The sequence below is a fragment of the Eleutherodactylus coqui genome, chromosome 1, assembly GCF_035609145.1.
Source record: "Eleutherodactylus coqui strain aEleCoq1 chromosome 1, aEleCoq1.hap1, whole genome shotgun sequence".
In the NCBI taxonomy this organism is placed as follows: Eukaryota; Metazoa; Chordata; class Amphibia; order Anura; family Eleutherodactylidae; genus Eleutherodactylus; species Eleutherodactylus coqui.
The window spans coordinates 449165653-449237741 of NC_089837.1; the positions used below are offsets into that span (position 1 = coordinate 449165653).

The following is a 72089-nucleotide window of genomic DNA, read 5'->3' on the forward strand; positions in this document are numbered from 1 at the left end:
GGCTCTGTTCACATTAGTGTTTGTCTCAAAGTTATTCTGCTCTATCAACATCTCCATTGATTTCATTGAGATTTCTAAGACTGCAAATGACACTGGGTTTCTATTCTGCTATGTTTCTATTATTTTGGCCGGGATAGAATACAGTAAGGTGCTCTGTTGGCCTCACATGGCAGTGGCAATGGTGTGCCTGTAAAAATTGGGGAACACATGGACACCATCCTTGTGCTCTCTAATGCACACAAGGTCCCATACATTGAATGCCCTTCTATTATCCATGAAAACGTATGAGAATAGGACATATAGCAATATTATGGGTCCATATGTTATCCGTGAAATACATGGGCCGTACACGACCCGAAAATATAGTCACCTGAATAGACCCCTATTACATACAGCAAGAACAAAACCCTGTTGGATTCAGTTAAAATCCATGCAATCTATGAGGACCCACCATGCTTTCTCTTAGTTAATTCAACCCTATGGTTAAAATTAACACAGGACCAGTGATGGGGGTAATATTACCTGGTACCCTCCTCTACGGTCATACTACCATGCATCCACCTGTTCCTGTGCGCCATCTGCAGTCTTCCAAGATGACAGCAGTGCATCATGTGAGAAGTGCTGACCAATCTGTGTCTTAGACTACCAATTCACTACCAATTACAGTGCACATTGGATATTCATAAAGGAGGCCCCAATATAATTTATTCCCCCCTCCCGCGTCCCAGGACAAATTTTAAAAGCAGATTTAAGAACAGATCCATAATGGATCCATTAGATATCAACGTGGAGAAAAAAAGAGAGAGGGGTGGAGCAAAACCCGTACAGTCATGTTGAAGGATGAATTTATAGGTGAAAAGAGTAGAATGATATCTTCAATGGTGGAGGTGCTGCCTGACCAGATGGCATACCACCTGGGTGGGCGTAATAGAACAAGAGAATAGGACTAAAAGCGGGCAGTGGAGGGGCGCAACACTCCAGGTTAAAATATGTAGGAATTGACCAAAGGTGTGGAAAACTTCTCCACTGCCAGCTTTTAGTCCTATTCTCTTGTTCCATTATATACCAAAGCTTTGATGTGCATGTGAACAGAGCCGGACCCTATCATGTCCACGTGTCAGCAAATTCATCACACAAAGTACAGTATTTAATCTTAACTATTTCACTGAAATGCGCAAGCCTGTGCAGGATAACAGTGGTAGAAATGTGCTTTTGTATGTGACAAATTGCAACTGGTTACATAACGTCCCTGAGTCATTTGCTATACATATGTGCTCTTATAATACTCTTACATGGTTTATGAGGGGTACAGTTGGGGCATACATGGATATGGGCTAGCACAACCTTTCCACTTCTTCCTCACTTATATCTTCGGAGTGTGTAATACCATATGAGGTAAATACGTATCACTCATGTGGGAAGAGAATGGGACAAACCTGAGCAGGACCACTTGTCCACCTTCCCCTTGGTAGCCCCAGGTGCTGTCTTTATGGTATACATATCATTGAATATAAGTAATGCTGCAATAAAAGCTAATACAGAAATTAAAGTCTAGTTAGAGTCTTAATAAGATTCCAGTTCAATGATGATAAGAGAAGATCTTCATTATTTCTGCTGTCCATTATGTATTGTACTGCGGAACACTTTCAATTTGTATAATGTAATGCATTGTCAATAACCACTACATAAAGTATAGGTCACATTTCTATGTAATAGTCAGGCCCAGGATATCCATTCCAAAGCCTGATCTAAGATATCTAAGTCTATGGAGTTCAATATACAGTAATACTTTAGAGTCACCAGTGACATTTTATCTCTATCGCTTTTCAGCTTGTCTGGAGGATGGTATAGGGCTCGCTTGTGAGGATGATGAAGTTGGCAGAGGAGGTGACAGCACCAAGTCCCTGGTGGGTGGAGTGTTTCCCATACACTGAGACTCATCCTTTATGATATCAGCAGAGGACACCACAGAGTCTTGTTCTGGGTCACTTCCTCGTCCTCTCTTCTTGTCTTCTTCCTTCTTCCACTTCATCCTACGGTTTTGGAACCAGATCTTTATGTGCCTTTCGGTAAGGTTCAGCATGACGGCCAACTCAACTCTCCTAGGCCTAGAGATGTATTTGTTAAAGAGGAATTCTTTCTCCAGCTCCAGAAGCTGAGCTCTAGTGTAAGCTGTCCTTGTTCTCTTATTTTCTTCTTGCTCCATCATATAGGAACCACCTGCAATAGAAAATGCAAAATGTTATTGATACACAGTACTAAAGTAATTAATTTATATGAGGCATTCTTGCTGATGTAAGGGGGCTACCCTGTGGGGACGTGTGATGAAAATGTACAAGTAACCATTATTGCTAACAAATTTTTAAAGACTAAGATAAAACTTTATGTTACAGTGACACCTGGACAAGTTGTATAATGATACCTCTGCATTATTTTACTCTGGACGATTTTCTGATTGTTAGTCTTCAGGTCATCTGACAGAGAAAGGGTGGATCAGTTGTTGTGGAGCATTCTCTGAGAGGACTGATGATACAGTTAGTTCTGGAGATGCTCAAGAGGAGAGAGCACAGGTTCATAAGTTTACCCTGCTGAGAAGAAATAGCCGAGAACGGGGAAGAAATGCTCAGTAAGAGAGCTTAGAGCAGTGAGCACCAGTGTTTTTGCAGAGGATGGGTCGGCGCTGATAGAGAGAAAAGAGGCAGTGATGCCACACATCGCTCACAGGAACCTGAAAACACTATGGAGAATACCTAGGGTGGTTATGCAGAGGCTGAACTTAAACAACAAGTGTAAGTAGAGACCGGTCTCTAGAGTAGGACTATAGTGTGAGCACTTAAAAACAACTAAGATGGAACTATAACTTCCAAGTGGTCGACCACCACCATATTTCAGCTTGAAACTGTACTAATCTTCATTTGACCTGCTGTGTACTGGAGAGTGCTCCCCATGGCTTGCGGAGCACCCGAGCCGCAAAGAGAGGCTACATTATTAGACTCTAATTATTGAGGGGACTCAGGTTTGATCACATTGCTGACAATGATAATGGAATGATCAAGAAGAGCTTATACTGCCCTGATCAAGCAGTGGACCGTTGAGTTATAGTTACTAGAGAGTAGTGTGCATCCACATTTAGGACATATTTTGGTTTTGAAAGCCATCAAGTTTGATTACTCACTGTAAAAACACACTGGTAATACTCAAAATCTCTTTGTTCAAGATCTATTTATCATTAAATAAGAATTAATGCAAATTGTGTCTTCGTGCCTGAGGTTTCTCTGTCATATTCTGAGCCCTTGTGTACTAACATGGTCTCCTCGGGGAAAAGTGTTGCATTTGTAAGAATTCAGACATGGTTGATGTTCTTGCAATCATCACAACTTGCCTGCAAACACTGAGGTTGAATGCTGGTCATATAAGGCTATATTGCTCTATATTCATCATATCGACCAAGAAATCTAGGGCCCTACTGACCCAATATATGCCAAACGAGTGTCGTTTTGGCGTTACCACTTAATATATTTGAAGTGATCATCTCTAACTTTTCTTTTGAACTTCTTTAGCTGTTAGTATTTTCTTATCATCATATCATTCAGAATATAGTCCTTGTAATATACATAATTTCTCCATGACTTTCAGATGATCTTGTTCTTATACAAGGCAGCCAATCTAAAAGCAGTGATGCAGAGTAAAGTATTGAATACAGTAGTGGTGCCTGAAAGTGAACAGAAGCTTAGAGTGAGAAGTATTAAGTAAATAGATGGGTCTGAATTTCTTTGCTTTTCGTCTGATCTGCGGGTAGGAATACATTGGGAGTGAAATCATTGGAGGGCTTTTCTAGGATCTGAATTAATGGAGATGCCACAATGCTTGGAATGGGCACCTTTTTTCAACTCTAGGCAGGAAGAGAGCCGGACAGCAGACAGAGATGGACCGTCCATAGTACGGTGCACAGCTAATTTGCATATAGCAAACGGCACAAATAATGACACATATGGAGAATGAAGCTGCAGAGAAATACAATAAAGGTAGCAATAGATTCCTCAAACCATCTAACATTTAGCAGTTTATTCAGCTGATTCCCCAAAAATATGTGACAGGCTTCCTTTAAACATATTGGGCGCCACATCCATTTATGACTGTTTCAGGTATCTAATATATTTTAGAGACTGTAATTTTTGTATTATTAGGTTACATTTTCCATGGAAATTGGTAATACCTCTTCAGAGGTCACTATTGGCTGACTAGCACTTACAGTATTGTGCAAAAGTTTTAGACAGCTGTGGAAAAATGCTTTCAGAAATAGAAGTGTTAGTTTATTTTTGTCAATTAACAAACTACAAAGTGAATGAACAAAAGAGAAATCTAAATCAAATCAATATCTGGTGTGACCACTCTTTGCCTTCAAAATAGCATCAATTCTTCTAAGTATGCTTGCACACAGTTTTTGAACTCGGCAGGGAGGTTGTTCCAAATATCTAAACTAACCACAGATCTTCTGTGGATGTAGCTTGCTCTGATATTTTTGTCTCTTTATGTAATCCCAGACTGACTCGGTGATGTTGAGATCAGGTCTTTGTGGGGCCACATCATCACTTCCAGAACTCCTTGTTTTTCTTTACACTGAAGTTAGTTCTTAATGACATTGGCTGGATGTTTGGGGTTGTTGTTCTGCTGCTAAATACATTTTGGAGGCAATCAGATACCTTCTATTTTTGAAAGAATTCTTGAGCCCAATGTCCATGGGAGGGTTTGATTTGTGGAATCCGGGAACCATGGGCGTATCCAAATGAAGTAAAGCATGCGGATTTGATTTGCAGACCTTTTGGTCTGGAAAAAAAATTGCAGCCTGCTCCATTTCAGTGCAGATCCCTCACAGACGGCTTCCATTAAGGTTAATGGAAGCCATCCGAACCACGGCCAGTCGGAAATTGAATTGCGGACGGGCCGTGAATTCCGTGGGAAAGCAAGAGTTAAAAAAAAAAACTCCACTGTGCCTGTGCGGCGGCATGCCAGCTGGTGCTTTCGCACACATCTGCAGTGAAGAAAATTAAGACCCGGATGAGTTAGTAGAAGACCCGTAGTGTGCTTGGCCATGGGCAGGGTCTGATTCCGCTGCGGGCTCCCGCATGCGGAATCCGATCCGCCAATGGACATGAGGCCTTACTTTGCAGCATTTTTTCCCCACCTGCCAAAACTTTTATACAGTACTGTGTTTGGTTAACATGTTCGAAAGGGGATAAGAACTTCAAAACAGAGGAAGCAATTCCTACGGTCACTTTGCACAAGAACTTATTGCACCAGAAGCAGTACAAAGATACGCTGACCCTTGAGTGGCAAGAGTGAAGTCAACGGTAAATCTGTGTGGCTTTATTGAAGACCTTAAAATTGTCCCTACATCCACATCCACTGTTGAACAAAATTCTGAAGCTGCCCCCAAAAATCCGGCAAAGTATCAACAAACAGCAAACGGGGGCGATGCAGTCACCACAAACAGAAGAAGGACCTAAAAACCAGACAAGCATGCAGCAAATCCAAGATGAAGTATGCAAAATACACTCAAAAATATAGGTCATCTGTGAAAAATGCTCGCATGATTTTATGGCTTCAGAAGCGATGGAGGTGCTAAGATAGCATTGCTTCCTATCGGTTTGAAAGTTTTAGTGATGTATAAACATAAGAGATGAGCGAGCGTACTCGCTAAGGCAAACTACTCGAGCGAGTAGTGCCTTATTCGAGTACCTGCCCGCTCGTCTCTAAAGATTCGACTGCCGGGGCGGGTGAGAGGTGAGTTGCGGCAGTGAGCAGGGGGGAGCGGGGGGAAGAGAGTGAGAGAGAGATCTCCCCTCCGCTCCTCCCCGCTCTCCCCCGCCGCTCCCCGCCCCCCGACGGCACCCAAATCTTTTGAGACGAGCGGGCAGGTACTCGCATAAGGCACTACTCGCTCGAGTAGTTTGCCTTAGCGAGTATGCTCACTTATCTCTAATAAACATACAGAGTCTTTAAATAAAAAATCTGTAAATTCATACTACATAAAACAAGATCTTCAATTTTTCTTTTAAGGGGGGTCCAAAATGACCCCATAGCGAATGCTACAATACAATATTCTACAGTGAATATCAAGGGTCAAATAGTGGGCTGTGACTCTCTAACACCACCCCAGACGAAGGCTATCTAACCAAATTGTGCATCGGGGCAGATGCCACCCGGGCATATCTTGACATATGGGTTAGTTGTATAGTAGTATACAGTTGTATACTAGGTAGTGGTATAGTTCGTTGTATAGAACTATTATCATTACATAGAATTAGTATTAGATATAGTATAATCATTTTATAGAATTTTTTGACATGATGTGTTTCACTTCTTCCTCAGCATTATTGCATTTCATTATGGGGAATGTAATATAACAATCATGTTGGGGTGACTGTTCAACAAGTCCGTTTACTATCCATACATCATGTGTTGTGGAACTTTATCTCCTTTTTATTTGTATTGCATGCTCTACAATAAAGATTTTTTTCTTCTATTTTTGTATATTGTCACCCCACAATCAATAGATTTTCTAGAACCTTGGACTTTCCAGGTTAGCTCCTTCCTGATGTCCAGCTAAACCTGTATAATCTAGTTTCTCGTGTTCAGCAATTAAACTTTAGAATTTATTGATTTGCTCTAAATAAAAACCTGGCGCTCATGTAATAATCATTTGTCAGGTTTGACTTATGTTTGATTATATTTCTCTTTGAAAACTCAATGACACGAAACATTAAAGTTCACGCAGTATCTGGAATGCTATGAAATAGGTATCAATTGCCCACAATTACTGTTCCGCCATCGTTCGTAGCTAATGGCGTCTGAATGGCGTATTTTCAGTGTCTTGAGTTTCAAGAATGTTAGAATAAACAAGTACAACAGCATCTAGCCAGTACAGTGGCATATCACCTACTAACATTTATCACCTTTACACTAGATAGGTCATATATATTAGATAGGTTGGGGGTTGACTGTTGGAAATCCACCGATGGATAGCTCAGGAGTAGAGATGAGCGAGCGTACTCGCTAAGGGCAAATACTCGAGCGAGTAGTGCCTTTTGCTAGTATCTGCCTGCTCGTCTCAAAAGATTCAGGTGCCGGCGAGGGGCGGAGAGCAGCGGGGGAGAGCGAGGAGGAACGAGAGGGAGATCTCTCTCTCTCTCCCCCCGGCTCCCCACTGCTCCCTCCCGCAACTCACCGCTCACCCCTGCTGGCACCTGAATCATTTGAGACGAGCTGGCAGGTACTTGCAAAAGGCAATACTCGCTCGAGTATTTGCACTTAGCGAGTACGCTCGCTCATCTCTACTCAGGAGGGCTCCATCTTCTCTCCACTTGCATTACCATAGTGAGAGGTTCACATAAGCAATGTATTGATCCTGAATCCTTAAGGATGCGTTCACGCATAGCTGATTTGCTGTGGATTTTGGCGCATATCCGCAGCAGATTTCACTCCTTTAAATAGAATTCAATTGACATGGTGAAATCTGCTTTGGATCTGTACCAAAATCTGTGAGAAAATCAACACCAAATCAGCTACATGTGGACGCATGTATATAGAAATCTACTGGTCAATTGCATACAGTTGCACTGATGCATATTATACTACATTATGTCACTAATTCCCTGAAGGATGAACTGTTTTGTTAGTCTTACTGGTTTACTATGGCAAAGTATCACCATCAAGGGAAATACATTGACTGACGACTTTACTAAAAACACCTATCTAATAGGGTGTCTGACCTTCTTTGACCTGCAGAACTTGAGTAATTCATCATGATGTCCATCCACAGGCATCAGAGGACCCGGGCACCAAGAAAACATTCCCTGCACCATTACTCCTCCTCCACCAGCCTGAACTGTCGACACCTAAGAGGAAGGGTTCATCGATTCATGCTGCTTGTGCTAAATTGTGACCCTCCCATCAGCACGGTGCAACGGAAATCTGAATTCCATTGTTCAGTGATCCAAAAATTTGCTCTCTTTCGCCAATTTAAGTCTTGTCTTTCTGTTTATTTTAGACAGAAATGCCTCTGAAACTAGTCATTTTCTGTTATAGTCCATCTGTGTTAAGAAATGATGAGTTGTATGGTTGGACATGTTAGTTGAAGCACCAACGTTGTATTTGGCTGCAATTTGTTTGACTTTGCACTGCCTGTTCACTAAAATGATTCTTGACATTTGGCTCTAACCCATTTAGTTGACAAGTTGTTTACATCCATGGTTTATTCTGTCATCCAAACATTAAAAATATGCAGGTATGTCCTGGTTTAGCCATTTAGTCAAAACCAATTTTCATACAGAGAAGCTCCAATCGTGAAAGGGCTGGTGTCTCTAATACAGTGGCTCTTCATGCCATTCAGGACATTCTGGTTATGTCATTTTTTCAACTTTTCACATATTAACTGGATGGGTGAAAATTGATAGCTCCGTGGGGGGGGTCGACCACTGGGACCTCCAACAATCCCTAGAATGGGGGACCCTTTTAACCCTTATTTCACAATTGAAGATGCAGTCTCCAAGTTCTGTAGTGTGGTAAAGAATGGAGTGCAGCAGCGGTTCCCTTCCTCCCAATGGTGCAGGTACATAGCCGAGTATTGTGCTCAGCTATCTCTGTCTGCCCCATACAAATGTTACGGTATACTACCCTCAATATGCCAGCCCTGGATCTCACCCACAACCCCTGTCCCTGCCTGCTTGCCTCCACTCCTAGCTAACCCCAGGCGGGCAACTGCGCAGCGGTCCCTACTCTCACTAGGGACCGAGAAGGAACGCTGGCGTACCTGATGGAAGGGTAGAATACTGACAGAAAAGGCAGATGAAAAGCAACCAACACGAACAAACTAATCAGAACCGAGGCAGATGAAAAAACCTGGCAGATGGTAGCAACTATAGCAGACAAGCTGATAGAGGCAGGAGACCTACAGAGGCAGACTAGCTAGCACACTGATGGAAACCAATAACTGGCAGTGACTGCAAGTCCCTGGCAAACCTTTAAACAAAAGCCTCCGCCCAGGGGCAGAGAGAGGGAGACAGCCCACTCCCAACAGATCATAATGAAAGGAAGCTCGTGCATGGCAGCTGCTCTCACAGGTGTGCTGGCCAGGCACCCGTGCCCCTGGCAACCGGACAACAAGCCGGGGGGATGCATCCCGACTGCGGGACCCTGCACACCGCCGCCTCGGGAGGACAAGCAACCGCCGCATGGTAACAAGAAATTAATGAAGTGGCACCGCTTCATTTATTTCTATGGGGCAGACAGAATTAGCCAAAATGAAATAAGAGGACATGGGTTCCCCATTCTCAGGATCAGTGGAGATCCTAGTGGTCAGACCCCACTGATCTATCAGTGGATCGGTGAAAACTTAAAATACCAGGCTATAACCAGAATAACCCTTTAAATTCTAAAATGTTGGCTGTTACCACAAGCCACTAGGGGGAGCTCACAAGATTCAGATGTATATATTTACAACTGGATCAATAGTTTGGATTCAGTCATCTCTTATTTACAAAAAAATTCATCTACATGCATTATGGCACTCCTAGCAAGGTCTGGATCCAATAGTAGCAATCAACTTCTACTATGTCTATTGCAGAGAAGGATTTTCCGTATTACTGTATGTTTACCCCTAGTTTTGGAGTTTTCAACCCCTTTTAATGCCCTTGCATCCCATCCCTGCCATATCTATGACATACACAACTATTTGTCCATATTGTGATACTATAATTCCAGTGTATTGTCTTGTAAACGTTTTTTTATATTCTGGACTGTGTGTTACTTTTGTAGACTAGTTACCTTGCTATTTTATCCCACTTGCTAATAATATTTCTGCAGTACAGTCTTTCTCATATTTACTGCTTTTTTTTCAACCTTAACAAGTGCTGAAATTTTTATGTACTGCACCCTACATTAGGGAATATGTTTTTCTCTATTATACGTGCCTTTTATTCCATTTTTTTAATCTGCACATTTCAATGTACAGCTATTTCCTGAGTCATAAATAGGTTGGTATTCCCTTTTATCAGTATTCTTAACTTTTGACCAGGGTGGACAATAGTTACAAATATCGTCCTGTCCTGTATTAGGGTATGATCACACATCGCACAGTAAATCCGCCCCAAAATCTGGCTTCAGGCAAGCCCTCCAGTATTTACTAGATGAAATTACTGCTGTACTTTGGCATTTTGTGTTGGATCTGCTCTGGAGGCATTGAACGGAGGAGCCTCCAGTACAGATATGAGCATGGTCTAATCCATTATTTTTCACTGTTGGGTTGCAAACTATGAAAAATATTTCACTTGCGGCACTAAAATGCTGTATCTAGCTCTAAACCCCACTTCCATCACCACCATTGCCTTCTTTCCTCCTACGTCAAGGTGTAGCTGTATAGGGTCCAGAGGTAGTGGTGGCCCCAGGGCCTTAGTGCCTTAGGTGGTCCTTTGGGGTGTGTTCATTTGCCATGCATAAATGAACGTGCCCTACATGCGCAAACAGTACAAAACGCACAAAAAAAAGCATTGTTCATAGCCCAAATATGTTGTTTTGCGCAAAAATGCATACGCCCATGTGAAGGAACCTTAAAACAGGTAGAGATGTAAACTAGCAGTAAGTTCACTGAACCAAACTGTATGTACTCTGAAGAATGCAGGATCTAACAGATGATGGAAGTTTCTCCTCTAGCAACAGGTTCTTTGCCATTCTACTCCAGCAATAGAGTATACCCACAAGCAGGTAGGACATGTGCTGTATTTATGGCATGCAATAAATCTTTAAAAGCACATATACGTAGGAAATACAAATACATAATGTTGCCTATTTTGTACATTACTCCTGTACTATTACATCATTAGATACACTCCTTATGTACTTTAACATTGGTGTGTTATCATTCCTCTACTGTGACATCATTGTGCATATTATCCCTCTACTGTGACATCACTGTGTGGCTGGTACTTGCTCTGTACCTTTTCTGAGTAAATTTTCTGTGTACTATGACATCATCTAACTAAATAACATCACTGTGTATATTCTCCCTTGTGTGGCGCAGAGTGTTAAGTAGCTCTTGCTCATGGTTCAATCCCCGCGAGGTTCAGGTAGCCGGGTCAGGGTTGACTCAGCCTTCCATCCTTCTGAGGTCAGTAAAATGAGTACCCAGCTTGGTGGGGTGTAATAAATTACCTGAAAGCGCTGTGGAATAATTTGGCACTATACAAATAGAATGGGAAGTCCCTTTCCCCCTATATAAATAACAAGTCCATTAGTGTGTATATTATCTTATGTGACATACATTTCCAACCACTATAAGATCATAGCCTTATCCTACTACTGTGACACCACTATAGCTGATTCCTACTCTGTAACTGTATCACTGTTAATACTTCCACTGTGACATCACTGCATGTATTTCCCACTAATATTCTCCCACTACTAACATCACTGTTTGTATATTCCCACTACTGGGACTTTACTGTGCACATAATTCAGCTTAAAAGTTTCTTCCTGTTAGAGTGTGCTGCTGGGATGTATTGTCCTACATGGGTTTGCAAAAGCACAACTCCACAGGTGTGGGTTGATTGAGCTGTCTGGGTGTGGATTTCTCCAGCCACCCAATGCCGCTGGTCTGCTGCTTATATATACTAGTGTTAGTGGCTGCTAGTTTTCCCATGTTTGCTCTTTGTGTTCTGTGAATAGTGTCATGTTCCTGCTCTTATGGATTTTGAAATGTCGACCCATTGGGCTCACCAACCAGCCTGGCTTTTATACCAGACCGGGTGACTGTTTGTCACTGAAAAGGCCTGAAACTAAAATATAACCTTTATTAATTTAAATGATAAAAGACCATTCCTGTTACAACAGGATGGTTAAGACCCAAAAACGGACACAAAGTGACAAACAAACAAACAAAAAATGCCTATGGGGTTTGAGCAGATGCTTGAGTATACAGAGTCTAACTAAACTCCTAACTGATATCAGTGAGAGTTACTGAAAGGGCTAACAGATGAATTGATAACCTTACTAGCCGTTAACAAATGTGTACAAGACCAGAGGTGGTAGCCCCTAAGAAGAGTGGCTCCCTGTTGTTTTACACTGATGAAAACATGCATGTTAATAAGGAGGCACTGTTCCAAACAACAAGAGAGCATCATTCATCATATACTAAGTAGTGGATTAATGATGATTTAATAATCCACACTAAACAAGTATTATGCTCGTATACCCACTTATAAGGACACTGCTGTGTCCATATAATTCAATATTGCTAAACTTTTTGCTTCCCAATAGGAACATCAATCTGTCAAGACCCAGTTTTTATTATAAGGTCCAAAATTGTGTATAGTCAACAACAAACTAGAAGGCTGGACTCATGATGACAAAACTTCACGATGCAGAATTATGTCAAAAAAAGTCAAGCTACTTATAGTATATGTCAATTCGCAAAAATTGCGAATTTAATGGACATATGTGTAGTTAGCTAAAGTCCAATGTGGACTAAGGCAAACAAGATCGTCCGTAATCGTCAACGCGTTTCCACAGCGCAAAACAGATTATTTAATGCACTGCTTCATCAGGACGAAAAAAAGACTAAATTGTAGGTGTGGGTTGATTGAGCTGGCTGGGTGTGGATTTCTCCAGCCACCCAATGCTGCTGGTCTGCTGCTTATATATACTAGTGTTAGTGGCTGCTAGTTTTCCCATGTTTGCTCTTTGTGTTCTGTGAATAGTGTCATGTTCCTGCTGTTACGGATTTTGAAATGTCGACCCATTGGGCTCACCAACCAGCCTGGCTTTTATACCAGACCGGGTGACTGGCAGCTGACCCCAGGAGAAAGGAATACCTACAGAAGGGTAACTGGCCCTAAGGTAATTAGGGATATGGAAGGGTCCCTGCCTACAAGCAGGGTAATTACCCTGATAAGGGCGGCCTCATGCTGGAACAGGGATGAAGCACTGAAGCCCAGAAACAAAAACAGTGCACAGAACTAACTTACTACAGAGACCAGAATGAAACATAGACAGAAAGGAGATAGACACAAATGCAGATATAGGGCACAAGGCAAAGGTACAAACGGAACAAGCAGACAAAGGTCAAAATAGACTTAACAGTCCAGAGAAGACCTAGCAGTGGAGTGCCCAGAGGAAACACCAATACTGAGGCAACTAGAAAGTGGACCACATAAGCATAAATAAGAAAGTGATTGCCCATTAATCCTGCAGCTGAGCTGAGAGCCAGAGGGTTGGTTAAATTTTGTTCAGTCCTGCTGTGTTTTGTGTCTGTCTTCTAATTTGAGGTAGGTCCCTAGGTTTCAGCGCAGGTCTGTCCCTATTAGAACGATTGTCCTGCATGCAGGCAGGTTTTCTTGGAGTTAGTTGTAGGGACCCGCGAGACAACGAGGACCAATGGACCCAAGTGGGCTTGCAGACTTAAGTATCTTGGCCAAGATATGAACGAATACCTTGTACATGTTATAGTTATTCCATCCAGCTAGGTGCGTAAGTATGCAAGTGGGTGTTTTGTATACTTGGCAGTCTTTGGTTTATGTCTGTCTGCGAGTATATAGTCCGTCTCTCAGTGCTGCGGTTCTGTCTGAGCTCTCCTGAGTTCGCCTGCTGGCGAGTATTAAAGTCTGTCCATGAAGTCTGGTTCTCTATTTCCATATTCTGTCTGAGTTTCTGAGTTTTGCGATGCCATCAGAGTTCTGCAATGCCGTCTGAGTTCTGTCTATGCTGTGTGAGTTCTGTCTCTGCATGTGAGTTCTGTCTGACTTCCCGAGCTACACAAAATTGGTTTCACTATGTCCATAACATCTCGCACTATAAAATTTTACATTATTTATCTAGTGCAAAAAAAATAAATATAAAACAGAAAAAGCCAAAATAGCTGTTTCCTGTTCATCTCACCTCTGTTACAAGGGAATAAAAAGTAATCAAAAAGTCATATAAACCTCAAAACAAGCCCTCATACAACTCTGTCAACAGAGAAAACAAATTGCTCTGGTCGTAGAACATGGTGACACACAGTCTTTTTGTGAAAACAAAGTGGTTTTATTGATTAAGGCTAAATTTAATTATGTCACTATGGGATTAGGAATGGATTTAAATTGAGTGCTGCGGCAAACATATTACATGTGACATAAATTCAAAATCTAAAATTAAAAATGTGACCTTTTCAGGAGGGTTTTTTTCAATTTTCATGTAACTGTTCTTGGGTTAAGCCATTGCTTATCCTTACATACATATATTTCTTCCCTGATATTGAGTAGAACTGATGCTGAAATTTTCCATATTTTCCTAGTTGTTTTCTACTTTTGCTTGATTTGTCAACAGGAAGTCTCCTTGAGATATTGTACCCTCTTCTGCTAATTTTTGAAAAATTCTATTCTGCTACAGATGTAGGTTTGTACAGCGTACTACAGGTGTCTTTTTTTAGCAGAGGGAAACTAGGATTCAAAGTTGACTGCTGACTAAACTGGAGTAACCACTGCCAGTCAGCTGCTGCAAAGGCAAATAAAGTCTTGGGGTATATTAAAAGAGGGATAGGGGCGAAGGACGATTATCCTCCCACTATATAAGGCACTAGTCAGGCCCCATATGGAATTCTGCGCACAGTTCTGGTCACCGGTGCTCAGGAAACATGTTACAGTACTGGAGGGGGTTCAAAGAAGAGCAACTAAACTAATACAAGGAATGACGGGACTGGAATACCCAGAGAGGCTATCCGAATTGGGATTATTTACTCTAGAAAAAAGAAGGCTAAGGGGTGATCAAATAACCATGTATAAGTACATGAGGGGACAATACAAGGATCTCTCCCGCGATCTGTTTACACCCAGGACTACGACAGTAACAAGAGGGCATCCGTTACGTTTAGAGGAAAGCAGGTTTCATCACCAACATAGAAAGGGGTTCTTTACTGTAAGAGCAGTTAGACTGTGGAACTCTCTGCCTGAGGAAGTAGTAATGGCAAAATCCATAGAGGAGTTTAAAAGGGGACTTGATGTGTTTCTGGAGAAGAAGGATTTTATAGGTTATAAATCTTAGGTTAATTGTTAATCCGGGTATACAGGTAGGTAGGAACTATTAGGGGTTGATCCAGGGAATAGTCTGATTGCCATTAGGGAGTTGGGAAGGAATTTTTTCCCCAAAAGTGCTATTTTGGCTTCTGCTCTTGGGGTTTTTTGCCTTCCTCTGGATCAACACAGGAGGATAGACAGGCTGGACTAGATGGACATTGTCTTCATTCAGCCTAACGAACTATGACTTTGCATTGACTGCTGCCTTTACTTTGTCAGTGATAATATTTATGGGACCTCTCAGTTTTTCTGTCTATTTCTTCTAAATACTTGAATTCCTCATAAAATATGAACACTAGAGCATTACAGTGCAGCTTTAATTTATCAGGATAGACTATGAAATTAATGTAAGAAACATCTGCTTCAGCACCTGACACACTTAATATCTGTAAACAAATGCATAATGATTTTTTGTACTAACCGCATAAAAATGTTCTTATTGCACGATTTGATCAAATCTATGTATGCCCATCTGCCACGTCAAGGCGAACCTTAATGGATGGGTACCTAGCTCTATAGACCCTCACTTTAGACTAAAAAGTCTTCACATGAATGGGAAAGCTGGGTACCTGGCTTATATGTTATCACTGAATCACCTGAAACAGATGGGAAATTGGAGTGCATGACTCCATGTGAAGACTTTTAAGTTTAAAGAGAGGGTCTATAGAGCTAGGTACCCACCCATTAAGGTTCGCCTTGACGTGGCGGATGGGCATACATAGATTTGATCAAATCGTGCATTAACAACCTTGCATTTTTATGCGGTTAGTACAAAAAAATTGTTATACATTTGTTTACAGCTATTAAGTGTGTCGGATGCTGAAGCACATGTTTGTTACAGTATTCCTGCAGCCATAGCTTATTGTGCACCGTCACACTTAATTTAATTTATTTGTTGGATGTACAGACATTTATTTTGTATAGACTATGAAATTAAAGCTGTGCTGTAATTGGTTTCTATGGACAAGAAAGACAGTTTTTCTCTTCTAATAGCTGACATATAAAGTTGCCCTATTAATTGCAGGGTACAGAGCGCTGTCAAAGTGCTGGTCATGTGACCCTGAGGTCAGAGGAAAAGTGCAGAATATGCAGCCTGGAGGGGACTAGATACAGAACTGGATTCTTCACCGCAGAGGTCACTGATATTGTAATGGATCACCCGCCACAAAAAAAAATTCTGGAGTGCTTCTTAAAGATAGTAAGGCTGCCTCTCTACGGACGTTTTTGAATTGCGGGGAACACAATGTACCCTTTCCATAGCATTGCTATGGAAATTGCAGCCCCCCTGTCCACAAGTGGAGAATCATTGCGATTTTCTGCTCATGGCCGGCAATTCGCAGCATGCTGCGAATTGCCGCGATTCTCCGCTATGAGCCTATCTGTCACATAGGCTCACCGCGGAGATTCGTCTGCCAGCGGCGGCTCTCACGTCGGAGATTCGCCATGGGATTTCGCAATGCCCGTGGACAGGAGCCCTTAATTATATTTACTGTTACAGCAGCACAAATGATTTAGGAAATTTTCTACTGTACTTTATTAAGAGACCAATTTGTATGCACGAGTGCATACATATCATGGAAACAGTCAAGGAGGATGTTTCTGGATTTTGTGGAGAAATGGAGATGTAAATTCAGTTACCCATCTTTCTTCTTCATAGGTATTATGAACCTACACAAGCTTCCTTCTCCACAGGGAACTCCATCTTAGTAAATGGGGAAAGCAAAAGCAGTCCCACAAGTCCCTTTTGTTCTTGAAGCACAGAGTAGCATAGTGATATGGAGAAATAACAGGAAGGGGACACATTTTGCTCCTGCTAGATTGCTATGGTGTATGAAGCTTCTATTCAAGTCAATATACCTTGTAGAAGGGCAGTACATAGAATGGCCTGTAGGGGACTGTAGACAGGCATTCAAGTACTAGGAATGAGAGAGTACACCTGTGGGTGTAGCAGGAAGTAAGATGAAAATATCAGTTCCTGCCAAAATTCAGTGAGAAGTTGGCTGAAAGCCAGAATAAAAGGCTGTGATGGCAGCATCAGGAATTGGGAGTCTGAGGTCCGGCGCAGACCACACTAGGGCCTGTCATGTCTCTGACATCGGAGGACGCCCTCTGGATACCTCAGAATGGGGATAGTGAAAGAGACACTGCAGGCTGTGAACCCTGAAATTGTGTGATGTTCCAGTACATGTTTGCTGTGTGTGAAATAAAACCGATGGAAGACAGAATTTGAAGTAATCCGGTAGTCCTGAGACTTTATGCATGTGGTGCCAACCATCTTGAAGGGAGAAGATGGCGATCCCAGAGAGCGAGTAACCCCCAGGTTGCTACAACCTGTATACAACTTTATCCAAAACAGCAGGCTGCTGGATGTAACAATTAGCCAAGAATTTTGCAAGTATAGGACCTACACAAGAATATTCCTGTAGCCCAGTAGTTTACTTTGCAGAGCAGCAGTTGGGGTGCAGGTATGCCCTTTGTAGTACCAAGGTGGCAATACACTTTAGATTAAAGGGAACCTGTCATCACCTTTGAGTCCCATAAACTGCACTATGGGGCTAAAGATGAGTGAGTGGGGACACCCCGGGGAGCTGTATTTCATACTCTCCAGGTGCCCCATTCCTGCATTGTGTTTCCGCAAAATTAACTCTGTGTGCGCGATTTCACATTCATCTCTATGGAAGAGCATGCACAGAGATGGCTGAAAAGAGTCATACTGTGTGTGCGTGCCAAGTTCATAGGGATACAGCGCAGCTTCCCGGACTCCCCATTCCCTCTCTCTTTTGAGCCCCAACAATTTCAGCTGAACCAACCATCTAATGTGTACAGGAGTGTCCTGATTTTCCTTACAGTAGATGCTATTGGAAAGTAAAACTTTTGGATTTCAATATACCCAATTCTGTAGGGAAGATAGGCGGCTGCCAGAGGTTTCTGGCAATGTCTTACTCCCCTTTCACTTTCGGAACAAAAGACACATTTACACAGTACACCTTCATGTTCAATTATCTTTCTGTGTGAACAGACAAAGAAGAAAACCTGAGATGGGGTAATTTATCGTGTAACATATGCCTGTTTGTTGGTGAAAAAATAGTTTCACATTTGCGGCTATTTTTGATTTTTTAAAAAGTGGGTGGAGTTTTGTCGTAGGAGGCTGTGCTGCAAGGGTCCATCAGATTTAATATGAATTGTGCCAGAATATGGTGTAAATTATAGCAGAAATATATGCTCTCTAGTAGCTGGCGTAGCTTTCCTTTTCAGTGTCAAAAATTAATTTATGAAAATTAGGGCAACTTCAGAGGAGCATACGCGCAAATACGCTCACCTCAGTGCAGTGTATTTGAGCAGTGAACGAGGTTGATTTGCTGGCATATCAGCATGGAGTACTGTGTGATTTTGCACATGCAGGGCCTGTTTATCTGCCTAATGAGATCTAGATGTGTTCTATCTTTCACAGAATTGCGCAGTGTGTTGCGCATTTGCTCACCTTTCATAGATTTCTATGGGGTCTTTTGGTGCACAAAAGGGCAAAAGCAGGTGCTACTTTTTTGTGCGCAACAAAATCATTAATGAGAACGAACTGACTGACATCAATGGGTTCTAGTCTCTGCGTATTGTGCACGGTAATGCCACTTGCAGTTCTCGGCACAAATATGTCCACGTGAAGTCTGCCTTAGGCTCACTTTAGACCAAGGCATTAAGTCCTCATGTGAAATGAACGTCTAAGTAAATCTGTAAAGTGATCAAAATTGCGAAATAGTAAGTAATAATTGCTGGATACAATGTATACTGGTGGAATGTAAAGACTTTGTTCATGGGGAAGTAATTCATGCTGATGTGACACAGAATCTGCATGGAATCCACACGAAGGGCTCGTTTACATGGAATCCACGCAGCTAACGAAGAAAGCAAAAAAATCGCAATTCTATCTGCTGAAAATCGTCTGAACAGATGACTCATAAGCGACAGAAAAAATGCACTGCTGTTAGGGAGTTCGGAGACAAGAGAGAGGTCACGGCAGCAGCCCCAAAGTTCCTCTGAACAGCAGGTTTTCACTTTTTAAAAGTCCCAATGTAACCTCCTGTTAGTCCCCGGCGGGGAATTCCTGCTGGGGTCTCCCTTCATCCCCTTGGCGGGGCTTACCTTCATCTCCCCAGGGGTTCCCTTCATCTTAACGGGGGTTAGCTTCATCACAGTGATGAAGGGAACCCCTGGGGCTTCTCTTCATCTCCCCCGGGGTTCCCTTCATCCCTGCGGGGAGGGACACAGTGCTTCTGGGTTTAGCTGGCGTTGCTAATCTCCCTCCCCACAGGAGTCTGTGGACAAGACCTATATTTTTGGCAGCAGGGAATTTCAGTCAATGAGGCCTCATTCACACGAGCATGTTTCTGTGCGTACATAAGTGCACACAAAACCACGCATCTATTTAGCAGCATTGGTTCCCTATGGTGTGTTCACAAGTCCGTGTTTTACAGGCATGCAAACGCACGTACCTGCAAAACATAGGACATGCATGCACATATAGGTCCATGGTGCGTGTCAATATTCCCAGCGGGGAATCCCCTTGTCACTGAACACTGCAACAGCACTGTCACAGAGTTTAGTGACAAGGGGACTCCCCATGGGGAGTAAAGAATTCCCTGCCACAGCTGTGACATGGGACCACTGCTGCCAGCGGCCCCATTGAAAGCAATGGGCTGCTGGCAACCCCTGCAGTGATTTTCGGGGAAGGGTTTTAAATATAAGCCCTTCCCTGAAAATCATTCCCAGTTTGTGTAAAAAGTGTAAAAAAATTGAATTCAATGAATGGCTGAGCGCTGCCTGTAAAATGGCTGAGCGCTCAGCCAATCAAATACAGCCCTTTCACCAGCAGGGATTTTAAATCCCCGCCTGCTGAAAGAACTTCACTACACTGCCGGGGACTCAAGCGGCTAGACGCAGCTGAGAGGTGAGTATATGTTTTTTTTATTTTTTACACAAACCAGGGATGATTTTTCAGGGAAGGGCTTATATTTCCCTGAAAAATCACTGCAGGGGTTGCCGACGGCCCACTGCTTTTAATTGCGCCGCTGACAGCAGCGGCGACCCCATTGAAGGCAATTGGCACGGACCTGTGTTCACGCGTGTTTTTGCACAATTGTGGACGCGCGGTTTTGTGTGCACCTATGTACGCACATAAACATGCTCATATAAACAAGGCCTGGTGTCCTATCTTTTTAGGTGCGATTTTTTTTTTCTGCACCTAAAATTCCTTCATCTGAATGTTTCCATAGGAAACTATTGGTTCTAATAGTCACATTTTTTTTGCGCATGTAAGTTAGCTGCACAGATTCCTTTAGGTGAATAAGCCCTGATTCTTCATCAAATCCATGTCTCATTCATTTGAATAGGAATCCACACCGAGCAAATTACAACTTCTAATCTGCATTGCAGAAAAAATGTCACTTCTTTTTGCAGGTTTTACTGCTTTTACTACTGATTTTTGAGGTTTTGTTATGCAGTTTTCGGCTTTTACATGTGAAGCACATTTTATAACATGCCGTACCTGTAAAAACCACAGGGCTAATAAGGGACCTTTCAGAGGGAAAGCATTAGCCCACAACACACAGAAAAAATGTAGTGCAGGGGACTTGAATATCACCATATTCTAGCATTCATCTAATACACTACTATATTTCAATGGCCAGAGGCTGAGCATTATAGGCCACCATAGCTGGCAGACCCGAAGGCTATATTCAAGTCTGCAGTTGCTATGACAACCCATCGAGACCCAGTATTCACATCATGGGTCTCCGATGGGTGACAGAGGGATTGTTATAGTGAGTGGAAGTTCTAATGGGAGTGCTGTCAGTAAAGGTACAGCAGTCTGCAAAGGAGCTGCTGCTGCAGAGAGACTGGAAAGGACAACGGGAGCCTGGATCCCTGGATATGAGACACAGAGAGCGCTCACCAAAAGACCCAAAGATTGCTTGCTACCAGGAGGGAGGAGGCAGGTGTGTCACAGCAACAACCTGGGGGAGACAGAGAGTTGCCATCCTGACTTGGGAGAAGCCTGAGTCAGTAGTAGTTTCAATTCTCATGCAATGCAACTGTAAGTGAGGCTAGTCCTCATATAATATGTGCACACTGCTAGGTATGAGGCTAATTAAGCCACCAAGCTGTTATATGGTATGGTACAAGTTGAAAGATTTCGACTATGTAGTAAATTGACATTGCTCGCCGTTGCAGACTGAGCCAATATTACAAGTATGCAAGCCTACTTAACAATGTGGAGTTCAAGTGCTTTGTTACCAAGACACTGTGCCATTAATAACAGAGTGTTAACCCTTCAAGGATGAACTGTGGGTTTTAATACGTTATATTAATCATATTTCTCTTCAGCCGCAACGGAGAAAAAAAAAACATGCTGCGCCCGGGGATTCTGTGCCGCAGAGCGACTTCTGACGGCTTTGCTGCGATGGATTTGCCATCCCATGTGGACGAGATTTTTGACAATCTGGAATTTCTGCAGCAAATCCACCTGTGTGAACCCAGCATGAGTTTTTCAGAATCTTCTCTCTAATGATTGCCATAAAAACCCAAACCTAACACTTCTAAGGGCTCATGCACATGGCCTGGCTCTGTATTAGCTACCTCCATATGCCTCAAATGAAAAAAAATGATGACACGTTTCATTGGATGTCATATATACTGCCGTATTCTCCTCTAGAAGCATTTCACCTAGGCAAGAATATCCACATACATACAGATTCTGATGGAGCCAGGTACGGCAGTGCACCATCAGTCCTTGTGGCCCAGCACCGGGAAGCCGTATAGTCTCAGTGCACTGCCATAGCTTGCTTTGTACACCTCGCTTGCCATGTATGAATCAATAATCTACTAATTGTTGCATCGAACCATCCTCTTTTACAGTAATTCTCATTGTGAAAAAAAAGCAGTCAGAAGCCTAGGGTTATACTAGTTAATCCCAGACATGTGACCCTGTATGTTGGGCAGAACATGACTCTTTCTGCTCCAAAAAACAGTTTTGTCTTTCAATTTTTTTCCTTAAGCCTTTGAAGACCTGCCACTTTTTCGTTTTTTCTTTTTTTCATCCCCACCTTTCTAAATCCACAACATATTTGTTTTATTTGTCAAAGTTTTTTTTTTTTTTAAGACTAACTGTAGTTTTAATGGGAACACCTACTGTACCAAATACTGTATTGAAAAACTTTTGTTTTGGGGTTTTGCTTTTACTGCATTCATGACACTGTACAAATGACATGTTATCTTTGTTCTGCGGATCCGTATAATCACAGTGATATAAAATTTTTATATATTTTTTATGTTTTCTTACTTTTGAAAAATAAAAAGCCTTTAACTAAAAAAATGTCTTTATGATAACTTTTTGTTCCATTTTTGAGGAGTTGGGATGCCTTGATAAATACAATTTTGCCGTAGGTTTTTTTTTACATCTTTGCTGTGTGGGATAAATAAAGCAATATTGTTATAGTTCTAACTTTTAGTGAGTTATTTTTTATGTGAAAAAAGATGTTTTTTTTTACCTTTTAATACATCTTTAAAAATTGTCAAAAAATATTAAAACCAAATTTTAGTCTTTTTTACAGAAGTGTTTTTCATCCCACTAAGGGTCTAACAAGCTATTGCTTTATAACTTGTACAATATACTGCAAAACTCTGTATTGCAGTATATTGTACTTATAATTGAATGTATGGTTTGAATGTATGCCAGACCTAAGAGCCTTTTCTAGGCCCTGGGCTGCTATAACGTAGCTTTACATTTATTTTTTGTGAGACGGAATGCCCAAATAAAGACAATACAACATTGTATTTTTTAGCGTATACCGTTTGCTGTCAGAGACAAATATAGCAATATTTTAATAGTTAGACCAGTAAGGAATTATTTTTTTATGTGAAAAGGGTTTTGCATTTGAAATATTTTTAACTGCTTTTAAAAATTTCATTATATTTACTATTTCATTTTTTATTTTTTTTAGCCCCAGTAGGGAATTTAAACAAGCGATTGCTTTAAAACTTGTGTAATATGCTGCAATACCCGTGCAAGCACAGTACTTATCTTTAAATGTATGGCTTGAATGTATGGCAGAGCTGCAGACTTGTCTAGGCCCTGGGCTGCCATAACATATACCGTAGTTACTTCATAGATCATCAAGGGGTCCTTTGAACCAGAAAACTAATATACAGTAAATAATAACTAATGTGAATTTTTTTTTCCAATCCCTTCCCCACATAAAGACAAACAGGGTTAAAAATTTGAACGCGCCCATATTGATTTTTAACAGTGATCATACATATTGTACACGTATTCATGTACTCTTTTTAATATATGTTGTGCATTTAAAGTTACAGAGTTCACAAAAAGTTGTCTTAGTTCTATGTAAACTGATCAGTTTGTAGAATGTCAGTGAGAATACATCACCTACAACATCAAACATGAATCCCTGAAAAGCAAAGCAGTAAATAACATAAACCTGCACTGTGCTGGCCCCTCATCAGTGCCAAAAAGCTGATGCAAAGTAGTGTTATTTCATGTACTATTTGTATTGTTCAATCAGTTTAGATCAGTAGAACAGAAATAAAAAAAGGAAAGTAGAGTGGAAGTGACCATAGGCACAGCAGTGTTACAGATCTGTGTGGTATGGATCCATAGTACAGTGCCTATAGACTAGAGGCCCACACTGATATTACGGAGAAAAGAAGACCCACACATCATTGGGTGCCATATTACAGAATGCTGTGCCATATGGAGGCATCGAACTATGTGAGTAGCTGTACAAGGTTCATGTATGTACAAGAGGCTTCATACTCTCTATACAGTTGATGGTGACTTGGATCGGCATTTGTATCCATTTATAACACTCTTTCTTTCCACTGGATACAAATAGACAGTTACTGTATCAAGCTGTAGTAGTACAACACAATAACAATAACAAGAAGCAAAAAAATCACATTAGGTGCCCTTAGACAGTCATCCTAGGTCAGAAAATTGATTGTGATGCAGTAGCTACAACTAATCCTTCCAGGCATGATACCAAAAATCAATTGCATTATGAAATTGGAAAGGAGAGTTTACATGAAGTGTAATATGGAATAGAAGGTACAAAGGAACTGAGGAGTGATATAACGCTGGTTCTATATTCCAGAAACCTACAAAGAATGTTGTCTTTTTGTTTTCTCTAGCTCATGGGATTAGGGATTAATAATCAAGGTACTGTAGGTGCCTTATATCAGAGTTGTGTATGATGTGTTTCTGTGCTATGTCATATAGTTTCTTGCATGTTCTCTTCATGTCTTGTTGAATCTACAGATGCTTTAATTGCTGTATTATGCATACACATGGTCTGTACATTACTATCTTCAGGAAGGTTGATAATTGTTGTAGGGGGCATATTTATAAATAACACTCTCTTGCCGTGCCGCCATCACATTGCTGCCGCACCAGGCAATCGTCTTGTTTTTCTATATATCAAATGCAACCTTAAATATTATTGTGTTATGTACTAATAATATCAACATTCAGCCATCTATATACTGTAGCCATCAGTTCTCCGCACTACATTACACGGACAATCAGGGTAATCACCAAAACTCAGTTTAAAGCATGCACTAAAACACATAATTTCAGGAGGCCTACAATATTCTCTAATCTAAGTCTCACCATCTACCCCTCTTCTGTATTCCGACTCAGAACCAGTCGCCCTTCACTCCACTATATCCGAAACAAAAGCGCAAATGGACACAGTTAAAAAAAAAGGAACAAAGATCTATTTTTTTTACATTGTAGTCAATGGGAGACTAATAAAAACCTAAAACAAAAAGAAACGATGGACGGAATCATATTGATTTCCGTTTTTTTCAAATGGGATCCGCCGAAAAAAAAACACGAGCTTGAGCTGAGCCATTTGTTTAATCACAAATGTCAAAGTATCTGATGTAATATCTTTTCAAAAATAACTTAATTTTTAGTTTTCATCACAAAGATTTGAGTTGTCAGTTGGATTCTCTAATATACGCTACATGTTCATGATAACAACATTCAATCAAAACGTGTTCTATAATGTTCCTACTGATTCCAGAAACTTCCATGAAAACTATCAGCTCATCCTGGTATTATCACCAGGCAGTGATGCTTCATAAATGGAATATTTTTTATCATATTTTGTAACCGATAATGCGAGATGTAGCAAACGTTAGCATGACAGACGCACTTGATTACCAACATTATAGCTTATACTTGACACGTCAAATTACCGTTTGCTACGTCCGTACTGCGGACAGTTTAAACCTCTTTATTTGATGGATTATATATAGTGAGATAGAGGTACAATATTAATTCCAAATACAAATATGTTTTTGTTTTAGCATTGCAGCTACATATCATCATTATTAATACTATATATGTGAAATATTAAAATAAATACAAATATGTGCAGGGAAAAAGTATCAAAAATGCTTTCACTAATCTGAAATGTAGACACATTTATTATTAGCGCTCTCCCAATGTGCCCTATAAGAGGACGTCTCCATCACAAAGAACACCCGCATAATTTTCTCTTAATTAAACATGTACAGTACTTCATCTAATATTATCGTTATTGGTCCTTGACCGCCCGAATCACATAAGTGGGCCTTGTCTATGTTGTTCATGGATTTTTACACTTTTTGGACATTTTGTTACACTTCCACTGGATGCTGGATTCCCTTTTTTCCATTGCCTGTGTATAATACCCTATGTTCTATGTTTCCTTATTGTAATATTAGATGAGCGTGATTGATTCTGTTTGTATATACGTACACTTCATCCAAATCATGTATGTGCTTCCAGTGTCTGATGAGGTCCAAATTACTTGTTGTAGATTTCTACGACTGTCCCTTGTATATGAAAGGAATCCTAGAAATCCATATACTTGCTGCAAAACAGCCCATCCAGATGTATGGAACAGAATTTCAGTTGCTACTAATCTGCTATGTGTTAATATATACCCAATGTCATTTGGAGCCAGGGCAGACGTTATTTACAAAAACATGAACCAGAACATTTTCCTTTCATTTTGTCTGATCAGACATTTGATGTGTTGAGATGGGAATTCACTATACTATGGAATTGATCAAAGGGCTGTGCCTTAGCTTTCTGACACCTAAAAGTCACAAATTTGTGTGCAAATGGAGTTTTACTCAAATAATTGTTACTTTTTGCTGTTTTACACTTCCAGAAAAGGGGGCGGGGTTTGATTGGAGTGAAGTTTTTTTTTTTTACCGATTGAAGAAATGCAAATCTTTAAAAAGTTGTAAAATGTATCTCAATCACATTCTAGTATGTGGAGAGCGTAAAACATGACCACACATTTCCAGACACATTTAAAGATGTGACTAATTTTTCAAGCAGCGTGCGACACTGTCATCAATTTGTCTTAAATAACAGGAACATGGCCTACAGCAAAACTGGATTTAGTATTAAACCTTCATCATAAATTATTCTTATATGTTTTATCTCATCAGCTACCAAAGAAATAAAAAATGAACAAAAATAAGGAAAGTACAAAGAGTAAAAACTACAATAAGGTTACAGTCTCCATGAGATGATAGTTTATGGAAAAAGTAGATAATACATTTTTTACAATTTCTACAATATGACATGTCTCAACAAAGAAAAGCCACCTGTTGATTGAATCTATCTATCTATCGATCTATCTATCTATCTATGTATCTATCTATCTATCTACCTACCTACCTATCTATCTATCTATCTATCTATCTATCTATCTATCTATCTATCTATCTATCTATCTATCTATCTATCTATCTACCTATCTATCTATCTATCTATCTATCTATCTATCTATCTACCTACCTACCTATCTATCTATCTATCTATCTACCTACCTACCTACCTACCTACCTATCTATCTATCTATCTATCTATCTATTCTTTTTCCCTTTTCACATGACTGGTACAAAGTGACACGGTAAATGTCAAGTTAACTGTTGCTACATTTGTACATATAAAACTAATAGTGGTCTTCCCTACCAAACGTTCTTCCGAATTTAAAGGCTGTCTTAAGCTGGCCATAGACATAGTAATTGTCATTAGAATCTAACCTATTTTAGAATTTTTTCCGGTGGCTAGTGGTAAATCCTACATTAGCAATGTCCATTTTTTTCATACATACTCATGTATGTTGCCTTCCTGTCATGCTTTCCAATAAAAAAAAGAAGATAGGATCCTGGACAAGGCTTTCCAGCTATGATGAGCTACAAGCTATTATAGGATGGGACTATACAGGGCAACTATCGTCCAAATAGTTGCTTAAAACAGTCACTACAGTGAGTTGTTAGCACAGAAATGCCTGTTCTTGTTCTTTTGCATAGAAGAATTATTGTTCCCTTCTAGTTCATGTTCGCGATCACTGAAGCACATGGCTCCCTGCAAAGTTATTGGCTCATTGTTAAAAGACAAATAATTGCCTCTTTAGACCAGAGGATAATTAATCAACCAGTGACTATTTTTAGGGTGAGCTGCCACATAGTGATTAGCGCCTAGTGAACATCTCTTCTTCTTATATCTCTTGTCACCCTCTTGGTGGCTGTGTTTACACGGAACAAGTTTCGCTTACAATCACTCGATCGAGGGATTATTCGGACAATAGTTGTTCCATGTCCAGCCGCCCTTACCTCAGCCTACAACTACATGGCTCAAATCAAGTTAATTGTCTCATTTATTAAGTACTACAAGGATGATCAGTGGTTCCTCATTTCCTGTAACATTATAAAATGATAAATTAATAAGATTAGTAAGAGAAATTCATGCTATTACTTCCTTGGAACATAAGGTACGGGTGACATGAAGCCTACTTCATAGGCCTCAGTGGAGTAAAGGTGGTTTCACATCTGCGTTGCAACCTCCGGTTGTAGGTTCCACCACACATCTGTCTCAAAATACTGGAAGAAAAAGTGCTGCTTGCAGTGCTAAAGGCTGGGCAGCTGAGCGGAAACCAAATGGACCCCATTATAGCCAATCGGGTCCATACGGCGCTGTTCGAGACGGAGATGTTCGGCCACAGGGATTCCCCTTTTCTGCTTCCTGAACGGACCAGGAAACCGGAACAGCCGACGTAGATGTGAAAACCACCCTAACTAGATTTAGCTACAAAATAATTATTTATCTTTTAATTTGGGAAATTGTAATTCATTAATTAGTAAATAAGTGAAGAACTATTTTCCTGGAATTCTTAAAAAAAAAATTAGTTAATAAAGAGCCGAGAAAAAGCTGGTAGCTGGCAAGAATGATCAATAATGGGAGGAAATGGATAATATTAATTAATTAATCTATGACATTCATTGTATAAGACATTTGTAACTATACACTACAGTGTGTGGATTGGAATGTTCAAACCTAGTCTCTGATACCATTTAGTAACCCTGTTTTCATATATGTGTATATATATATATATATATATATATATATATATATATATGACTGGCATAAAGTATTGCGTATCCAGCTAAAAAATATTTCCACATATATATGTGTATTTATATATATATATATATATATATATATGTGTGTGTGTATATATATATATATATATATATATATATATATATATGTGTGTGTATATATATATATATATATATTCATATATATATATATATATATATATCAGGATGTACATTACTTTATGCAAAGGTGCTACATAAATATATATATATAGCACCTTTGCATAAAGTAATGTATATCTTTCTATATATATTATATTAATATATTGCTGGATATTAATTACTTTATGTCACTCTTTAATCATTGTTATTAGTTATTGTGCGTTTTCTGTTCATTTCTTGAATGTCCGATTGGGTTGCTGACCCCATAGCACAGGCTCAAAGCACTTTTGTGTAGACGGGGTTGTATGGCAGAGGATATATCACAGGAAAATTAGTAGAATATACATTTTCCAAACTATGTTTGAACAGCGTGATTAAAAAAATATTTGCTTTGCAGGTGTGACAAAAAGTGTATAATGGGTCCTGTGATAACATTGTACAACAAGATAGAGCAATATTGTTCTGGAGCTGAACCCTCTGTATAGAGAGAGTTTGTTCCAATAGCTGTCAGTCACCCTGAACATTTCCTGCAAGTGCCCTGGGTGCTGCTTCTATACTGGGAAACAATGACTAATGATGGCGGTGTGTGAATATGTACGTATGTACGATATGAATGTACTATATGCATGTGGTTATATGTGTGTAATAAATGTATATTATGTGAATTCTAGGCTTTATGTATATACTTGCTTGTATACCCAGCATTGCCCAGGTAGACATCTATATTATAATAAGTATGTTCAGTTGGATTATGAAGAGTTTGTGTACCATGTTTGGTTGGGATCCATCAAGGCAGGTAGAAGCCTATGAAGAAACAAACAAATATACAAACAAGCTTTCACTTTTATAGATTACATATGTGTGATTGCCTGTGTAATTAGGAATGTGCTTTATATTTGTGAATGTTTGCATTTACTACATTACACAAAGCAATTAAGGAAACTCTTTAGTATCATACTAGAACTCCAAATCCCTTCAACTTCAAGGATATCAATCTGTCCAGTTAGGAAGCAGTTAGGCGATTGTCAATCAGTTTCACCTGCTTTGGTGCAGATGAAGGTGACAACAGTTGCGCTGGAAAGGCAACAGCAAGACCCCTTCCAAAAAGGGAATGGATCCCCAGGTGGTGGCCACAGACAATTGCTCTCACCTTATCCTTTGTGCCTCTTCTGCAGTTTTGCTAGTGTCCTTGAGACAACTGGTGGCATAAGCCATTACCTGGAGCCCACTCAGGTAGCACAGGTAGTCCTGCTCCTAAATAATAATGCATCCATATGGTGTGTGCCGTCATAGAAAAGTTTGGTTTTAACTTAGTACTGTCTCAAGAGCGTAGAGCAGACACCAGGACATGGGCCATTACACGAGGAGAGGAGGACAGCGCCATAGAAGGGAATCGACCCACAATCAAGACAGTATCTACTCCTTTGTGCCAGGAGGTCTACTAAATGACCTCCAGAGGCTAATGGTCTGCATGTGTCTGGCCTAACTAACTAAAATGGACTCCATAAGTGTGGCATGAGGGCTGACGGCCAGTGGTGGCATCTGTGTTCATGGTCTGGCACCATGGAGCTTGATTGGCATTTGCCAGAGAACACCAGAATTCGCAGGTCTGCTAATGGCGCCACGTTCTCTTTGCAAATGGGAGCAGGTTCACACTTAGCAGGTAACAGACTTTAAAGAGTCTAGAGAAGCTGGAGATCATGGAGATCACATATGTGGTTTGTGTTTCCTTAATTCTTCTGATCTGTGTACATACATGAGTATATTTATTGTACATGTGCGTTGGTTTCTTTTATATGTATTGTATACTTGTATTTTGTGTGTGTGTGTGTGTGTGTGTGTATATATATATATATATATATATATGTGTGTGTGTAAAATCTCTTTCATATGATTATATATATATGTGTGTGTATTGTATACTGGTAAATGTACCTGTAGCTGTGTTTGTTCTGTATGCTTATATTGCATATATTTGTCCCATGTGCTAATATATATATGTATGTATTATATACTTGTATATGTGTGTGCAGCTATCTCTATTCTGTATGCTTATATGCATATATTGGGGGGAAATTATGTGCATTTTTTTTCAAGTTATTTTGCTTAAGGCCGCACTGCCTTTTTGTGTGACAAATTTATCACGTGTCTCATATTGGTGATAAATTAGTTAAATCGTAATACGTCAAGATTTGTGTAGTCAGTTTTTGCACCACCCACTTGAGTTTGCACTAATTGTTTTGACTTTTTAATAGGTCACAGATATTAAATCTATCTAAAAACTTCATTCAACATAAACCACACCCCCTTTCCTCACCAATTTGGAAAGCGTAAAACAATAAGATTTTTGTATATTTTTGCACAAAAACCTTCGTGTGCCAAATTTGCAACTTTTTAATGATGGAAAACTAGTCCACGGGCAGCCATCCCCCCATTGTATGCAGTACATTAGTATGTAAGTTCTCTTTGCTTGTATTTATAGCGTACTTGTATATATGTGTATGTTTGTAACACAGATATGTTTTTAATGCAGACACATGTCCATCTAGATTACCCTATTACCCCTCAATGTTTATCCAGAAGAAGGCAAAAACCCCAATGAGGTAGAAGGCAATTTTTTTTCATTTAAGGGTAAAAAAATCCTTCCCGGCTCCAATCTGGCAATCAGAATAATAGCTGGATCACCGACCCTTCTGAAGTTATTAATGATTATAACATATAATATCGTATTTTTCAAGAAAAGTGTCGGGGCCCCTCTTAAAATGTTTTAGTGAGTTCACCAATACCATGTCCTTAGGCAGAGAGATTCATAGTCTCACTGCTCTTACAGAAAAGAACCCCTACTATGTTGTGTAGAAACGTTCTTTCCTCTAGATGCAGAGGATGCCTTCTTGTTATAGTCACAGTCCTGGGTATAAACAGATGATGGGAGAGATCTCTGTATTGTCCCGATATATTATACATAGTTATTAGGTCCCCCCTCAACCACCTTCCTTCCAAACTAAATAACCCCAATTTTGATAACCTCTCTGGGTATTGTAGTCCACTCTTTCCATTTATTACTTTATTAAGATTTCCATGTGTGTGTATATGCATATATTATCAACTGGTATTTGCATGTTTATATGTATGTATTGCATCCTTATATACATGCGTGTGCATACTGTATGTATAACTATATATGTTCTGTAGGCTTATATGTGTATTGTATGTTATGCTACCTATTATGCATGCACATATTGTGTATTTGTATGCATGTCTTGTTTTCTAACTTGGTGTGTGTGTACGACTTGATGTAGATTACTGAATATGTAGTTCCACTAACTGTGACCAGGATGTGGGTATTGCAATTTCTCTAGTTATGAAGATGCCCAGTTTTAGAATGCATTTGTGGGCACTGCCATGTTACTACTTACTGAACATGTACAGGATTACAGTGTATTAATGAACAGTTACACACACACACACACACACACACATATATATATATATATATATACTGATTGTGGGATAGTAGGACTTTGGGTTTTACACTTTCCTGCCATCCCACCACACTATAACCTCATATGTGATCTTGTACATCAGAAATTCTGACACTCACCTGTCCACTGTCCTTTCCAGGTATGTGATTTGGTGGATTTCATCCATGGAAAAGGTAAAATGGTTCTGCTTCGTTCATCTAAGAGTCCAGGTTCTGTGTCCTCAGAATAAGGCATTGTTTGCTGCTGGGAGTGAGGAATCCCAGGGTGGTGATGGTGGTGGTGATGATGATGGTGAAGATGGGGCACAACTGGATCTTCTGTTATAGGCGGCACCTCATACGGTGAGATATCTGGGGGACTTCCTGGATCCAAACTTATCATTGAGTTGGAGTAGGTAGAGGGCTGCTGTCTTCCCATGTACAGACATGCCGGGGGGCTTGGGCTATATTCCTGGCCCTGGCTCCTCTGAAATGCACAAGAGTCCTTGTAAATATGGGCTGTGGAGAAGTACTGTTCATCCGTGTTCATGGCTGTGAGTGGATCAGGAAAACATAAGGAGCTGGTTAAGTCCTCCTCTGTGAAGTTTGCACTGCTAGCTGACAGGTGAGCTTTACCTGTAGGGAATGGTCTCAGTGCTACAGTTACATTGGCTGCTCTTTGGCTCATGTGATTTGGCAAAGGGCATCAGATGGGAGTGTTCTATGTAAGATAAGTGCAGCTGTTTCACTCTTTCTTAGTAACCATTTCCCTATATTTGTCCCTTGTATGTCACACAGGTGAGTCGTGCATTAGCCCTGGATGCCAAATGCATTGGATGACATTGTGAATGTGAACTGATTATCATGACGATTAGTGATTAAAGGCAGCATCTTGAGCTAACGTGTTCTGCAGTAGTAGCTTCCTTCTGATAAACCTTTCAGCATATGGAGGGCTATCTGTATAGAAGATAACACATAGGGGCTTTATCACTGGATCTTCCCTTAATGGTGTCTTGCGCCTCACTAAGATAAACGTACAGTCATCTAACAACTACTTTCCTTAAGTTACCATAGACCTAACAATTTTTGTGTTAAGGTAAGGTGACCAGATTTTCCCAGGGTCAAAGCGGGACAGAGAGGTGTGATCAGGGTCGGGGCTTATGACAACGTATGATTTTACCTCCGTCGTTATAAAAACTACAGGGCCATTTCAAAAAAGACAGGGAGCAAATCCTGCAGCATTTCCACATCCAAAAAGCATTCAAAATCCGTACCATTGGGCTGGATTTTGACTGGAAATCAACAGGGTATCTGCAGTTGATTTCATACTATGTGGCGCTCCCCCTCACCTCCTCCGAAGGCTTCTTGCTTTCAGCGTTCCCTGGCTAATGGTTCCCAGCAGCCTGTAGTGGCCTCACATGACCAGCATCACCTGACTAGCAATGGCGCAACAGACCAGGCCACTGGAGCTGAAAGCCGGGGAGTGCTGATGGCAGGAAGCCTACGGAGGAGGTAAGGAGGAGCGCCGAATAGTATGAAATTTCAGTCAAAATGTTTTTTAGATGCAGAAATGTTGCGAAAAGTTCCACTGCGGACATTCCACAGAATGTCCGCCACATGTAAACATGCCCTAAGTCAGCTTGAGGTATACTGCCATGTGCAGAATGGCCTCAATAGTAATAATGTCCCCCACAGTGGCCTCAGTAGTAATAGTAACCCCAACAGTAGCTCCAGTAGTAATAGTGACCACTGAAGTAGCTCCAGTAGTAATGGTGACCCCCCAGAGTGGCCTCTGTAGTAATAGTGACCCCCAACAGTAGCTCCAGTAATACTATTGGACCCAACAGTGGCCTCAGTAGTAATAGTGACCCCCATAGTGACCCCAGTAATACTATTATTACTACTGGGGCTGATGTAGGGGACACTATTGCTAATAGTGTTCCCTATATGGGCCCCAGCTTTAATAGTGACCTCCCACAGTAGCCCCCCTGAGACCGATATACTTACCTTCTCATCTTCTCAGTGCTGCTGCGAGCAGAAGTATGTGCGCCTGCAGCAGCGCCTCCTCCCTTCTACTCTTCCCCTATGGAGGAGAGGGGGGGGGAGAGAAAGATTACAGAAGCACACACTGACGTCAGTATGTGCATCTGGCTGCAGCGCCGCTGAGTGATTACCAGCCGGGGAGCTGCAGCACCCTGGCTGGTAATCATTTTAATGGTGACCCCCACAACCAAAAAGTGGGACAAAAGTGTAATAGACATCCTGAAAGCGGGACAAATGGCTGTCCCACCTGCGACCCTGGAGAAAGCGGGACACAAGGTCCCAAAGCAATACTGTCCTGCCTAAATCAGGACGTCTGGTCACCTTAGATAAGCTCAACCAATGATAAGCTTTGGGACTGATGATTATTGTATCTTTGTAACCTAAACAGTCAAATATGATCAATTCAAAGTATTGGAAATATTAAAGCAACTCTCTGTTTTCATGACAAAATTCTGTCCCAGGACCGAAGGGGGAAGGACTATGTTATCTGCAGTTGTTTTTATCTGTTGTCCTTTGGATCCACTGGTTCTGGGTCTAGTTTTTGCACATCTAAGATGGCCGACACAATCTTCAGACTACGTAATTCCCACAGTGCATTAGTAGTGTTAAAGTATTGGATTTGACAGGGCTGCTCATGTGATCACTGCTGACCAATCAGAAAGCAGTGAACACTGTTTATTAAGTAGTTAGAAAATTGTGATGGACATCTTGTATGACCAAAAACAGGACCCGGAACTGATAGATTGGAGAAAGAGGCAGAGAATTCTTTAACTATGGGTAATATAGCCCCTTCCTAGGACAGAATTTTGTCCAGAATCCAAAGGGGTGCTCTAAAGGGGTTGTCTTCTTCCTCAATCCAATTTTATTAGAAAGATCCACTGGTGAGTTGATCATAGGACGTTCCCCTGCTGGGATGCTAAGCAATCAGCTTTAATACAGTATGTGCGGGAATCTGTTGTCAAGTGTGCATTTTTTCGGCAGTACTGCCACAGGATTGGTCTGTCCATGTCATGCATGAAAGTGCTGCTTCCTCAATAGTCGAGATGGTGTTAGTAGGCACTTTCCACATTGGCAAGCAACACCCTTAAGGAAAATTATCGGGCCGGATTCAAAAAGATATTAATTGTTGGTGGTAATAATGTACCTGGGACATGTATTTGTTAATCAATTAAGTCATTAATCATCAAAAAATATTGTGTAATTTCATGTTTTCATCAGATAACGGTAGCTTTAAACATGAGTATTATTCTGCAGATTGGAGCACAATTCAGCAAGTTAAAGAGATAATCTTCACATTGACAATATAATAGTTTTGTACCAATTGTCCTAAAATGTATCAGATTCATTAGACATGCCTCCAAATTGTACTTTAAACCCTTTTACACCGCCTAAGTATCAAGTTTTACTGTGTTTGCCTGAATGTTGATTCACCTGATCGTCAGGCCATGTAAAATGGACAATGATCAACCGGCGAACTAGTAAATGGTCGATCATTGCTTTTGGGGCAATAGGGCTTTATTACAAAAATGTGGCATTATTATAGAAGCAGAGCCATGAGGGGCAATGGTCATTATTATTAAAGGGGTATTCTGGAACTTTTACAATCTTTTTTCTATTGATGACCAATAAGGAATTAATAGATAAGATGATCAGTGGAGACCCACCATTTACAACAATCACCTGATTCCTGGGGCTGCTGTCATAGTGGTCATCACAGCAGCCCAGGTTGGTACTGCAGTGCAGCTCCCATTGAATTCACTACTGCTTTACCAACCTGAGCGCCTGCACTATGGTCTGCTTCCTGCGCTGACCACATTGATAGTGACCCCAGGAATCAGCTGAAAGCCGGAATTCCAAGCTGTGGGTCCCTGCCTGTCATCAATAGAGAACATAAAAAACCATCCCAGAATACCTCTTTAAACAGGGTATTACTACTAAATGGAGCTATGAAGGGCATTATCACTTAATGAAGGCTATTGGGGCATTATTATTAAATAGAGTCATGAGGTGGATTATTACTTAATGGAGTCCATGGCGGGCATTAATATTTAACTCTTAGTAACGCTGCTCTTTTTTAAAATTTTTTGGTTTTTCCTCTCACTTTCAAAAAATGATAATTCTTTTATTTTTCCAATGATATTGCTGTCTGAGGGCTTGGTTATGCAGGACAAGTTGTATTTTTCAATGGTACTATTTTATGTACCATATAATGTACTGAAAAACTTCAAAAACTTCTAAGTTCAGTGGTCTTGTCTTTACATCATGCACGCTGCAGCAAAAATGACATTATAACTTTATTCTGTGGATCACTATCATTATGGCGATATCAAATTTATTTTTATTTTTTGCTGTATTACCTAAAAAAAATATCATTGAAAAAAATAGTATTTTCTACCGCCATGTTCTGTCAGCCATAGGGCTTATTCAGACGACCATATATCGGCCGCGTATTCACACCGGCCGATATACGGCGTCCCTCTCTGCAGGGGGAGGAGGCTGGAAGAGCCGGGAGCAGTGCTCTGAGCTCCTGCCCCCTCTCTGCCTCCTCTCCACCACCTCTCTGTCTCCTCTCCACCCCCTCTCCGCCCCTCTGCACTATTTGCAATAAGAGGAGGCGGGGATGGGGCGGAGCTAATTCAGGAGTCCCGCCTCCTCTCATTGCAAATAGTGCAGAGGGGCGGAGAGGGGGTGGAGAGGAGGCAGAGAGGGGGCAGGAGCTCAGCGCACTGCTCCCGGCTCTTCCAGCCTCCTCCCCCTACAGAGAGAGACGCTGTATATCGGCCGCGGTGAATACCCGGCCGATATACGGTCGTCTGAATAAGCCCATACTCTCTTTATTTTTCCATTTGATATAGTTGTGTGAGGGCGTGCTTTATGCAGAAAGACATGGTTTCTATTGGTACCATTTTGGAGTACATATGACTTTTTGATAGCTGTTAATATTTTTTTCTTGGAGACGGGTGATCAAAAAAAGCACAATTCTCATACTGTTTTTTTCCCCTGACAACATTAACCAGGCAGGATAAATAATGCATTACTTTCCTTGATCAGGCTTTCATGGACCTGCATTACTGAATATGTTTTGTCTTTTTATTATAAAATACAGGAAAAGGTTTGTTTTTTTCTACTTTTAATATCCTTCATTTTTCAAAATTCACTTACCTGTACTCTTTTTTTTAGGCAGCCTGCAGACGGTCAGGTCGGATCCTGCTGTGAGAATTCTTGCAGCGGGATGCGGTCCCGTGCCCCTGCAGAGACCTGTGGCCCACCCGCTCCCAGCGTCTTCACTCTCTGCTATGCGCCGGCTGCCGGCCAGCCGGCGCATGTGCAGAGAGGAGCCGGCCCGTCACTACTGACGTTTCTGTGTGGGCCTCTGCAAGACCTGCACAGAAATAGAGCATGCCACGATTTGTTTTCCGCGTGTGATTTCACGTGGACAAATCACAGCGGTCTGCTTAGGATTGCATTTTCTAATGCAATCCTATGGCAGTGGCCATGGGTGGAAATTCTGCGGGAAATCCCGCTACGGAATTTCCGCCCATGTGTAGGGGGCCTTTGTCATGGGTGGTACTATTATATTCTTGAGCATTATGGATGTGGAGATTATGTATAAGTTTGGAAAACAAAGTCAAGTGGCTGTGGAATTGAGGCGGCAAAGATGTCAGTGTGTCAAATATTGCAAAGACAAGCTGTGTTTGGGAGAAGTTGTCATGGTGAGCTGGGCCGAATGGAAAAGCAAATCGAAAGTGAATAACTCTATTGATCACACTAGTGATCACTGGATATAACTGTACTGTAATCATACAGTTTGCAGAGCGTCTGTATCTACTGCTATATGGTTACTGTATAGAGGATAATATTGCTCTTTCTATAGTGTTTTTTCAGTGCTGATTTTGACACAGATTTACAGCAAATTTTACATCTTAAATTGAAGGTGAATTCAGCTGCAGATCCATATTAAAGTCTGCACAAAAGTCTGCCATATGGTATATAATAAAGTAAATACTATATTCCCTTTTAAATGTCCCTCTAGTCCTCTGCCACCACTCTAGTCCTAGATATGCAGAGGTCTGCTAGCAACTGCTAACGCTGTGAGTAAGACCTGTCCGGTTGAAAAGCGTTAGCGGTTGCCAGGAGACATCTGTATGTCTCTACATATTTTTATGATTAGCCCACAATAAAGCATTAAGGATTTTATATCGTCACTGGATTATTTTGCCCTTGGATTTCTTCCTTCATTTTTCACTATTTTAGCGGATTCCAGCCGCAGCTCCAAGGAATGTCCGTGCGCATTTTTGTGACCCATAGGTGAGCAGCACATTTTCCATTTTCATTTTTGCAATATATTCAAGCATTATATCAGAAAAAAAGGGAAATAAGTCCCACTGACTAGCTTGACAACTGACATGGGACATTTATCGAAACCCGTTTGGTTGAGCATTGCCTTCCATCATCCAGCTCTTTAATGGTTCTTCTAGTTGGCAACGTTAATTGTTGAGTGTTATTACCATTTATCGAGACATAACACTGTTATTACGTTCTGAAGCAAACAGAGTGATCAACCTGTGAAAATGGAACAGTATCTTACGCATTTCTGTTGCCAGTTTTCTTGGTTATTGTTAATATTTTACATTGTGTCTAAAGTGTTGGTGGCACTAGGAATTAGTTAGCCATAGCAAGCAAGAGGTGATTTTACTGGAATTGTTTGACCATCTATTTCATAGAATGGTAGAGTTGGAAGAGACCTCCAGGGTCATCGGGTCCAACCCCCTGCTCAGTGCAGGATCACTAAATCATCCCAGACAGATGTCTGTCCAGCCTCTGATTGAACACTTCTATTGAAGGAGAACTCACCACCTCCTGTGGCAACCTGTTCCACTCGTTGATCACCCTCACAGTCAGAAAGTTTTTTTTTATATCTAATCTGTATCTCCTCCTATTTAGTTACATCCCATTGCTTCTAGTCTTTCCTTTTAGACATGAGAAAGACTGAAGCAGAGGAAATGTCAAAGAACAATGTTATTTGCCATGACCTCACTGTTCTCTGACATTTCCTCTGTTCGTAAATAAACATTATATAATTTTGTAACTCCTCAGTCTGCATCATATCCTGAACTTGCGTCACGACGCCAGCTTCCGTGATGGTTTACATGGACATCTATTCATTTCAATGACTGATTTGTAATACTCACTTTCCCTGCAGCTGATCAGTATGGGGTTCTAACTCCAACCGGCAGTATTTAGCTGATGGCCCTCCTGGCTTTATTTCAAAAAGTGTCTGTTGACATAAGACAAAAACTCTTCAAATTAAGTTGTTCTCAGTTCCACAGTGTACTTTCATCTCTTTTCCCACAAAAATAGTTTTAGATTTGTTTTGTCATCTGTCCTTTTTGGGAAAAATACCAGCTGTGACCTAATTCTCTGGCAACCCCTGTCGGGACACAGTAACTGGCCTTCTGTGAGCTGTTTGCTAGTGAATTGGAACATTGTTAGATATGAGCTGGCAGGGATCACAATGCTATCAATACCGGGTATGATAGTAAGTCTATTGATTATTGAAGGGGTATTTTCTGGAGGTTTAGTTGAAATATGTTGACCCTTACAGATAATCTGCTCTTGGTTGACTTGGTGACAAGGATATGAGGAGGCGGAAAGCTCCCAAACAGGACAAAGATCACTGCGGTGGTTGTTCCAGTCTGTCATTCTCACACTTGTACACACACATGTACCATGTTTACTCTGCACTTCTAGTCTAATTGCACATTTCTCTAAATCGGGATCCATTTGAATGCTTCATTTACCCCTATTTAGCACAACAAGTGCAGAGCTGGTATCTTGAAGTTTCCTGAGGTAGAAAACATATCTAATGTGTTGTAGCAAAGGTAATATTTGTATTGTTAACAAATGTCACTTGAGAAGCACGTATTGGTTTGAAAAAAACAAGTTTCCTGATGGGTCATAGTGCCGAGGAAAACTCGAATCTAGCCTTTGAAAATAAACATGCTATGGAGGGTTTTGTTTATAGTCTGGACTAAGACTATTAATTTCAATGGGGATTGCCCTCTACAATAAAGAATAGTGGCAAGCTGGCGTAGGTGCACACAAGGAACCATAAAGATCGGCCATGTAACTTTGAAGAAAGTTTGTTGTATGGTCTCAAGGAATAAGATGGCTTGCCTTGGTAACAAGGCTGATGACATCAGAACAGTAGGTTTAGGTGAATAAGAGACTTAACCCTTAATCAGGTAGCCATTTAAAAAAAAAAATTTTTTTGTTTTCTCCTAAGCACTTTTAAAAAAATCATAACTATTTTGCAATCAACATAAGGGCTGAAGGCTTGTTTTTTGTAGGACATGTTGTATTTTCCACTAATATAATTTAACCCTTTCCAATCCAATTTGTATCCTGGTTTTCCTAGGGGGCTTACTCTAACGGCGCTATATGCTGGCTAAAGCCAGTACTGCATGAGATGACACGTTGGATAGGCTCCGACAGCAGAGAGGCTGGCAATATACAGTAAGAGAACCCCGACGGATTTCTTCCAACATCGGAGCTGTACAGCCCTAAATCATAATGTCTTCAGAGGTCAGACAGTGGATTGGAAAGGGTTAAAGGGGTTGTCCCGCGCCGGAACGGTTTTGTTTTTTTTTTACCCCCCCCCCCCCCCCCCCGTTCGGCGCGAGACAACCCCGATGCAGGGGTTAAAAAAACACACCGGGTAGTACTTACCCGAATCCCGGCGGTCCGGTGTCTTCATACTCACCTGCTGAAGATGGCCGCCGGGATCCTGTCTCTCTGTGGACCGCAGGGCTTCTGTGCAGTCCATTGCCGATTCCAGCCTCCTGATTGGCTGGAATCGGCACGTGACGGGGCGGAGCTACACGGAGGCGGCATTCTGCACGAGCGGCCCCATTGAAGACAGCAGAAGACCCGGACTGCGCAAGCGCGGCTAATTTGGCCATTAGAGGCCGAAAATTAGTCGGCACCATGGAGACGAGGACGCCAGCAACGGAGCAGGTAAGTATAAAACTTTTGATAACTTCTGTATGGCTCATAATTAATGCACAATGTACATTACAAAGTGCATTAATATGGCCATACAGAAGTGTATAGACCCACTTGCTGCCGCGGGACAACCCCTTTAATAACTAGAGATGAGCGAACGTACTCGTTTCGAGTACTTACGCGCCCGAGTACCGCCATTTTCGAGTACTTCAGTACTCGGGTGAAAAGATTCGGGGGGCGCCGGGGGGCGGGGAGAGGCGTGGCGGTGCGGGGGGGAGCAGCGGGGAACAGGGGGGAGCCCTCTCTCTCTCCCTCTCCCCCCCACTCCCCACTGCTACCCCCCGTGCCGCCACGGCGCCCCCCGAATTTTTTCGCCCGAGTACGGAAGTACTCGGAATTCGCGGTATTTGGGCGAAAAAGGGGCGTGGCCGAGCACGTTCGCTCATCTCTATTAATAACATATAATGTACTGAAGAACTTTTTAGGAGGAGTAAAATGGAGAGAAACTAAATTTGGTGTACACACTGCAGCAAAAAGGCGTGACAACTTTATGCTGTGGATCGGTAGGATTGCGGCAGTACCAATTTTATACGTTTTATTGTTCTACTACTTAAAAAAAAAAAGAACTTTAGGGAAATTATTTTCTGTCGCCATCTTATGACCACCATAACTTTTATATTTTTCCATCGATGCAGCCGTTTGAGGGCTCATTTTTTTCTTGGGATGACCTATAGTTTCTATTGGTACCATTTTGGGATACACACAAATTTTTGATTGCTTTTCATTGAATTTCTTCTAAGAGATGGGGGTTGATTAAAAAGAAGCAATTGTGGTGTTGTGTAATTTTTTTTGGTAGAGTTCACCAAACAGTATAAATAATGCAATATTTTAATAGATCAGATTTTTACGGACGCAGCAATAACAAAAGCATTTTTACATTTTCTTTTTAATTATTTAACTATTTAATATTTCTTCTTTTTGCCATTATTAAAAAAACTTTTTTTCACTTATTTTTGCATTTATTTTCCTAGTCCTCGAAAGGGAATTGAACTTATGATTGTATTCACTTGTTATTCAATATTACAGTATATTATATTTCTGCAGGCATCCTATTAAGACATGTCACAGGGTCCCTGGTTGCCATAACATCTGGATGGCACCCCATGATCTTATCACAAGGGGTTTAGCCATTCAGAACATTTAGATGACTATCAGGAAATTGAAATGCTCCTATCAAATTTGACAATGGTATTTAAATGGTTAACAGCGCAATAGGATATATCTATGATTGTGGCTGTTGCAACTGTGTGTGTGCTGTCAAAGACAGCTGACAGCCACCATTTATAATGCGGGCTCTGCTCCCTAGGATGCTCCATATAATCCTCATGTATATTCACTGTACAAGGCAAGGGGTTAAAGGAAACCGGTCACCATGAAATTCAGATTTAATATAACTTGTAACTGTCGGTTGAAATACTCCCTCTTTCTATACTTCAGAATCCACTGGGTGGCCCTACTCGGTGAATGACAACCATTCCTATATGAGCATTCCTGCAGAGATAGCTGTCAATCACTGATAGGACCGCCCACTGGACTCCCAAGCATAGTAAGAGCAGGGATTTCAATCAGTAAGTTACAAGTTATACTAAATCTTTCCTCACAAATTTATATATCAATTTTCTCAGCTGCTCCTCCTCTATAAGATGATGCCTGCAGATCGGACTGCATATTCAACGTGACAGGTTCCCTTTAAGTTCATTCCACTCAAATTCATAAAAATGTGAGTTTCCACAAAAGTAGTGGGGGATGTTTTACTGTATACAATGTAATAAAAACAAACCAGCAGCTTTAGGTTCCCCAGATCCTGACAAATTTAGTGCCAGACTTACTTCAATTTGAGAATATTCCTTTTATTTACAACAAGTAGAGTAAAGCTCAATGTTTCAACTCTGGAAGGGGGTCTTCATAAGGCAGTATTTCCCAACTCCAGTCCTCAGGGACCCCCAACAGGTCATGTTTTTTTCAGGATGTCCTCAGTATTGCACAGGTGATGTAATTATTGTCGGTGCCTCAGACATTGCCACAGGTGTGCTTACTATAGGATATCCTGAAAACATGACCTGTTGGGGGTCCCCGAGGACTGGAGTTGGCAACATTGTCCTAAGGCATAAAGGTAATGCAATTAAAAACACATATTTAAAGGTCTTTAACCCTTTCCAATCCACTGTCTGATGTCTTCCTACATTCTGATTGACGCTTGTACAGCTCCAATGTAAGAAGATGTCCAACAGGGTATTCTTACTAGAGATGAGCAAGCATACTCGTTAAGGACAAATACGCGAGCGAGTATCATCCTTTTCGAGTATCTGCCTGCTCGTCCGCAAAGATTCAGGGGCTGGCAGGGGGCGGCCGGGGAGAGCGGGTGGGAACGGGGGGAGATCTCTCTCTCTCTCCACCCCCGTTCCTCCCTGCTCACTCCTGCAACCCACCGCTCACCCCCACCGGCACCCGAATCTTTGTGGAAGAGCAGGCAGATACTCGAAAAAGATAGTACTCGTTTGAGTATTTGTCCTTAACGAGTATGCTCGCTCATCTCTAATTCTTACCATCTATTGCCAGCCATTCCACTGTCTGAGCCTCTCTGGCGCACACACACTGGCTTTAGCCAGCAGATGGCACCGTTGTATAACAGCAAAAAGAGAAAGTCTTTTAGGAAACCCTGAATCCAAAATTGGATTGGAAAGGGTTAAGACTAGAGATGAGCGAGCATACTCACTAAGGGCAATTACTCGATCGAGCATTGCCCTTAGCGAGTACCTGCCCACTTGGGAGCAAAGATTCGGGTGCCGGCAGCGGGTGGGGAGCGGCAGGGGAGAGCGGGGAGGAACAGAGGGGAGATCTCTCTCTCCCTCTCTCCCCCCCACTCCCCCCTGCTCATGGCCGCAACTCACCTGTCACCCGCGCCAGCACCCGAACCTTTGCTCCCGAGCGGGGAGATACTCGTTAAGGACAATGCTCGATTGAGCAATTGCCCTTAGCGAGTATGCTCCCTCATCTCTAGTTAAGACCAACACAGAAAAAGGGGGTGGAGTTACATAATAATTGCATTGCGAAGCTGATGACTGCATATCCACCATCAATAAAACAATATCCTTACAAAATTTGTGAAACCTTAGAGCAAGAGCTATTCATGCCATCTGTTTTTGTTGACTCGATCATACTACACTAGATAGCGCCCTTTTATTATTTCTCTCTTTTGTTCTCTTTCTCGACATTCTTCCATCGCATATAGAAGAATGACAACCAACGAGGGAGCTATCCTGACAGTGTGTGTGCCACAATATGGTGCCCCTGTATGGCTCAGTATTCCTGCATAGACAACATGCTGTGATACATTAGAAAAAAAAACACATAACATTAAAGGCACACAAATGTAGAGTAGGGACCTTCGCATTCTATGAGTACCGTACTACCGATCCATACAACTCAGAAATGTATTATGGCTGTGTGAGCCCTTTTACTGATTTTCTCTTGCTCACCAGTTTTTCAATCGAAGGAGATTTGCACAAAAATGTTTATATATTTGACACTTTTTGAACATTAGATTTATTACAAGAGATACAATATACAGCTATAGTGTAGTTTACTTACATCCATTATACCTGTCACTACTTTTTCCATATGTAATAAAGAGAGCATGCAGTTTTATGCAAGGAGTTACGTCTCATACATGGCCCTAGGGGAGTCAATCATATGATAAACAAGCAAGTCTACTTATGTTGTGGTTTCTAAAACACTGCACAAAAAAAGTAGTCGACTTAGGCTGCCTGTCCACGGGCGTTTTTGCATTGCGATCCCCGAGGCAATAATCCGGCCGCAGGGAACGCAGTGAACGCTTTCCATAGCGTTGCTATGGGAAGTGCAGCCCCCCGATCCATGAGCAAAGAGTCATTGCAGTTCTCCTCTCGAGGACGGTAAATCGCAGCATGCTGCAAATTGCCGTGATTCACCGCGAAGATCCATCAGCTGGCTCCTGCTCCCCAGCGGCGGCTCCCATGGCGGAGATCCGCCGTGGGATACTGCAACGACCGTGGACAGGTAGCCTTAGGAGTGAACAACCTATACAGGTGCAAAAGGCACATCAGTACTGGAAGGGACACCATGACTGCCGAGAACTTGCACCCTCAATCCCACATGCGATGCCTGAACCTGTTACTGTTACCTGAATCCATTGGTAATGACTGTTTGGTCTTATTCAACACTGTTTTCTCGGGGCACCTTTTTCAGTGATTTTATTTGTATTGTATCATTGTATTATTTGGGCACTGTATGGTGCACTATGGTGAGCTTCAACACGACATATCACACATGGCACCATCCAGCCTAGGACCCGTCTTACCTACAGCCATAACTTGAATTGACAAATGGAATAATTATGCCTCACGTCCATGGGTGGATCGGATTCCACATGCGGGAGACCGCAGCGGAATTCGACCCTGCCTGCGGCCGAGGACACGGAGTCTTCTGCTTACCCGTCCGGGTCTTCTATCTTCCCAGGAAGGAACTTAACACTGGAATAAAAAGAAAAAAGTTTATATAAGAGCCTGAGGGCCTCTTCACATGAGTATATATGCAAAAAATGCTCACCGATGCATTTAGCTATACTTTTTGCACAAGAAAATACTACGCCACAATTTAAAAGGCTATTTAGCCTAAAAGTTCTAGATGTGGGTTTTATTCATGGAATTACGCAGCATATAGTGAATTTGCGTGTGTAGTGAGTGCGTATTCGCTGCACCAATGCGCACAAAAACAGAGCTTGCAGATTTTTTCCCATGTGCATGAAATGAGAGAGAAGAAACCAACTGAAATCAATTGATTAGATTCTCTGCACATTGTGTGCAAAATATGGGTGCAAATTTGTAGGCGTGAAAAGGCCCTAAGTTCAATGATAAATAATGCAATGATAATAAGTTAATATACAATATAGTCTTGTTTTGCAGCAGCTTTCTACACATATGATCATTATACTTCAGCCATGAAATTGTGACCCATCTTGGTCTATAATACATTCAAAACTAGAATTGTAATCAGCATTTGGTAACATTGAAGTTGCAACAATATACCAACAGCCATTTATAGCTATTATGGAGCCTAGAGGTTTACTGGATCAACGGAAGTCAAGGAATAGAGCAGAAACCAGTAGATGACCTTCTGTTCTTTCACTTAATTATGGGGTACTCCCATCTCGGTGTAATAATGAGAAAATTGACCTCCGATGTAGGCAGGAATGTTTTCGGTGGCCATTTTGAACTCTGCTATATTCAATTTTGTTCAGGTATATCAAAGGGGACCAGATATATCCATCTTGGCTAGAACATATCATGTAAAGCACTTTGTGAAGACGTTCCCTCATGTAACTCCTAAACAAGTAAAGATAGGGCAAAACTGATACTTCCAGTGTATTTCTGAGTGAATTCTAGCCAAGACTGATATCATATGACCCGCTTCCCAAAAACCTGTACTGAATTCAATATGGCATAGTTCAAAATGGCCACTATGAAGTCTCCTTAAAAAAAATGCAGCCACCTCCCAATTAATACTTTCACACACTGAAAGTCAATGTCCTCATTATTAAAAGGATATGTCCAGACCTTTGTATATTTACGCCCTGGGTTATAAAATATGTAACTCTATTAGCATTATCATTTGTTTCCACTACAAACACCTTCTGCTCGTTCCCTAATGATACACAGGTCTCCTTCAGAATGGTGCCATTAGGCGATTACTCTCCCAAGCCATTTAACAGCAGCTCTTATGGATAAATAAACATAGAGGGGCCGTAAACTAATAACTCAATGGATAGAGAAAATGTAATTAATTAGTTGGAACTACACAATGTGCTCACTGGTCTGTCAGCTTCAAGCCCCTCTGTTAACTTGCACACCTACAGAGTTTCTAGTATCTTAAGGTACTTTTACACAGGGCAATTAGGGCCCGAACTATTGCTGGAAATAACGAATTTGGGTGATAATTGTCCCGTGTATAAGCAGTCACCTACAGGGCGCTGAGCAAGAAATTTTTTACCTGTCGGAGTCACTTGGAGGTGTAGCAGAACTGAAAACGAATCAACTATCAGGCGTACTTCCCATAGACTTCTATGGGGCCATTGTTATGCAAAACGCAGGAAAAAAAGAACACGTCCTTTTCTTTTGCGCTCCCACGAAATGAGCGCAAAAAATGCGCTTATGAGGTTCTATTTTCTGTGTTTAGCATGCACAAACAGAGCCGTGTGAAAGAGCCCTAAAAGTGGGTGACCGTAAGGATCCCAGAACGATCCCAGACCACTCCACCCCCATTAATGCCTATTAACAGCTTATTAGCTTTATTTGCATGTAAATGAGCCTCCATGTGCTGTATGCAGAGAACAGCAGGTGATCTATTATCTGCATACAGCCCCTTTGTTCTGCTGCGGGACTGCAGCTGAATACAATATTATCAGTGCTCCTGTGGAGAAACACAGCATGCGGTCCCTACTATAAGGTCTCCAGCCAAACAATGAATTTTAAGCTCAACTAAAAATCATCGTTCGGCTGAAAAGTAAACAATTGCAGCTTTTGCACGCAATGATTAGCGCTCAAAAGACATTGTTTGAGCGAATTTTGAGCGATAATCATTGCCTGTAAATGGGGCTTAAGGCAAAAACATTGTTCCCATTGAATTGAGGAATACATTTGTTGGGGAAGATAAGGATTTATCACAATAATTAAACCTTTATACAACGTGCATATATTGTTGCTCTACGTTTCAAGAGAATTGTTTCACTGTGTTCTGTTTGCAAATTCTCTTTGCATTACTTGTAATCTACATGAATTCTTACATTTCCTAGTGCTGCACCATCAGTGTGGTTTATCTGACCCTGTCTAGACTTGAGGAGCCTGTAGAGGTGAGAGGGGTGGAGAGGCCGAGCCTGTAGAAGTGAGAGTGGGTGGAGAGGCCGAGCCTGTAGGGGTGAGAGTGGGTGGAGAAGCCGAGCCTGTAGGGGTGAGAGTGGGTGGAGAGGCTGAGCCTGTAGGGGTGAGAGTGGGTGGAGAAGCTGAGTCTGGGAGTCAGAAGTTTGACTTTTTCTAGGTGAAACGTGAGTGTAAAAATAGAGCTTTATCTGGGAGAAAATGCAATTGCTGCAAACTGATATAATTCTCAATGAAGTTCAATCCAAGGTCTCTGAGCAATCACTGAAGGAAAGCTGCGTGGCTGTAAGATGGGGCAGGAAGACCATGACAATGATTACTTTGGGCAGGGGTTAACAGATATAAGCGATTTCAAAGGGCTGTTGGCCCATATACACACACACACACACACACACACGACCCCTGACAGGGCACTGAGTGAGAAGTTGCTCACTTGTCACAAGTCATTTCATTTCAGCTGACTGAAATAGAATGACTGCTAAGCGGCCTCTTGCTCAGTGTAAGCAGGGAGTCGCTCAATCAATGACCGATTCCTGTTTAGGGCTTCGACAGGCAAACGTGATACACTTTGATAATGTGTGCAGGAAATTTCCGCACGCATAACACAGACAATAGAATATAACTAGAGATGAGCGAGCATACTCGGTTCAGGTGTTTTTGCACTCGAGCACCGCTTTTTCTGAGTAACTGACTACTCGGACGAAAAGATTTGGGGGGGGGGGCGCCGAGGGGCGGGGGGCGGCGTGGTGGAGCGGGGGGGGGGGGTAACAGTGGGGAACAGGGGGGAGCTTTCTCTCTCTCTCCCCCCCACTCCCCTCTGCCACCCCCCACTCACCCCCGGAACCCCCCGAATCTTTTCGTCCGAGTAGTCAGTTACTCGGAAAAAGTGGTGCTCGAGTGCAAAAACACCCGAACCGAGTATGCTCGCTCATCTCTTAATATAACCCATTGATTTCATTCTCAATTTGCCCTAACTTGCTACTTGTATGCTAACCAAAAATCCCCTTAGAGGTCTATGGAACTAAATACAATCATCTGAAGAAGCCCTAAGAGCCATTAAAGCCCTGTACAACACTCTCAGAATGGGCTTTTATGGCTCTCAAATGGTGTCAACGTATACCAAAATGAACAAAACAAGCATTTTGGCAACTTTTTTTCTAAAGTGGAATATAAAATGTGTTCAGTTTATTGTGCGAGTTATTACATATGAAGCAATTCCAAACATGTATTTTGAATTCCTTTTTTTTAAAAAAAAAGAGTTTTGAAATGTTTTTTTTACTAGTATATTTAATTGACTATTTGTAACACGCATAAAGAAATAACATTATCATGGAGGACATTGTATAGTAGTACCGAGCAGTGTAGATGTAATTTCAGTAGCTGTAAATCACTATTAGCTGTAGCCATGTTTGTGTGAATATTTGTTTCTTTGCAGCAGCTTCCTCCTTCACCTCCCTCTTCTCAATGGACTTCTATGGGTGGCATGAGGCTACACTCTTCTCCATTCCGTCTTGTTATCCCTGTTGCTAGAGACAGACTTCACATGACAACAGTCAGTGAACAGCAAATTAGAAGGAAGGGAGACTCAGTCTTTTGGTCTTCAGAGCACCGCTGTTCCTCCTCTTCTCAGTATTTCTGTGGACGGAAGTGTGTGTGCCTGCAGCAGTGCCTCTTTCCCTCTCCTCTTCTCCTGCAAAACTAAGTAGTAGAGGTCAGGGGAGGAGGGGAGGAAGATCCCAGATGCACACACTACCTATCTAATAACATAAGTACAGCACCAGAACCAAGCTTCATAGATAAATACGGCTTGAACAAACCTCAGTACATAGTTACAGTGCCAGAGCCAAGCTCATAACATATACACAGTAGCAGAAGTAAGCAATTGTATTGCGTGCCACCTTAGAAGATCAGAGGGGAAGAGATAGAGCCAGAACATGGATCATGTAGCTCCACAAGATGCTGCTGCACAGAAGATCATCTGGCCAGGTAGAGCTAAGGATACTTTTACACGTAGCGATAATCGTTCGCTCATGCAAATGATGTCACAGTTTTCTTTGGTGTACAGTGTAAACAGAAGGATAAATCGGTTTTTTTTTGGTTTTCTTTTAGTTGTCCAGTTCGCTGTACTGAATGATTGGTGTTTAAATCATACAATTAGTGAACGAGCCAATGATGCTTTTCATGCTTGCATGAAATGAATAATGAAGATGAGCGAATGAATTATCATTCATAGTTTGATCATTGGCTATGTTTACATTGAACGATTCGGTCAAATTAGAATGATCCAGCTACTTTTTTTTAATGATTGTTCCATGTAAAAGTACCTGAAGGGGAATGATCGCCCTATAAGCTGGTGGCCAGTGCCTTGTATAACTGCTTGGGTCACATGACGCTAAGGCTGGCCAATAAATAAAATATAAAATGAGCAGCTCAGCCAAATTCATCAAAATCGATCTTCCTTTATTGTTCCATATACAAAATTGACTAGCAACGTTTCAACTCCCTCCGGAATTTTTGTCAAGCTTGACAAAGGCTCAGGAAGGAGTTGAAACATTGTTACTTAATTTTGTTTATGGAACAATAAAGGAACATCGATTTGGATGAATTTGGCTGTGCTGCTCAGTTTACATTCTTTATGCACTGTGTGCGTATATTTATGCGCACAAAACTGTGCGAAAATATGGTTGTCTGAAGAAGCCCTTAAATGTGTATTACTATCTTGGCTAAACATACCTACAATAGGAATACCTCTGTTTACAAGGTAGTGGGTAGCTGTGTGACCAAGCACAGTTGTGTAATGCTGTTTCCAATATTTCCTCATAGAAGTGAAATGGAACTCCAGAATCAGCATATTAGTGTTACTGAGGAACTGTTGAAAAAATTAGTTCACATTCTGTAACTCCTGGCCACAGCATACAGCTAGCCAGGCCCAGGGGTCATGGGAGGCAGATCTCAAGATAGATGCAGATGCAAGAGGTTGCATCCACACCTATCAGATTTTTGTAACATTTCTTGTGGACTTGTCATAAAAGTCCACATGGAAATGCCATTTTAAATGTCCGTTTTGCTCACATGTTTGATACCTGTCAGAGATAGTTAACTCCAGGAACATTAATCATGACATTGCATTCTAGACTGGCTGCACAGTGCATCATTGGTACATTACTAGTAGTGGCACTGTACATTATCTAATATATAACTGTAGTTAATGAATAATAGAGAACTGTGTATAACAGAAATCAGTGATAGGCTGTGCAATGCAGTATAGATGCATTTATATTAAACCTCATTTACAAGGTATACAGTAGTGGTGATGAAGACTATGAAGCCTTAACTCCCTCCTGTGTTATTGTAATGGGAGCACATGTCCTTGGTTTCTCCTATTTGTTCAGCAGCAATTCCTGTGTTAAGAGGGAATCTAGGAACTGCTATTTGCCATGTAAATCCCGATTTACGACCAGAGCATTCTGTGCACTAAACACAAAGCAAACTGTATAACCAATAAATGAGGGCAATAAAGCCGCACAGCGTGCTCTCATCTCCAGGACCTCAGCAGCTGCACCACAGGGCACACAATGCTCACCTACCCATCCTGCCCACAGGCACATGGGGAGCACTCTTCTAATGCCACCTTCCTTCCATGTGCAGAAATGGCAGCAGAGACCGGGCATGTAATTAAAGTATACATGTGTAATGCTGTGCATTATTGTGTATTCCCTATATATCTCGTTAACTACATTATAGTAATATAGGAAATATATTGAGAGGTACTTCTCATCATGCTTACAAGTATAGATCTTTAAATGTTATATTAATAATGAATATATTATTATCCTGTACATTATTGATGTATTCATTTTAATTGCAAAGTATAGTTAAGAATTTACACATTTTCAGTGACATATTGGGCAGACAGTTACAAGCAAGCGTATAATAATTTCTATTAAAACATGCTTGTTGTCGTTGTCTTAATTTGCCATTACAAGAGTAGAATAAAGAAAAATAATCCGTAGCAACTTCTGAGGGACTATTTATGTATTCATTCATTTATTGTTTCTTTTGCTGTGCAATGTCATGTGCGCATTCCGTATTATAATAGCATTATAATACAATAGAAATATGTTGAACTGTACTTTAATAGAAAATTATAATGAACGGATAACAGTATAGTGGATGCATCGACACTATTTATTTATGACGTGATTGGAACATGTTTTCATGGTGTTTATAATTAAAAAAATTGTAGCAATAATTATAAATGACCATCATAAAGAATATATTTCACTCTAATACAATGTAGTAATGCTACCGCAGCAAGCTAATCAGCAAATATAGTAGCTAGACATGTGTATGTGTATGTGTATATATATATATATATATATATATATATATATATATATATATATATATATATATATATATATATTTATTACATAGACGTGTGTATTAAAGAAGACGAGATGTGTGTGTATATAGAGATTTTTTATTCACGCTGAACATATATGTGAATACAAATTTAAACTGAATTTCAAATAGCTAATAATATCATATAATATTTGTAATTAATTATTATTAGTATTTAGGTATTATGCGAATTACATTCTATTACACATATATAACATTACTTAGTGTCGGTCAATATTTGTTCCTGTCATTGCTGATACATTTCAGTACCTGATGGCATTGAGTAGATCCAGGGGGCAAAACTTCACATCCCCTGTTCAAAAAAGTCTATCAGTAGCTTTCGCTTCAGTTCTTAATAAATGACTCAACAGAAATGAATACCCGACGCAGAAGCTTCTCTCTCCTTATTACATGTGACCAGTGATCATTTGCAACCAGTATATATATATATATATATATATATATATATATATATATATATATATATATATATATATATATGTATATATATATATATATATATATATATATATATATATATATTTTACACATTCACATAGCTTATACTTATTCTGCAGCGGTGTACTTTTAAAATAATCTATATAATATTACTGCTGCGATGACTATAATATATATAGAGCAGCAATACTATTATTATATTTATATTCTCATTTATTATTATTTTTCTAGTTGTTTTATTATGTAGTATTATTACTAATAAATTCTATGATTTTTATTGTTGGTATTGCTACTGCTATTATTTGGAATAACAACAATGGTATAATATTTCTTTCTTTCTTTAGCTGTCTGCTGGTCCCTCTCACGATTTGTCCTGCTCCCATTATATGGAATAGAGTGTAAATGTATGAAGGGAAACAAGCTTCATAGTATAGACATTCCTAGAGCTGCATTTAGTCTGTTCTCATTTTTTTTTTTAAATCAGAAGTACTTTTGATATTCTGTGTATGGTAAATTGGGGAAACTGTGGTCTTAGACAATATGGGCAATATGATTGTACCGTACTAGTGTTGTTTTTAATGAATGGAAAGGGTATCCTAGTACAATAACAGCAGTACAGTAAATACAGTGAGCACCATACCTAGAAAGTATGAAGTGCACACAGTTGTAGATACTCCCATCTACCTGCAATATGTGTATTCAGGTGGATAATTGTATCTTGCGACATGTAACCACTGGAGACCATACACAACTTCAGGAAAACCACACCGATCACACCGATGAAGCAGCCTAATACATGACATGCTACAGGCTTTTAGGAGTTTTTTTTATTTGTTCTCTTTCTTTCTTTGTTGTTACATTTTTATGGAAAGAAACCAGCAGTATGTTTATATAATACGACAATACAGTATTCCTCAAGTACAGCTATCATTATTACTATTATGGTTGCCAGTATTATTAGTGACTTTTGCTGTTAGTATTATTTCCTGTTATTATTATGAATTTTTAATCTTGTAGTTTATATTAAAACTTCTTTTTTTCTTTTCTTATTTTTGCAATAGAATAAATACATTTTCATGCCCAATTCAGCTCTCTGAGCCAAAGTAGTAAAATGTAAGATATTATAAAATTATTTTAATGTCCTCTCAGATTATGCTGGGGGTTACAATGTTGCTGCGAAACCACAGATTGGGAAATGCTAAACTACATATTGATTTTCCTGGACTTCACAATATATTATAATGAGATGCAGAATAATAAATCAGTTAGCCATAACAAATACAAGCAGTTCCTCTAATATAGAGTGCAATATTATTAGTTTGCATACTTTACAAGTACCCTGTGTTCTTTCCCATCACTCTGCTCGTTTCCATTCACCTCAATTTATAATACATAGAAATGTAGGAACACGTGTAAATAAAAAATAAATAACTACAGAAACATAAAATATGCTAATGTAATAAACTCCATGTATGTTACAGTAGTGTGAATCTATAATGTGTATGTTATCACATGGAGCACATCTCTTCCCTAATCTTTGGGTGTACAGCCCACGAAAAGCTTCTGCTATCAGCTATTGGTCTAACCTACCTGCCAACCCTTAAATGTATGTCATCAGTAAAATAGAAATAGCATTATAGATATCTGGTATAGATATCACTAATCTGCCTAGGTAGCTACTGTGGAGACAGTAGAGAGTATAGACAGGTTGAGATGACCCCCTATCCTTTTCTATTGGTGGTGTAAGTCTGTAGTAGAAAGGGAGAGTCATAGTCAGGCTTCAAAGTCAGAAGCTGCCCTACCTTAAGTGTACCTTCTTTCTCTACTTCAATCTATAAGGTTTGCAAAGAATGCTGTGGATTATCTTTATCCCTATGTGTACTGGCACTCTTTTTATTTTGACATGCGGACATATCGCTTCCAAATAGCCTGCAATATATAACGTATGATGCAATTAGTATTATTATACTCTGCCCCCTATGTTTCCCTTCTTAAAAGTTCATTCACCTATTTTAAATACAACCAAAGACAATATTTGCATAGAGTTTGTGTTCTTCTCATATTTGTGTTTTTTCCCCCCTGCACTATAATGTCATCCCACATGCTAAAAACATACTGGGTTTTCCGCAAAACCGCACACGTTTGTGTGATGTATTTGGGCCATGAATGTTGCGCTTTTGCACATTTTACTGAACTTTTTTTGCTATCAGGGACCTTTCACATGGGTGCGGGACACACCCATTCTGTGATTTAAAAGGCTATGTAGCCTAATAAGTTCCAGATGTGTTTTTTTTCCAGTTAAATTGCGCAGCTGAATGTGCAATTAGGCAAGTATTGGATGCGCAGATACGCACTAAAATAGACCCTGCTGTGCTTTAGTGCAGCTCGAATGCACTCACAAAAACGTAATACACGCATGAACCCATTTAAATCAATGGGTGCTTTTCTTTGCATAATGGGTTGCATTCCCTGCATGTCTGTGTGAGACCGCCCTTAAGATGGTATAAAATAAAGAAAAAATGTATATTCACCTGCTCCAGCGGCTCTCCATCCAGCGCTGGAATCCTGGTCCCCACCACTCAGAACCCAGAAGAAGCCAGTGAGTGTTCACGTGCCGTTCCTTGTACACAAGACCACTCAGCCAATCACAGACTTCAGTGGTGATTCTTCCATGGCTGCCGAAGCCTGTAATTGGCTGATGCCATACATTTTGCACATGACCGCCAACCAGGTTCTTCCAGGTTCCAAGCAGTGGGGATTGGGGCTCCAGCACTGATCGAGGAGCCAGTGGAGTAGGCGAGTATACATTTTTCTTTATTGTATGCCATTTTAAGCCTGTAATTTTTCGAAGTTCCAGAAAACCCATTTAATTGGCTTTGTATGCTATTGGCCCTAGTGTGTGCTTCTGTGTGTGTGATAGGCTAATTAGGTTATGAGCCCCATTAATGGCAGTGAGTGATGGCCCTTTTACACAGGACGACAGTTGGGTAAACAACTGCACTAGTGCTGACATCACCGATAAGGTCGTTATCCCTCAAGCTGAGCATTTACACAGGCAGAGTTTGCCACTGGATCGCAAGCTTCTCGCTCAGCACTTCACCTTCTATGTAAAGCGCTGAGCGGGGAGCGTTTACATGTAACGAGAAGGCAGCGATCCAGCGATGGTTTTTAGGCTGACTGAAAGTCAATGACAACTACAACGAATAGTAAGTGATTTTTTTGCATTTACACTGCACAATTATCACTCAAATTCGTTCATTTGAGCGACAATCGTCCCGTGTAAATGGCCCATGAGTGATGTGAGTGATGACAATCTCTGTACAGCGCTGCAAATGTGCTGATGTTATATAAACCACAAGAAATAAATACTTTAACATTTTTAGGGCATTGAGGCTGAATGGAGAGATAAAGTCTTAGTAGCTGCAATATTTAACTTTCATCCTAACAACCAGCTCAGTGAGTAACATCTCAGGCCACAGAGCCTCTTAAAAAAGGATTATTCCAGCTATTGATTTTTATAGACAGCTCAGTTTGCCGGTAAGAGCTGCCCGCATTAATGAGTAACCATGTGTGAGACATGTGGATGCCCAGTGTGCAGGTAAATGTGCAATCTCAGCCTTCCTCACAGGATACTAGTGCTACTAACTTGAACAAAGGGGTTATTGTTTGTATGTGCCGAAGAAGCATATATAAGAGTGAAGAATGGATCACTGAATCGGTATCTATTTATGCATAAAAGTGATCATAGATATAAAGATTTATCCAAGATCAAAGAGCTGTTCCAACCTTTGCCTTTAAAGCCCAATATGAACAATCTGTGCTTTTTAATTTCAAAGAATTTAAAGGGTTACTAACTTTTCAGACAACTTCTGCTCATCTACTAGCTTGTGTTAGGCCGAATGCACACGACCAGGTCGGATTACGCATGCTTATATCCCGCAGCGGAATCCGACCCTGTGCCCGGCCGGTGACCCCTGTGCACTCCTCCGGATCTGTATTGCGGATATGCGGTTGGCACGCTGGCGCACATGCACAGTAAAGATTAGGCAGCATTGTTGCTAGGCTATAACGCGGATTCCGCGACCTTTCCGCAATGATAATTGCAGAAGGGCCACTGATCGGACAGCTTCCATTGACTTCAATGGAAGCTGTCCACGTGAAATCCACGCTGAAATAGAACATGTCGCGATTTTCCCTCCGCGAGCGGAGAGTCACAATTAATTTTCGCTTGTGGACATGGAAAAGTGATTTTCCATAGCATGTTTATGGGCAGTATTTGCTGCGGAATCCGGAGGCGGACGTGTGCATTCGGCTTTAGTCTCATTTCTGCAATATACTTGTATTAAAAATGTTATTGCTTTACCACCGTAAATCACATTTGAAGTGGCTGCCACTAGTGATCTCCCTTCTAGCGTCTCTGAAATCCATTGTTAGTTGTTAGGTATATAGCTTCTGTAGTAACATTCCCTTGGCAATGGAGGGAGGAGCTATCTTCACGAGGGTACTCCCTTGCACTCAGAGGCTGCAGGTGGTCAGATCTGCAGACACTGTAATAACAATCTCCACAATCTCTGCCTCACCTAGAAGTGTGTATTGCCTATGTGTCTGCATGTATGCAGATATTATATTGGGTTTACTCACCATTTGGCCACAATGCCGGAATAATCCTGAGAGATCAGAGTGGCAGAGGGGCAGGCATTCAGATGCTGCACCCCTGTTGATTGGCCCACAGACTGTGCAGTGCAGCATGGGAAGTCAGGGCAAGTAAGTGCAACACAGTGAACTACTGGCAGAATGCTAGGCCTGCATGGAAGTGGATTGCAAACAGCAGATCAACAGAAAAATAGGGAAGACCGCCTGAAAATTATAACTTACAGGCATGAAACAGGGTGCAAATGTTGCAGGTGGTGGTGTGACAACAGGTTCAGAATGGCACAGCAGCTAACAGATAGAAATGGAGGCCAGATTTTTTAATACAAAATTAACCTTTTCTGAACTAAAATCGGTATACTATTTCAGCTAAAGAAGGGCTCGGTACTTGAACATTGCATAAATTTTAACCAGCATTTTATGTTAACAAGCAGAGCAGTAAATGAGTGGGTAAGGAGAACCTGGTAAATATTAAAAAACTTTGTGATTTTCTCAACCTACACGTTTATGGCATATGCATTGCCTTCGGACCTCCACTTTTTGGGAGATTGAGCTTGCATGTCTGATTCTGTAATTTCCAACAGACTCCAATGGAGAGAGACATGCACGTGTGCCATGCTTTGCTTAGAAGAAGATGCCATCAGTTACCTCATCTTAAAGAAAAGCATTGGGGAATCTCTGTTCTCTTGATAGATAAAGGTGCCTAAGGTGGAACCTTTACCTGTAAAACATTTCCAACCTCCAAGATGGGAAGCCTTCTTTATAATTCTATACAGACATACAGTAAGGTGGCTGAAATGCAGAAAGAAATCTGTAAAACTAATACTAAACTGATTTCTATTGGTCAAAATCCATCACTTTAGTTCCACAGATACAGCAGTTATCACTGGTGAAACTATAGGGGATGCAGGGGATGCGGTTGCACCCGGGCCCAGGAGCCTTAGGGGACCCATAAGGCCTCTCTTCTCCATATAGGGAGCCTAGTAGTATTAATGAAGCATTGTAGTTGGCGATCCTGTTACAGATTTTGCATTGGGGCCCGAAGCTTCAAGTTACGCCTCTGGCAATTACCATAAAAAGATTTTCCATGTAGTACAAGAACATTCAGAAGAATATAATAGGCCCCCCTCACACGAGTGTATGTGTATTTGCATAATGAACTATGCTTTTCTGCATGCACATCAGCACATTTTACTGTACTTTTTCCTCACGCAAGACATGTTAATTTGTGCATGGGAAAAACACCACACCATTTGAAATGGCTAACTAGTTTAATGAGTTCCAGTCGTTTTCTTTTTCCTGCACAATTACTTAGTGTTTCATGTATTTCCTAGCGTATTTTGTGTGTATTGACTTCTTTAGGGACTCTTGGTGCGCAAATGAGCAGGAAAATATGTTTCTTTTTGTGCGGCTGAAATACACAGGAAAAATACACTCATGTAAATGAACGCATTAAAACCAATGGGTTCTATTCTCTGCGCATTGCGTGCTCAAATACGCCCGTGTGAAGGGCACCATAAAGATGAAGGCTCAGGGCCAGTAAAATTACCATATGCATGTTCATACATCTATATATATGAAGGCGAAAGCTCTCACTCACTGACTGACTCACTGACTGACTGGCCACTAATTCTCTAACTTCCCGGCGTCGTACAAACTTGAAATTTGGCATGAGCATTCTTTAGGTCCTAAAAAGGAAAAGTAAAGGGGTTACAACTTGATTATTTAATGCTAAGTGCAAAAGTAAGCGACCCCCTATGTAATGTAACTAATAACACACATCTGTACCACACAAACGTGAAATTTGGCACGACCATTCTTTATGTCCTAAAACGGAAAAGTAAAGGGGTAGAAACTTCAATATTCAATACTGAGTGTGAAAAACTGTGTGAAAATCCATCATACATGAGATTGTTTTTTTCGCAGAAACTATAAAGCCTAGGGAGATGATTTGTTTACTGAGAAGAATCTACCTCACCTCTATGTGTATATACTGAAGAGACTCTAACGCTCCTCTATGTGTCTATACTGAAGAGAATATAACTGACCTCTGTGTGTATATACTGAGGAGAATATAACTGACCTCTGTGTGTATATACTGAGGAGAATATAACTGACCTCTGTGTGTATATACTGAAGAGAATATAACTGACCTCTGCGTGTATATACTGAGGAGAATATAACTGACCTCTGTGTGTATATACTGAGTTGAATATAACTGACCTCTATGTGTACATACTGAAGAGAATATAACTGACCTCTGTGTGTATACACTGAGGAGAATATAACTGACCTCTATGTGTATATACTGAGGAGAATATAACTGACCTCTGTGAATATATACTGAGTTGAATATAACTGGCCTCTATGTGTACATACTGAAGAGAATATAACTGACCTCTATGTGTATATACTGAGGAGAATATAAGTGACCTCTGTGTGTATATACTGAGGAGAATATAACTGACCTCTGTGTGTATATACTGAGGAGAATATAACTGATCTCTGTGTGTATATACTGAGGAGAATATAACTGACCTCTGTGTGTATATACTGAGGAGAATATAACTGACCTCTGTGTGTATATACTGAGGAGAATATAACTGACCTCTGTGTGTATATACTGAGGAGAATATAACTGACTTCTGTGATCATATACTAAAAGGCTGTAATGTACATAAGGAAGCGGCCATAGACTGCAGGGATGGAGCATGCCTTTAAGGCTAAGAAGGGGCTGCAACCTCCAGTCTGGGGTTAAATTCAAATAAAGGGGGGCATTACCTTTAAGGGCTCATGTCCACGGACAAAATAAGAATTAAAATCCACAGCAGATTTTAACTCTTCTTCTGCCCGCGGATCCGCACCCCATAGGGATGCATTGACCACCCGCGGGGTAGATAAATACCCGCGGATGGTTAATAAAAGTGATTTTAAAAAAAATGGAGCATGAAAAAATCTGGACCATGCTCCATTTTCGTGCGGGTCTCCCGCGGGGACGGCTCCCGCGGGCTTCTATTGAAGCCTATGGAAGCCGTCCGGATCCGCGGGAGACCTAAAATAGGAATTTAAAAGAATTTACTCATCCGGCGCGGGCGGGGAAGGTCTTCTCTTCCTCACGGCCGGATCTTTCTTGCTTCAGCTCGGCGGATGTGCCCGGCGCATGCGCGGCACGTCGGCGACGTGCCGCCGGTGTGACGAATTCATCCGCCGGCCGGAAAAGAAGATCCGGCCGTGAGGAAGAGAAGGCTTTCCCCGCCCGCTACGGATGGGTAAATTCTTTTAAATTGCTATTTTCAGCGCTCATGTCCGCGGGGCAGGAGGGACCCGCTGCAGATTCTCCATGTAGAATCTGCAGCGGATCTGATTTTCCCTGTGGACATGAGGCCTTAAGGGCAAAAAGTGAGGAGAGTGGGAGGGGTGGTACATTCTGCAGAGGGACATCTGTACATGCAGTCTAACGCTCCTCCATATGTATACATATTTTATTCTTTAGTTCCTCTGAAGTAACCACGAACAACAGGTGAACACTTGTACCAAATTAACTCGGGCAAAGCAGCATATATTAGTTAGTACGGTATATATACATCGTTGCTTAGCCACTCCACTTGTTCAAAGGTAAAAAATAAAATACTATGTTAGTAAATATGGCGTCCAGCCATCCACCATACTTTCCGATGGATTTTTATTCCAATGCTTGATACATGAGTCTAAATATGAATTCACAGGAAAGGCAGCTATCTCCAGCTACCTTATTGGGAACAGCTCAGCTAAAGCAAACTAGCAGACAGCGGTTATCTCCCTGGGCCTTGTTTGACTACAGCCCAATTGTTGCTATCGATCTGTGACAAGAGCTAACAGTAGGTGCTTGTGCTTCCCATAGGCTTAAGAGAGGACGCAGACAAGCTATCTCTGTGTGCCGAGTAACTCAGTAACAATGTAGGGCCTAGAAACAGGAGCCCCTCTTATCAGTATGGATTGACCTTTTCGTTCTTGCATCCCTCATAAATGCCACAATACAGCAGGTATAGCATTGTTCCCATATTTTAGCTGAAGATAACCCTACAATTGCAGTATTAGCACAACTCACAAAGCAACTCACCATGTGCTCACACATTACCCAATGTACTGAATAACTAGATGACTTTTTCTCTCTAGCAAGACCTTTACAACATGCATGCATATATTCTGTAGAAGTTGATATTCCAAAATATTTCTATAATGGTTTTCTCACCATAAACATTTATAGCATGATTTATTTATCAGTATCATGCCCAAAGCACACAACAGAATGAAAACTCATCCATATTGCGTTCCCAATAAACATAAATTTTTCATTTGAGTGAAGGGTGAATACTGTCAGAAAAAAAACCTGCATTGCCAGAATTTGAATTTTTGGTCACTCCACTCTAAGAAAAAATGGAATAAAAACTGATCCAGAAGTTTTATGTACCCCAAAATAGTTCTAGTAAAAACTAAATATTAGAGCTTCTTTACATGACTTTATGCACAATTGTGCACGCTTCAGTGCAACTTGTTTGCTCAGTGAATGAGGCTGCTGAGGTAGATTTGTGCGCATAGTATTGTACTTTTTCGTGTACGCAAGGCCTGTTCACATGCATATGCAAAACATCCCCACCATGATTTAAAAGGCTATTTAGCCCAATGAGGTGCAGATGTCTTCTGTTTTTCATAGAATTGTGCAGCATTAAGCACATTTGTGCACCTCTTATAGATTTCTATGGGGGCCTTTGCTGCCAAATACACAGAAATATAAAACAGGTGCTTTTTTTGTGTGTGCCCAAAATGCGCGCGCAAAAAAATTCTTGACAAGGAACCTATTGACATCAATGGGTTCTGTCCTCTGCGTATTGCCCACATATATTTTAGTAGTGCAAAAACTTGAGCAGATACGGTTGTCTGAAGATGCCCTCACCCCACAAAAATAAGCCCTGACTGACTAACGATGGAGACAGAAAGCTATTTTTTTTTAAGTATTGTATTTTTTTAAGCAATACTACTCATACATAGAAAAACTATATAAATTTGGTATCGCTTTAATTGCACTGACACACAGAATAAAAATTCTGTCATTTTTACTGAACCATGAAAGCCTTAGAAACAAAATTCCTCCAAAAATGGCGCACTTCCATTTTTTAACATTTTTTAAAAGCTTTCCATTACATTTTATGGTACATTAAATGCTACCATTGAAAACACCTCGCCCCACTACAAATTAGCCCTAGTGTAGCAATAGCACCAGAAAGATTAAAAAGCTATGATTGTTTTAAACTTTGGATTAAGAAAATGAGAAGAAAAAAAACTGCTGTATCAGAAAGCAGTTAAGGGGCGTATCCACATAGATGAAACCCCCAGTAATCAGTTGCAATCTGTGGACAATGCAGCAGCAAGTGTTACATTCCCCCACAGTGCCACCACAGAAATTCAAGTTTTCCAGTGAAATCAAGTTGCACAACGTCCTAAAATACCTCTAACTTAATTTCTGTACCATTTTAAAGATCTCTGTATCATCTCAAACATTGAGGAAAATATCTAATTGGTTTTGCCTGCTTTTTGGTATATTTTATTTGCCTGTTTTTTAGTTATTTGTGCAAAAACAACAGATGTTTGCATCATGTAGACACTGGTGTGTAAAGTTAGCAAATGTGTGTAGTGAAAACTTACCATCACCCCATACACCTTAATCTGTAAAACTGACCAGACTGGGATGCAACACACGGTGACTGGTCCATCAAGTCCAACACATAACACTAGGTAATGCGATTTTTGTGTCTAAGAAAAGTTTATTTGTTCCTGTTAGCTTATTGAAAAATATAATGGAAAATAACTCATTTAAAAAAAGGTTGCTTTTTAATTAAAAATATGTGATTTTGAATTTCGAATGTTTCAAGGACATACACAGTGAGAAAAGAAATTACTTACAATCATGAGCCAAAGTCATTCTACAAGGCAGAGTATGTCCATACAGTTCAAAATCAATGAAAATGTCTGGTTCTTTATGATTGACGATTGTGTACTTGGTCACTTTTACAGACCAGCCCCCCCAATAGCGACATCCTGCAGCCCATAGCGTGGTATTTCTTCACCATCGTTTTCACCAACTCCACATTGTTGTCTGCTTTGTGATTTCCCAAGAACCCCTGTAAGGCTTGAGGGACAGTTAGGAGGGAAATCCTCATGGAATCTGGGAGCTTTAGGTACATGATGGATGGATGATATGTCACTTTCTATGGAGAAGGTTTTCTGGTTAACCATGATATGTTACAAAGGTTATTACTGGGTCAGATGAGATGGCAGAGAGTGAGTTCTGCCCAGTGATGGACTGGTTGGCAGCGGCAAATGATTGGCTGAAGAAAAATGGTGGGAAATGCCTGTGGTTGTCAGGCAGAATCTGGTGGCCTGACAGTGGCTGGTGATTGGTCAAGAGGAACAAGCTGAGAGAAGCAGCAGTGAGATATGGAGGTGCAGAGATGTGGGCCATCATCATCTGGAAAGGAAGCAGCAAGCAGCATCCAGGTGATGGCTCCCTGTTCCTGTCAGCTCCTCTCACAATTCCTGTTAACTCCCCTCACAATTCCTGTCACAGCTTCAGATCCTCTGTGAAGATGGAGGACCTTCTGCAGCGGCTGATCGTCGGTGTGTATGAAGCAGACAGTGAGGAATAGCTGCGTAGATGTCTGGAATCCCCTGCGCTTCAGCTTAGGACTTGTCAGCAGCGCCGGCCAGGAGGAGCTGAACAGGCAGAGGACATCGTGTGAACGCTTGTATCTGGGGAAGACTTGTCAGTAGAATACCACCAGCAAAGCGAACACAGAGGCTGCCTTTACCTTCATCTGATTGGAGGTGACTGAAACCTGGCAGCGGGGACAGTGCCCAGCAGATGCCACGCCAGCAGGAACAGTGCCACCAGATGACAACACCAAGTCCTGTGCTGCTGCAGGTGCAGGGTACAGGTGAAGCTCTACAAGATGGCGATGGCCCCTCTGTCAAGTCCTGTGTTGCTGCAGGTGCAGCATACAGGTGAAGCTCTACAAGATGGCGACGTCCCCTCTGCCAAGTCCTGTGCTGCTGCAGGTGCAGCGTACAGGTGAAGCTCTACAAGATGGCGACGTCCCCTCTGCCAAGTCCTGTGCTGCTGCAGGTGCAGGGTACAGGTGAAGGTCTACAAGATGGCGACGGCACCTCTGCCAAGTCCTGTGCTGCTGCAGTTGCAGGATACAGGTGAAGCTCTACAAGTGGTGAGACCCCCGGTAACCAGGTGGTACCCCTGGTTACTGGCACCTGTGTATAGAAGGATTTAGCTTGTGTACCAGTTGGGAGCAATTTCGCACGGCGGTTTTTGTGTTTGGCTTTTTTGGCTGGCCGGAGCCCGGAGTGGGTTTGTTATGGGGAAGACATGCAAATCTTTCCATTGTACTTTCTGCTCCTGGTTTTGGCTCACAAGCCGCTGGGCACGGGGGCCGTCGTGTGAGCGCCCCCTGAGGTAGATTTGTCAGTTTTAAATGTGTTAGTGTTAACCCTTACTAGGCTGTAAAGAAAGGGCTGGTCAGGGGATGATAACTGGCCATTGTATGCACACTGTCAGCTATGAGGAAACCACTGTATGCAGACAGTCAGCTCTGAGGTAACTACCGTATGCAGACAGTCAGCTGTGAGGTAACCACTGTATGCAGACAGTCAGCTGTGAGGTAACCACTGTATGCAGACAGTCAGCTGTGAGGTAACCACTGTATGCAGACTGTCAGCTGTGAGGTAACCACTGTATGCAGACAGTCAGCTCTGAGGTAACTACCGTATGCAGACAGTCAGCTCTGAGGTAACCACTGTATGCAGACTGTCAGCTATGAGGTAACCACTGTATGCAGACAGTCAGCTCTGAGGTAACCACTGTATGCAGACAGTCAGCTGTGAGGTAACCACTGTATGCAGACAGTCAGCTCTGAGGTAACCACTGTATGCAGACTGTCAGCTGTGAGGTAACCACTGTATGCAGACTGTCAGCTGTGAGGTAACCACTGTATTCAGACTGTCAGCTGTGAGGTAACCACTGTATGCAGACTGTCAGCTGTGAGGTAACTACTGTATGCAGACTGTCAGCTCTGAGGTAACCACTGCATGCAGTCTGTGGTTGAGGCGGCTGCTGCTGTTAATCAGATTTGGTTTATAAATACTTGTTATTTTATAACCGTTACTTTCATATAAAGAATCAGAATCTAATGAGGCTGGAGGAACAGAGATGGTTAATAATTGTGACCGGGATGTTGGTGTTTTCTCTGTGCAACTAGTTAGGTGGTTGTTAGACATCCTTGGGGCGCCTCACTACCTCGGTGTAACTAGTTAGGTGGTTGTTAGACATCCTTGTGGCGCCTCACTACCTCGGTGTAACTAGTTAGGTGGTTGTCAGACATCCTTGGGGCGCCTCACTACCTCGGTGTAACTAGTTAGGTGGTTGTCAGACATCCTTGGGGCGCCTCACTACCTCGTTGTAACTAGTTAGGTGGTTGTTAGACATCCTTGGGGTGCCTCACTACCTCGGTGTAACTAGTTAGGTGGTTGTTAAACATCCTTGGGGCGCCTCACTACCTCGGTGTAACTAGTTAGGTGGTTGTTAGACATCCTTGGGGCTCCTCACTACCTCCGTGTAACTAGTTAGGTGGTTGTTAGACATCCTTTGGGTGCCTCACTACCTCGGTGTAACTAGTTAGCTGGTTGTTAGACATCCTTGGGGCACCCCACTACCTCGGTGTAACTAGTTAGCTGGTTGTTAAACATCCTTGGGGCGCCTCACTACCTCAGTGTAACTAGTTAGGTGGTTGTCAGACATCCTTCGGGCACCTCACTACCTCGGTGTAACTAGTTAGGTGGTTGTCAGACATCCTTGGGGCGCCTCACTACCTCGGTGTAACAAGTTAGGTGGTTGTCAGACATCCTTGGGGCGCCTCACTACCTCGGTGTAACTAGTTAGGTGGTTGTCAGACATCCTTGGGGCGCCTCACTACCTCGGTGTAATTAGTTAGGTGGTTGTTAGACATCCTTGGGGCACCTCACCACCTGGATGTGTTGTTACATTTATGGAATCGAGGTAATGGAGCGGTGCGGGTACTGACATGAGGGCTTATATTGTGCCGGTCTCATCTATTTATGGTTGTTTTAGTCAGAAATCAGTACAAATTCCTTGCATCCAGGAAATAGAGAATTTCCTGTAATAGGGTAAGACTCCTGTGAGGCTATCGTATTGGAAGAAGGCCCGACTCATTAAAGAAGGCTCCCGGTACGGCTTACATGTGCATGAATTAAAGGGACTCAGCTGTGAAGGGGTTAATAAGTTAATTTCAGTTGTTTATGATCCTGAGGTAGTTAAATTGCTAATCACATAGATGAGGGCAGAGTTGCCGGTCATTTTGATACCCCCCCCCCCCGTTGAGGTTGTCCCCTTTAAGGGTGATACCAGAGAAGGAGTCTATCTCCTCCTGGTTATTTATCATCTATCTTACCCCAAGCAGTTGTCTCTGAATGCTGAGGGGGTCCTGAGTCGCTGGCATTAAGATATGCATCATGTGACTACATTGGCTTTATTATGGCACTTCGGTCATGTGATGCAGTATTCGGATAACTTCTTATTGGTTGGGGTTTTAATTCTTTGGGTTTCCGGTTTGGCGTTACCGATGGGATCTAGGGCATCCTACTATTATTTAGGACTATAATCATTTTTAGAGTAGGTGGGAGGAAGGAATCTCCTGATTCTGGTGTAATACACTACTTAGATGATTGTTGTTTATGGGGCATCAGGGTAATGAGGGGTGCACAAGTTTTAGAGGGCATGTGGTCAGGATGGAGGATTTTGGGGTGCTGCTGGCGAGCGGAAAAAACGGTATGGCCATGTACTCGGTTGGAGTTTTTGGGTATTCAGTTGATGGCATTGTGATGGTTTTGTCAGGGGTGTATAGTTTATGGGTTTAATTAGTCAGACGTTATGTATGAAGGCAGATTACATGGAGGCAGTTGCAGCGGTTAGCAGGTCGGTCCTGTTCGGCTTCACAGGTGATTATTATTGGTCGCAGCTATTCCCGCAGGTTATGTGTGGTGATGTGCAGTTGGAAGGCCCATACATCGCATGCATAGATGTCAAGGGAGCTAAAGCAGAATTTAGTGGTATGGTTGGTATCTGTGACAAACTTTAACCCCTTCATGACATGGCCTATTTTGGCGTTGAGGACCAAGCGATTTTTTGGTATTTTTCCATCTCCATTTTTCAAAAGCCATAACTTTTTTATTTTTCCGTGGACGCGGCCGTATAAGGGCTTGTTTTTTGCGTGGCAAACTGTAGTTTTTATCGATGCCAATTTTGGGTACATAGACTATATTGTAAATTTTTTTTTTTTTTTTAATGATAGCAGAGAGAGAAAACGCATCAATTCTGCCATAGATTTTTTTATTTTTTTTTTACACCGTTAATCATGCAGCATAAATGAGACTTTCCATTTTTTCTGCAGACCGGTACGGTTACAACGATACCAAAATTCTAACATTTTTTTTAGGTTTTCCCACTTTTCTGCAATAAAAACCCTTTTTTTTGGAAATCTTTTTTCTATTCTAAATTGCTGCATTCAAAGTCACGTAACTTTTTTATTTTTTGATGTACAGAGCTCTATGAGGGCTTATTTTTTGCGAGACGAGCTGTAGATTTTATTGGTAGCATTTTGGCGTACATACGACTTTTTTGATCACTTTTATTGCGTTTTTAGTGAGGCAAAATGCTAAAAATGAGCATTTTGCCCCAGTTTTTTAGCTTTTTTTTTTTAGCGTTTTTTTCGGTGCACAGTCAAAAGCATGTGCAACTTATTGTACGCATCGTTACGGACGCGACAATACCAAATATGTGGGGTTTTATTTTTTTTTTACCTTTTTTTATGCTAATCTGAGAAAAAGCATAAAAAATGTTTTTTTTACTCTTTTTTTACATTTTTTTAATTCATTTTTTAAATCTTTCTTTTTTTTTACACTGTTTGTGTCCCTCTGAGGGACTTTAATCACTGCCCTGATGATCGCTGTCATAAGGCATGGCAGAGCTACTGCTCTCCCATGCCTTATCGCTCATACAGCGATCTCAGGCATAGGCAATACAGGACTGTTGCCATGGTGACAGGCCGGGCTCTCGCGATGACATCGCGAGTTCCGGCCGGAGACACAGAGGGAGCCGCGCTCCCGCTGTGAACTCTTCCCCTGCCGCGATCTACTTAGATCGCGGCAGGGAAGGGGTTAAAAGTGGCGGGCGCATCTCCGATGTCCCCCTGCTGCTGCAGCGAGACGCCGGCTGTGACTGACAGCCGGTTCCCGGTGCGGGATAGCGCTGGATCATATGTGATCCCGCGCTATCTCCAGGACGTAAGTTTACGCCCTGTTGCGGGAAGTACCCCGCTCCCAGGACGTAAACTTACGCCCTGCAGCGGGAATGGGTTAATGGTCAGTCAGCTTGGTGATGGGAGTTTGTGGAAGCGGAGGAGTTATCATTAGGTGCTGACAAATCAGTGGATAATGGTTATGGAGTGATTGTTGGTAAGAGCTGGTCGGCAGGAGTTAATTCGTGTGTTAGTCAGATTATGTCTAAGATATAACATCTTATTGAGGGTTAGGGATGGTCGGTGTGAGATTAATGCGGCTGTTATTTTATAGTCTTGTTTGCTGATGCAGCAATTCAGGGAAGAAGAGTCCAGCATTCAGGATGCAGCTCATATGGCTCAGTTTGGAAGGTAATGTTGGGTATTGCTTTCTTTCAGAGATGGTATAACCTCGTACCTATTAATTCTGTTTTTCAGGTAGAGCGATTGATCAGGGGCTGTAAGGCAGTAGTGTACGCCCCTGATCAACGCTCTGCTATCACATGTAGCTTACTAGGGAAGTCAGTAAAAGTATTGCCTGAAGTGTGTAGATCAGCATATGAGGTACAGCTGTTTAGATGTGACTTTGGGGCCTTAAGGATGTGGCAAACCATGGGGTGTGGATTCGCTTGCTTGCTCATTTTCATGAGAATATATGCCTGGTAGAGATGAGCGAGTAGTGCCTTAGCCGAGTATCTCCCCGCTCGTCTCTAAAGATTCGGGGGCCGGCGGGGAAGAGCGGGGAGGAACGAAGGGGAGATCTCTCTCTCCCTCTCTCCCCCCCCGCTACCCCCTGCTCCCCGCCGCAACTCACCTGTCACCCGCGCCGGCACCCGAATCTTTAGAGATGAGCGGGGAGATACTCGGCTAAGGCACTACTCGCTCGAGTAATGTGCCTTAGCGAGTATACTCGCTCATCTTTAATGCCTGGTTAGGAATTTGCAGGTGTTTATGTGTCTAAGCACCAGGTTCTTTGCTGATCCATGTACCCTGTTTCCCTGGAGATAAAACCTACTTCGGAAATAAGCCCTAGCAGGATTTTTCAGGATGCTTTGCTTGAACTTTAAACCCTATTCCAAAAATAAGCCCTAGTTGCAGTTAATAAAAGAAGTCAATGTAAATAGTGTCCAGGCAGCTATACATGGCAAAAGTAAGATCTTATGGAGCAAAAATTAGTAGAAGACCCTGTCTTGTTTTCGGGGAGACAGGGATGATGGACAGTCATTATCTTGCTTTTAATGTATAATGGGGCTAAAAATTGTTTACAGGTGTGGTTTTATTGAAGAAAAAGTAGACAGATGGGGATCATCTCGGTTTAAGTTGTACATACGCCTGAATAATATGGTGTACTAATTCTTTTTTCATTTTAGGAATTAAGAAAAGTATTGTGTGCATTGCTGGACAGTCTTTTGTGTACTGAGCTTGGAGAAGGGCAGCAGAAAATTTGGGATTGTACAGATCACAGTTTGAAATTTTTGGTGCGGTAATAGATGTATGAGGTGGAGGGAATTAATTGCTGAACTGATGTATAAAGAGTCACGCGGGCTTGGAGAGTCATGTGGGCTTGGAGAGTCACTCGGGCTTAGAGAGTCACGTGGGCCCTGTCCAGATGTTTTAACTTTACACTTAGGGGTTAATGACATAGAAGAGAACACATTGATATGTCATGGGACATTGAAAGGGAGATGTGGAGCATTAGAACAAGGTTCCAGATACAGTGATAGTTTTTTCAGATATGGTTCCTCGATTATTAGGGTCATTGCTGAGGTCTGTATATAGCGTGAGAATTCTGAGAAGGGTTAACTAGGTGGTAGAGCTCATGCCAGGAGTGGATGTTTTCTTTTTACATATGCTGATTTGGAAGGTCTTGTTCCAGGCTTCCATAGGAATGATCTAGTATACTTGTCAGAGATTGCGTTGGATATTGTTAATATAGATTTGTGTAGATGATTGAGGAGGCAGCGGTTTGTTGGGGAGGGGGGTGTGTGGCCATGTCATTAGTGGATGCCATGGCCTGGTGGGGGATTGTCGCCCGCATTACGCGGGTGGGCAGGTAAACTTGGGGAGAGTTTGGTGGTGGTAAACTCGTGTCTGTAAGACAGAGTTTACATGAACTGTTATGGCTATTGATTGGTTAATAAACTTGGGTCTGTAAAACAGAGTTTACAGCAAGTGTTATGGTTATTATTGGTTACATTTCTCCCCAATGTTTGTAACCCCATTAATAAACACTGCGGCCTTCTTTATCCAATATTGGTGTCTGTGTCGGTTATTTATAAGAGTTTGGTAAGGTTTTAATAAAGCGCAAGATCCCATGTAAGGCTTGAGGGACAGTTAGGAGGGAAAGCCTCATGGGATCTGGGAGCTTTATGTACATGATGGATGGGTGATATGTCACCTTCTATGGAGGAGGTTTTCTGGTTAACTATGATATGTTACCCTGGTCTCAGTCGGCTTTGGGAAGAAGTTTAGTAGATGTTTCATCACTGTAGATTCTTTATCTAGTGCTGTGACAAACTGTTTCATAAGCCCGAGTTTTATGTGAAAAGGTGGCATCAGAATCGTCTTAGGATCTATTAGGGGTTTTCACTTAAAGTTTCTTTGTCTGACAGTGAAGTCAATACATTCAGGCCAGTCTCATTGATGGTTGTGTTCAGTTTTGGCTCTGCTATCCCAAAGACAAAGTTAGCAAGGAAACTTTGTGAAACCACCTTGAAGACCCATTAGAAAAGCAACCATCTTGAAGTCTCCATTTACCTCCCAACCATACTGATCGTACTTCAGAACTTGAAACAGGAATTTGTACTGCTCCTTGAGATGTGCAGAGTGAGCCACTGGAAGGGATGGAAGTTGATTTCCATTGTGGAGCAGAACTGCTTTCAGGCCCTTGGAAGAACTGTCGATGAAAAGGCGCCAATTCTGTGCGTTACAAGGTGTCCCAATTTCACTGAACAGACCTGTCACATCATGGCAGTAACAGAGTCCA

At 41.4% G+C, this 72089-nt stretch overlaps 1 protein-coding gene across 1 annotated transcript; it reads right to left on the reverse strand.

Moving 5' to 3' along the window:
• Positions 1–1816: 1816 nt before the first annotated feature.
• PDX1 (pancreatic and duodenal homeobox 1) lies at positions 1817–32725 on the reverse strand. The gene is made up of 2 exons (XM_066593496.1): positions 32317–32725; positions 1817–2220 (listed from the first exon to the last, which is right to left on the reverse strand). The coding sequence occupies exons 1-2, from the start codon at positions 32723–32725 to the stop codon at positions 1817–1819; spliced, it is 813 nt and encodes a 270-aa protein (XP_066449593.1).
• Between the last annotated feature and the right edge of the window lie 39364 nt (positions 32726–72089).

Excerpts from the sequence above, each read along its gene's own strand:
- PDX1 (XM_066593496.1), bottom strand. The coding sequence starts at position 32,725 with ATGAACACGGATGAACAGTACTTCTCCACAGCCCATATTTACAAGGAC. Across the intron at positions 2,221-32,316 it reads CTGGAAAGGACAGTGGACAG|GTGGTTCCTATATGATGGAG; the intron begins GTGAGTGTCAGA and ends TTTCTATTGCAG.